Genomic DNA, 72,089 nt, shown 5'->3' with positions numbered 1-72,089 from the left:
ATTCGAACCCGCGACGAACGCCTTAACCCACCTGGCAATGCCGGGTTCAGAAAGCCTTCTACAATTACACCAGATGTATATAACATTTTAAATCGTAATACTATAAAATATAACAATAACCCATGCACAATTTAGAGAAATGTGTCTAAAACGTCTTCTCCGACTTTTTTGTCATTTGTTGAATATAATTTAATATCAGGAAGCTATCAATAATTTAAATAATTTAAGCCTAAGTGAACAAAACATTTACTGAAGCCCTTTCAATGTTATATCATTTGTCGTTTCATAGTGTGGCATATATTGAATTATTTGTATTATTTCGTTATATATTAACCAATTCATGTTAATAGAATATTACCTAGCTATTCAGTTGTAAGCCTAATATTTCATGATGATGAGAAGCCCACATCAAGTACAAGATGTATTTTAAAGTATTAATTTTAAATTAAGCCTAGGTTTGTTAAGCCTAATATTTATATTGTTTGTTTCATTTTGAATTTCGTGCAAACTACACAAGGGTTATCTGCGCTAGCCGTCCCTAATTTCGCAGAGTAAAACTATAGGAAAGGCAGCTATTTTTCATCGCCCACCGTCAACTCTTGACTACTCTTTTACCAACAAATAGTGCGATTACCCGCTACCTTGTAATACTTTCACTGCTGAAAAGGCGAAAATGTTTGGTGGGAGGGCGATTCGAACCCGCGACCCTCAGATTACTAGTCGAGCGCCTTAACCGCCCGACCATTATTTATGGGTATACAAACGTAAACAATGTTTAATGTCCAAACATTTTCGCACAGTTGGAGATGAATACTTTGTTTGTTTGTTTTTGAATTTCGCACAAAGCTACCCAAGGGCTATCTGTGCTAGCCGTCCCTAATTTAACAGTGTAAGACTGGAGGGAAGGCAGCTAGTCATCACCATCCACCGTCAACTTTTGAGCTACTCTTTTACCAACGAATAGTGGGATTGATCATCACATTATAACGCCCCCACGGCTGAAAGGGCGTGCATGTTTGGCGCGACGGGGATGCGAACCCGCGACCCTCAGATTACGAGTCGCATGCCTTAACGCGCTTGGCCATGCCGGGCCCCAGAAATGAATACATTGACATACTAACTACAATAATATTATAAGTTGTAAATACAATTATCCGATATGGTGTAACAACCATGTTTTAATAAATCTCTGCAGTATTACAAAGGGAGTAATTTGTTTATTTCAGCTTTCAAACCTACTAGCCTGTATGATATACGATACATTCCCCTTGTGTTTAGCTTTATTTCTGTACCTTTTTTTTTCTGCCACAAAAACCTGTTTTGAATCTTATTAACATTCTCGTCACGAGGTACGTTAGAATAACTTTTAGTCGGTTGAGAAAGAGTTATTTTTTTTTGTCTCTTTATTTTCACCTGAAAAAAAAAGTAGTTGGGTGTTGAGTAAACTTATCATAATTTTCAGTGATAATACATAAACAGTGATAATACATAAACATATAGGGTGTGGAGTAAACTTATCATAATTTTCAGTGATAATACATAAACAGTGATAATACATAAACATATAGGGTGTGGAGTAAACTTATCATAATTTTCAGTGATAATACATAAACATATAGGGTGTGAAGTAAACTTATCATAATTTTCAGTGATAATACATATAATGCAAAGCTCATTGTATGGGTTTTCTTACAACTCTACCTTTCGTGATTGTACTCATTTCAAAACTCTGCGAACTGAGAAATATCGTTTCTTAAAATAGGTTAACGACGTTAAAATAACGAAATATCTTACCATTTAGTCTAGAGCTTTCATTCCAGTTGAATAAACGTTAACTTACACTGAAAGGAACTGTAAAAGTCTTTATGTAAGAAAACAGTGCAAGAAACGTAAAGAGAGAGACTCGAAAAACGATGGAACAGACACTGACCTCTTTGTGTTCGCAGATGGCGCAGCCAATTACCGAAACTTGCTCCTTCCCTCAGAGAAAATAGAATAGCATTCCTAAAGATAAAAATAAAAATTGTTAAAGCAAGCGCACGATGTGTTTCAGATGCGATTTTTCTCATTTTAAAGAAATTCTAAAAATAAAATAAAAAATAAAACATATCGGAAAACTTTATCCAATATGCTATTGAAGTCACGTAAGAAAAAGAACATTTTTAAAAATGCATCATTTATCTTTCTATAGTAAAGGAGTGTGCGTGTGTTTTATTAGAGCAAAGCCACATCGGGCTATCTGGTGAGCCCAATGAGGGGAATCGAACTCCTCATTTTAGCATTATAAATCCATAGACTATACTATGGATACTAGACTATACACACTGTACTAGCGTGGTACTATAATAAAGGAAAACGATTTTTTCATAAAACAGGATTATCACGAATTTTTTATCCTCCAAACCACAGGTAAAATAAGTATTGATCTAAATTACCGTGCATGTTGGATTTCGGTAATTACAGTAAACGCAGCTGTTAAACAATGTTATACAATGGGCTGTCTGTGATATGCCCAAGACGAGAATTAAAATTAAATTTTTAGCGTCACGAGCTCTCAGACTTGCAACTAAGGTGGAGAATTTATCTGTAACTACTCATGAAACACTAGCTTAGTTTTCTCGTAATCTGATGACCAAATTGTAATTTTACCACTTTTGATTTATAAAAAAATACCCATACAAAGTTTTTTGTTTTTTTTTTAATTTCGCGCAAAGCTACTCGAGGGATTTTTGCGCTTTCCGTCCCTAATTTAGCAGTGTGAGACTATAGGGAAGGCAGCTAGTCATCACCCACCCACCGCCAACTCTTGGACTACTCTTTTACCAACGAAAAGTGGGATTGACCGTCACATTATAACGTACGATTGGTGTGATAGGGATACGAAGCCGCGACGTTCGGAATACGAGTCCAACGCCTTATCCACCTGACCATACCGGGCTATCCATACAAAAGAAAACCTTTAAATAAATATATGAAAGTATGTATTGGCAATCTAACAAATAGACTTTAGATGTGGTTAGTTATTGAATAATTATCAAATACCACAATTAAGTTAACATATAATATATATCTAATTAATATATGCAGAAAAAATGAATTATATGTTATATTTTTGAAGAAATAAGTTATAGTTTGTTCAGATATTAATCAGTTTTAACATTAATTCTGTATTCTCAAGTTGCAGATCTTCAATCTCAAAAAAAGTAAATGAATTGAGAGATAACGTGTTGTATTTTAAGATGACTGTTATTTGGTAAGCCTAAAGTTAATGACTGTTATTTGGTAAGCGTAAAGTTATATATATATATATATAGTTATCAATAAAACTGAAAGTATGTACATTTGTAGAAAGAGAATTATTGAAACTGTTTTCAAGGTCGTGAAATGACTTGTCCGTAAAATGAAGAAGTCTTATGTTTCTTTTATAGATTCACACTTACTATTATCCTTACAAATCTTATCTGTGAACCGATAATCCTTGAGGAAGTGAAGGGAATAAGAACTGAATAGCAGCTAAGACAAAAACAACTCAGCATAAACAACAAACAAAACAATCAATCACACCATCAATCGATAACAAGAGAAGAAAACTTACTTCACTGAACGTACCTTTGGAGAACCTAACTCACTAATATTCCATTCTCCGGTGCTACGGGACATTAAGTTTCTGTTGACCCGAGGGGAGGCTGTTTCTACTAAGGTGGCGCTTTAGTAGTCACGTACAGATGTAGTAATTCAAAAGTTTCTTTACTTTAAACATGGAGGAAAAAAATAAATAAAACGTGCGATTGAATGACCAGTGTATTGATAAAGTGTGCTCGTGGTAAGCAGAGACATTTGTGATGATTACCTAAATTTTCAGTTACTGTATATCAGAACATTAAAAAATTCATTAGAGGAATACTTCCTAAAAATATATACACTTAATTTTACTTCAAGATAAATGGACGTTAGGAACAAAATATGGAAAAAAAAATTGACAAAACCATGTGTAATGCATTTGTGTTCAAATAAGGCTTATAAAATATTCTAGGTGAGTGAGTGGCTAGGTGTGAACCCTAATATGGTTCTTTTGTAGACTCTATGATGCATAGTATAGTAGCAATTAATAATTTCTACTAACTGAAATATGGCTTAAAACATTACGAATTATCTAGCGTATTCATGTTTTATTATCTAGAGTTTTTTTTCTTTCTTAGTAAAACAAAGAAACGCTCAGGGTCACTTTCTGATATTACACAGAAGTCAAGTAATATGAATTATAACATTTAAAATCACATTGCGTTTTAATTCTTTATCTTAATACCAATAGATATGGTTCTCGTTTAGCAGATTATCATAATGGACACTAGAATATATATTGCTTTATGTGAGACAAACATTTATGAAAATCAATTCTCATGATGAATTGTTTTATCTCCTGCGCACTGTTGTTTGAGCATTTAAAACATCTACACATGATATAATATGTATATATTATCTTAAAAATATATAAAATGTCTCGTAATATAAATATCACACTAATATGTCAGGAATATTAAAAAAAAACGAATGCTCTAATGGAATAAACATTCTTCTATAAAAAATAACATAATTATTACCAAATCCTGATGAAAAGAAGCTAAAAAATAATAAATTAGAACTTAAACAATAACCAAGTAACTAGTGCATCTACATCAATTAATAGTGGTCTAACTAGAAGTATGTAATGTCGTAAAATAAAAAGATAATACAGCCCATTGATTGGTCAGTTGGATTTCCTGACGTTTATTGCTAACTTTAACAATAATAACACTGTAACAAAGTTTTTACTTTTTCTTGTTCCTGGACAGAAAGTGTTATTTCCCAATTGCTTATGTCTAAAGTAAATGGAAAAGACCTATTTTTCTATTCAAACTTTGCTTTTGTGGCCTGGAATTGTATAACAAAAACATGATGAGAGCTGATAAGTGAAAATGATTTACATTACAGTCACAAATCTCGAAAAACTGCTCACTTCTAAACATTTTTCTATAACTTTAGTATAAATACATGTAAATATTGATTCATATGTTGTTTTATTCAGACCTTATTTAAATGAAAATCTACAAATTTGTCCGTTTTTACACAGAAAATAGGTTAATTTCTAAATTTCATTATCCAGGTCGCAAAAACAAAGTTTGAATAGAATAATGGTCATTTTCTGTACTTTTACAACATAAGCAATTAAGATATAACACATACTATCCAGGAACAATATTTGTGTTACATAGTGTTATTTGTGTTACATGGTGTAATCACACTACAGATTGTTGTTATTTTTTGTCTAGAAAGCTATTTGCAATTTTTCCACCGTGGGGAATCTATCCTCGGATGTCAGTCTGTAAGTCCATAGGCTTATCGCAAAACCACCGGGGAACATGGCCTAGGATTTGTAAATCCACATCCGTATGCTAAGCCTCCTATAATCTAAAATTAATGTATTTGTTTTTCATGAAGCGCAAAGCTTCGTAATGGATTATATGTTGCCCATTAGGGTTTGTTTGTTTGTTTTTGAATTTCGCGCAAAGCTACACGACGGTCATCTGCGTTAGCCGCCCATAATTAAGCAGTGTAAGACTAGAGGGAAGGCAGCTAGTCATCACCACCCACCGCCAACTCTTGGGCTATTCTTTTACCAACGAATAGTGGGATTGACCGTCACATTATAACGCCCCCACGGCTGAAAGGGGGAGCATATTTGGCGCGACGGGGATGCGAACCCGCGACCCTTAGATTACGAGTCGCACATCTTAACACGCTTGGCCATGCCGGGCCTGCCCACTAGGGATATTAAAACTTTGTTCTTAATGTTATACGTCCAGATACTTACCTTTGAACTACTAGGGCCACACTGCAAATATGTATATGCACATATATATGCAAAATGACAATATATATATATATTATAAATATAAATTATATAGTAAATATTTTATCCATTTATTAATAAAATAATGAAGGTAATATAGCATACCTACAAGATTTTTAACATACAATATTACTGAAGTAAACTTACTCTGTTTCACGATACAGTGTTAATTTGCTTAGGTGCCCTAAAATGTAACAAAAACAATTACTGGGTGTTTTAGAACACGCTTCCAGTAACTTTTGTTTTGTTTTTGTCCTTTAAAAAAAATAGTCATATCATCTTTAATAATAAGTTTGGTTTGGTTTGGTTTGGTTTGAATTTCGCGCAAAGCTAGCTGCACGAGGGCTATCTGCGTTAGTCGTTCCTAATTCATCAGTGAAAGACTAGAGGGAAGGCAGATACCACCTATTCTTGGTTCGGAATGGCCACGTGGTTAAGGCCCTCGACTCGTAATCCGAGAGTCGCGAGTTCGAGTCCCCGTCATACTAAATATGCTCGCCATTTTAGCCGTGGGGACGTTATAATTTGATGATCAATTGCACTATTCGTTGGTAAAAGATTAACTCAAGTGTTGGCGGTCGGTGGTGATGCCTTCCCTCTAGTCTTACACTGTGTAAACCAAACTAAACTAGACATTCTTAAGAAATTCATTACAACATATCCTGTTTTTCGAAATCTAATAATGATGAATGTAAGCGCCACCAATGTTTCGATTCATCATGGTTACGTGGTGATTTAACCATGTGTGTTATCGTTCACGTGTACGTCAATAGACTTTACGCGGCCTCATTACAATGGTAATTAACATAATGACGCTGCAATAAGTTAATGTATGTCAATCTGGAAGAACATGGATTAATGGCTAAAGTTTGTTCATCTGAGGTAAGAAGGCTTAGTGTTCCGTTGTTGCGGATCAGTTGAGGTAAGAAAGCTTAGTGTCCCGTTGTTGCGGATCATCTAAGGTAAGAAGGCTTAGTGTCCCGTTGTTGCGAATCATCTGAGGAAAGAAAGCTTAGTGTTCCGTTGTTGCGGATCATCTGAGGTTAGAAAGCTTGGTGTTCCGTTGTTGCGGATCATCTGAGGTAAGAAGGCTAAGCGTTCCGTTGTTGCGGAAACGTGTTCAACTCGTAAGGTTCATATGTTTTCAGTTCTGAATACTTGGTAATAATTTACTTCTTTACGGTTCATGATATTTCATGACAATATAAACTAATTATTAATTGTTTAAAATAATTAAATAAGAAAAAAGAGAACTTAAAATCAGTTCCAATCAGTAGTTTCTACGTTTACAAGGGCTGTGTTTACCAGTTAAGCATATCCATCAGTCTGTAGCCTGTCTGATCGCGCGATCGTGTTCACTATTACTCGTTGAATTTTGCGCGAATTTACTCGAGGGCTATCTGACCTAGCCGTCCTTAAGTTTAAAGTTATTTAGTTAGAGAAAGGACAGTTAGTTGACTCCACACTCCGCCAGATTGTGATTTACTCTTTTACTATCGTATAGTGGGATTGGCATGCCATGGTCGTCGATGTCTGCCGCAGATTTGACACATGAAGAAGAAGAAGAAGTGGGATTGGCCAGATGATATAGTGTCCCTTTGCTGATAAGGCGTGCATTTTCAGCGAGGTAAATATTATAACGACACTAATTGTGTACGTCTCATGATGCTTGCAAACGCTTATACTTGTATGCATCATAGTTCAACTACTGTCATGTGTTTCGTGTTCTTCTAGACCCGGCATGGCCAAGCGTGTTAAGGCGTGCGACTCGTAATCTGAGGGTCGCGGGTTCGTATCCCCTTCGCGCCAAACATGCTCGCCCTTTCAGCCGTGAGGGCGTTATAATGTGATGGTCAATCCCACTATTCGTTGGTAAAAGAGTAGCTTAAGAATTGGTGGTGAGTGGTGATGACTAGCTGCTTTTCCTCTAGACTTACACTGCTAAATAGGGACGGCTAGCACAGATAGCCCTCGAGTAGCTTTGTGCGAAATTCAAAACAAACAAACAAAACAAACGTGTTCTTCTATCAAGATGATATTGGCTCTTGTTCCAGATTTTTTGAAAATGAGTATGCGCGAGTTGTTAATTCCCCTGATAAAGCGCTTCATATCTGTCAGAATACTACTGCTCTACGGGTCGTTTCGTTTAAAAAGGAACACTCTTGGTACCATTGCAGGCACTTGAATACTATTATTTTTTTTAATGCATTTCACTCGTGGTCGAAATACATAAAGGGTTTGGTAAGGTGTGGTTCTTAGAGTCTTCACTTTAAACTTTAACACAGCGTTAAATTACACCTATGAACCTTTCAACCTAAGCAGATGTCCAACGATTATTAAGGGCCATAATTGGAAGTAGCTGACGTATGCTGATGGTTTGTACACTTTGTTTTGAGGAGATAGGTCGTTACTTAGCTTTAGGGCACTTGACGTCAATTCATAACAACCTGCTAAGGTTGGATAATTCCCATTTGACAGTTTGTTTGTTTTGAGTTTCCCTCAAAGCTGCACAAGGGCTACCTTTACTAGTCGTACATAATTTAGCAGTGAAATACTAAAGAGAAAGCAGCTAGTCATCACCACTTACTGCGAACTATTGGGTTGAGGAATAATTCGTGAGCGTTTTTTCAAGTTAAAAATATATTCATAAATGAAACGCTTTCGCAAAATATTTCATGTCATTTGGTAGATAATTTTTTGCTCTAATAGATGGTGTGTTTGATTTTCATATGTCTTTAATTTTTGCTTTCATTTTCAGCTTATTAAATGGAATGTCAAGTGGACAAAATCGAGCATTTTCGACACCATCTGCTTTTCGCATTTAATTTCTTGCAATTTCGTTTAAAACAATGCATACTATATACCTAGGTATTACATGAAATAAAGTATCATAAAAAATGTTTTGGGTGTAATGTGTTCATGCATTGAAGTATTGTATAGTCTTGCATGTAATGCTTGAATGAAATTATTTAAAAACGCTCACGAATTATTCCTCAACCTAATATTTTACTAATGAATAGTGGGATTGAATATTACGTAATAATGGTCCCACGGCTGAAAGGGCGAGCATATTTGATGGGACAAGGATTCGAATCCGGGATCCTCATATTGCGAGTCAGGGCCCCTAATCACCTGGCCGCATGAGGTTACATTTAGGAGAAAAGTTGGTGTTTTTGTTATCTTTTTTTATGAAGGTAGATACTACACCTCAGAGTAGAAGAAATGTGTTTCAAATATTTGTTGTTTTGTTAAAGCATAGACATGATTGAGTGGTTTGGTAGAACACCTATCAAGTAAATGTTTATTGTAAGTTTAGCAACTAAAATGGCTTTTGTAATTCAGGATATTCAAGGTCCAACAGTTGCTTATCTTGTTATACATTTGAGAAACAAAACAAAACTTGTGCACCATTTATATTGCACGTTTCTCTACGCGTACGTAAGCATGATTATACTCATTTAGAGCCATTTTCAGTTATCTATTTTTCCTATTTAGAACGTTAGTTCTATTAAAAAAACAACAAATTCTGATGCTTTAGAATGCATACCAAAGTGAAGTCCTCTCCCAGATGGCCACGTTCCAGATACTGTAATATCCTCCGTAAAAAAAAGAATTACGCCTCAAGCAAACTGTTATGAAACCCTATCGAGCATAAAACGTAAGACCTTGAACATTAGCAACCTATCAAACAACTTTGCCTTCAGTTTGGTTAGTCTCGCGATAGAAAAGATAAACCACAACTGTGGAAGCAGAATGAAGGTGCCTTTGGGCAGTACTCTACCACGAGGAATGAAACTGTTAAGATTAGAATATGGTAATGTTCTATGAGACAGCACTAGAGACGAACGCCAGAACTAAAGTAGAAGTTATGAAACATAATGTAGTACCAGTTTTTGTGTTTCGAGTTGCTCTGAACACGCGGCAGTTGGTTTTATAAATATCTAATTTCAATCAAAAACTTAAGTAAAGTAATTGAAATATGAAAAATAAGAATATATGTAGTTATACGGAAAAGTTCAATTACATTTACGTTAGTGTTAACCTTGTTAACATTATATGTCGGATGATATATATAACAAATATATATTTTGTTTGAAGTTAAGCACGAAGTTTCAAAATGTCTATATCTCAGAACTGCTGGTATTAAAACTTTCATTGACAACGTTTCGACCATCCTAAGTCATCTTCAGGTTTAATAACAAGACAAGAGGTTAACAAGACAAGAACAACGTCTATCTGCTCTTAACCTACCACGTGTATCGAAACCCGATTTCTAACGTTTTAACCCCGCAGACATATCGCTCGGCTACTGGGAAACAGTTTTGTTTGTTTTTGAATGTCGCGCAAAGCTACATGAGGGCTATCCGCACTAGCTGTCCATAATTTAGCAGTGTAAGACTAAAAGGAAGGCAGCTAGTCATCACCACCCACCGCCAATTCTTTTACCAACGAATGGTGGAATTGACCGTCATATAATAACGCCACCACGGCTGAAAGGGCGAGCACGTTTGATGTAATGGGGATTCGAACACGCGGCAATCAGATTACAAGTCGAACGCCTTAAACCGCCTGGCCATGCCGGGCTATACTGCGGGATAGATGTTTATACAGATCACAGCATCTTTAAATCTGATTATGAGTCTTAATCCAATATTTAGGTTATTCATGTCATTTTACGAACAACTAACCTTGACCAATATATAATACTAAACTGACAACATAAATGATAAGTCTGCCTATTGCACGGGTCTTGCAACTTTTCTGCAGGGTTATAAGAAGTTCCAGAACAGATACTAACTTGTCAAAATAATTTGTATTAAAACAGAATTATTTTCAATAAAAAGTAGATATGTTTTCACTGTATTCAAAATATTGGAAAAACGCTGAAGTATTTTCTGGTACCTAATAACTTTTACGTTTTACCTAAGTATGTTTTTAAGTGTAATTTAACTTGCATTTTATTCTCTGTTTAAATAATATAGAAATCAAATAATTTATATCATGTTATTACAACTATGTACCTGTATAAATTCTCAGACTGGTAGCTTACTAGTATTTTTACTTTTCACAACTTCCTTACAAAAACTGAAAATTAACAAGTTTTGTTTCATTTGAATTTCGCGCAAAGCTACTCAAGGGCTATCTGCGTTAGCCGTTCCTAATTTTGCAGTGTAAGACTAGAGAGAAGGCAGCTAGTCATCACCACCCACCGCCAACTCTTGGGCTACTCTTTTACCAACGAATAGTGGAATTGACCGTCACATTATAACGCTCCCCCTTTCAGCGAACCCGCGACCCTCGGATTACGAGTCGAACGCCTTAACACGCTTGGCCATGCCGGGCCAACTAATCGTTACATAATTATAAACTTTCGGATACAGCCTCATATGTTTTAAACAATTTACTGCCAGACAAAATTAGCTACATTTTTTTTCCATCTTTAAGAAAAACATTTGGATGTTTAACTTTATTCTAAAAATTTTTAACATGTTCAAAGCTTTTAGCTTTTAATACGAAATTTATTAGCACAAAATTGCACTTATCTCTAAGCTTACGTTGAGTGCATGAGTCCAGTATTTCTTAATAAAATAACAAATAACGATTAAAATGGAGTAACACCAAACTGCCATGTGTTTTTGTTCATTATTGCCCACACTGTGAGTTTCAAACTACACCTAACTGGTGATGTAATGTTTTATGTTGTTATTATCCTGATGAATGATAATCATAATTATGCTCAAATGGCTATTTACTTTTGTTTCTGATTAACACCAATTTTGATGATGACGTACTGGCTAATGTCTTAGTGGCTTCATTAAAATTCTACACGTTAGACCAGGATTGGATTGTATTTTTGGGAATAAATCTCGCCTTTCTACAATATATTCAGAAGGTTTTAGTTTCGTGTAGATATAACTCATGGGTATGTCTGTAGACTTTCAACGTTAAAAATCGGGTTTCGATACCCGTTGTAAGCAGACCACAGATAGCCCATTGTGTAGCTTTGTGCTTACTTCAAACCAACAACAGCAACAAATTTGTTATACTTATACGCTCTTTTACTAACTTACATACAATTATAAACATCCTTTCACATAAGTTTCAAAATCAGTTTAATACCATTCCATATGGGTTAAGGCCCGGCATGGCCACGTGGTTTAAGGCCTGGCATGGCCACGTGAGTTAAGGCGTGCGACTCGTAATCTGAGGGTCGAGGGTTCGCATCCCCGTCGCACCAAACATGCTCGCCCTTTCAGCCGTGGGAGCGATATAATGTTATGGTCAATCCCACTATTCGCTGGTAAAAGAGTAGCCCAAGAGTTGGCGGTGTGTGGTGATGACTAGCTGTCTTCCCTCTAGTCTTACACTACTAAATTAGGGACGGCTAGCGAAGATAGCCCTCGAGTAGCTTTGTGCGAAATTTAAAAAACAAACAAAACAAAATAAAGCACAAATAGTAATTCTATGCCTGATATAAAGTTTGTTATGTTGTGTTATCTTTTGTTTGTGTTTCACTCACCTTATAATCTTTTGTAATTTGTAGATTTGCTTCTGTTTTGAAGTTTCGGTTTCTGCTACTAGTGAAAAAAAATGTCTTGAAAAGTCCTGAGGAATATATTACAATCTTACTAAACACGCCGATGGATAAGCAGAGTAATATAGTAGTTGTTTTTTATTTTTCAGGATTCATTTACATGAGTGCAAAGCTAACATACTCTGAAATCAGGTCGTCCAGAAATATATGACGGAATTCTCACGATGGCATTTAGGAGCTTAATATTGAGTAACTTATCGTTGGTTGGCTAGTTTAATCCAATGTTTGTCAGTTACAAGGTGTCTTAATTTTCTGCTGTTTCAGCTCTAGTCAAAATAAGTTTCGTAACCCCTAAGGCTGCGTGGACAAGAAGGACTTTCGTCTGATTTTCCTTTACCACTTCAATCTTGGACAAAAAGCTAACGAAACTACACGGGACATCAACCAGGCATTTGGCCACAAATCTGTTACTGAACATACAGTTCATCGTTGGTTGTAAAGGTTCCTACATAGTGATAAAAGACACATTAAGGGAAGCAGTTGAGACAGACCCTCGAGCAACAGTTCGTGAGCTTGCAGAAAAGCCAGGCACAAGCAAATCAAGCATTGCTAATCATCTGAGTGCGACTGAAAATTCGAAAAAATTGAATAAGTGGGTTCCGCATGAGCTGACTGAAGATCAACAAAATCAGCGTTATAAGACCTGTCAAGGATGATGCTCCAAAAATTGAACGAATTGGGAATCGAGGTTCTGCCTCATCCCCTTTATTTCTCAGACTTTTCTCCTACAGATTTTCATTTTTACAAGCACTTTCACAACTTTTTGAATAATAAACGCCTTAAAAACCAGGCAGATGCAAAAGAAACAAACTTTCAAGAAGTTCATTGGTTTTAGAAACTCTGATTTCTATAGGAGCATAAACAGCATCGTTACACGTTGGCAAAAGTGTGTTGAAGCAAATGGTGCTTACTTTGATTAAAACATGTTTTACAACACTGGTTTATACTCTTCCAAACTTTGCAATTCGAAAACGACATTTATTTCTGAAAACTTAATATATGATTTCTACTATGTATCTGAGTGTAAAAACAATTATTTGCTAAGTTCATTTGGTTTGTTCTACTTTTCACACATGCAAGCCAGTCTCTAAACTTAAAGCATGAGATGCAGTTGCTGTTACATGGATTATATTCCTGGAAGTACACCTCTGACATATAATATCGTTTTACAACTCTCCAAAACTATTGTAACAGCAAAAACCAAACTATTGAAAAGCGTGTGAATTTCGCGCAAAGTCACTCAAGCGCTATATACGCTCGCTGTCCCTAATTTAGCAGTGTAAGACTAGAGGGAAGACAGCTAGTCATCACCACACACCGCCAACTCTTGGGCTGCTCTTTTACAAACAAATAGTGGGATTGACCGTAACATTATAACGCCCCCACTGCTGAAAGGGCGAACATGTTCGGTGCGACGGGGATTCGAATCCGCGACCCTCAGATTACGAGTTGAACGCTTTAACCCACCTGGCCATGCTGGGCCTCTATTGAAAAGTGTGCTAATTCAAAAAAGTTGAATTAAAACTACAAACTTCCTTATTTAATTCAAAATAGTATAATAAATAACTTAATATTAAAACCCGACGTAATTGTTATCTAAACATACTAAACAATTTACCACAAAATATACATTCAGAACAAACTTATGACTAAACGTAACTGTTGAGTAAGTGCTAAACTTATTTTAGAAATAATTAAGATATTTAAAACATACACTATATAAAAACTACTCTGACAAGCAAAGTATTAACATCATTCTAAAATACAATTCAATGACTGACATGAATTATGTATCAGAGAAACAAGTCAAAAACCTGAAAGCACATTCAAGGGACACATAAGTCCCCTCCAGTATTCTTGAACACTGCATCACAAGTAACAATAGTTTAACCATAAAATATTAAGCCAAGAAACCAATCTGAACCAACACCAAAGAACGCTTTTGTACCTGGAGTAATTCTTTCCTGAAATGTTAATTACCGTACTTAATAGATTCGACCAGTACACCTTTTATAATCTTATACCGATCATTAAGGCCTTTCTCATGATTTGTGATTAATAATGGTCACTTTTATTTCAAATCTCATTATTAACCTGATGACCTACGGAGGTCGAAACGTTGTTGCGCGTTTAGTGTTATGGATAAAGGTTTTTAATAAACACATCAGCTGTCCCTACTATAAATATATTACTGTGTTATACTTTTAATATCCACATCAGCTGTCTCTACTATAAATATATTACTATGTGTTATACTTTTAATACCCACATCAGCTGTCCCTGCTATAAATATATTACTATGTGTTATACTTTTAATATCCACATCAGCTGTCCCTGCTATAAATATATTACTATGTGTTATACTTTTAATATCCACATCAGCTGTCCCTACTATAAATATATTACTGTGTTATACTTTTAATATCCACATCAGCTGTCCCTGCTATAAATATATTACTATGTGTTATACTTTTAATATCCACATCAGCTGTCCCTGCTATAAATATATTACTACGTGTTATACTTTTAATATCCACATCAGCTGTCCCTGCTATAAATATATTACTATGTGTTATACTTTTAATATCCACATCAGCTGTCCATACCATAAATATATTACTATGTGTTATACGTTCTCCAAAGTTCACTATTACAGCTATGTTTTGTTATTTTTGTGTATATGCTTACACGCTATTGAATTTTAACACTGACTAATACCAAGTTCTTCTCTGTCCAGTTGTAGAATCCGTCGTTGTACGTCTGTCAGTGTAAGTGAAAGGTAGTTTTGTATTATAAACACTTTTGAGCATCTGACCACACTAAAGAAACCTGTTTGCAGCAACCATTTTACAAAAAAAAGAAATTAATATAATATTAATTCTAACATTATTTTATAATTGAGGAGAATTACTCTGTCCTTGGACAATCTCGTCCAATAGTCTCATTTAGGTTCTTCGACTTATAAAGTACAATTCACTTTAACTTATGTAGCATCTGTCCCTCCCCCATACTTTTGTATTATCTCCATTTACATACTTCACCCTCTTTCTTTAAGTCGTCCAGATGACTATCGTGACCTCTGTTCCATCTTTTTATTGTTCCCATAGTTTAATGGCGCCAATTAGAAATCTTATGGTCACTTAGCGACTGGAATGGAGGTCACCAACAGCCTAGGCATCAAGTTTCTCGTGATTGTACACAAGTTATTTAGGTAAATCTGTCTATATCTTTGCAAAGTCTGTCAGAAATATGATTTTGTTATGATACTGACTTTAGTGCTCAGTTAGATAAGTTCACTTTCGTGCGCTTCACATTCTGCTCCACTGAATTTGTTTGCTAAGTTTTTGCTACTGACAACCCAATTACTCAATTGATAAAGTTTCTCCTTTGACTATTCCCCATGCAATAAAGATCAGTGTTAATTTCGTATTTCCATTACTTGATTTGAATTCCTCTGTTTACTTTCTGTTTATCACCGCTTTTTTATTATATTTAACTTTATTCTGTGTCTTGATCGATTTCAGTTTCTATATTACACCTTCGTCTGCCTTTTCCCCCAAATGTTGACATCGCGGGCGATATATAAAGATAGTTGCTCTGGGTGGCGCTAGAATCTTCCGTTTTGTAGTAATGGAGTTGAAATCAGGCAAACTGTGTAGAGTGGCACAATATGTTTATGGCTGCACTCTAAGTAACGTGGTCATTTCTGACTTTGGTGACACACATACTACATACTAGTCATTACTGATGCTCTCACCAGACTGATGAGACTCATTAGCTGCACTTTATGAACTAAAAAATCTGACAAAAGTAAATTTTCTCTCAGACGGCCATTATTGCATAAAATTGGCATCTGCTGTCCGTTACAACGTATAAAGGTCTTGAATAAAACTGTTAAGTTTGATTGTACATTTTATTATCTATAGTTCACCAGCAGAGTACTCTGTTGGCTTTCTGCAAGCCAATAAACAAAGCCATTAGCGTGTGTAAAATGACATGAACAATTATTCTGTCAACATATATATTTGGTAAAAGCGCAGAGGTACAGCTTTTGTTTGTTTTGTTTTGTTTTGGAATTTCGCACAAAGCTACTCGAGGGCTATCTGTGCTAGCCGTCCCTAATTTAGCAGTTTAAGACTAGAGGGAAGGCAGATAGTCATCACCACCCACTGCCAACTCTTGGGCTACTTTTTTGCCAACGAATAGTGGGATTGACCGTCACATTATAACGACCCCACGGCTGGGAGGGCGAGCATGTTTGGCGCGACGCGGATGCGAACCCGCGACCCTCAGATTACGAGTCGCACGCCTTAACGCGCCTGGCCATGCCGGGCTGGGTACAGCTTTTGAGTGATTTTTTTATTTACTTAAATTTCTAACAAAACGATTTGACCACACAATTGTCCAACAAATATTTATTTGGTGTTACATCTAGCTTTCTATTCTAATGACCATACTAAGGGTGTATACGATGCGGAAGACAGGAAATAGGTGAATCTTTGTTGCAAAACCAGAGCTGATTTCATATATTTCACACCTCCATTAGACAAATTTCAATTGACACAATCTGATGTCCAGCATTGTCATTATTAGTCGTAAGAAAATGTCCAACAAATATTCCACAGTATTTAATTTTGTTGTTAGAGAGGCAATGTATTTATGTTAGAAAAGACATATATCAAAACACCACAGCTGTGTAATATTTACATGCATTACTGCTCAGATATTCGGGGTTATGACCTTCTTTAGTATTACCGTTCTGACTTTGAAAGGTTAACAGTCTTTCTTCTCCACATATCGTAAAAAACGTTATACTGCTACATTTCTACATAAACCTCACACATACCTTTATCATTAATATTAATATATATGCCTTCTGTATACAATGGTTATTCAAGGGTTTCATCATTAAAACTTCCGTAGAACAATCTCTAAAGCCCTTTTCTATTTTCCCTCCAATCACTGACAAATTATCCATTTCAGCTATCTCTGCCTTCTCTTGCTTGGAGAGTTTTTGTTTCAGAGCTCTCATACCATCTGGTCCTGTTGCAAAATTTTCCTTTTTGTCTTTTTGGTTTAAGAATTCTATGGAATCTATCTATTATTGTTGGACCGAGGATCCTTTTCTTGTTAAATTATATCATTCACTTTCTGTCATGCAAATATTTAACAAGTGTTTCAATGGAGACTTTTTAACTTATATTACAGTGTTTTATTTCCAGTTTGGTCAGGCTTACTGTGACGTATTATAATTTATCTCCTACGAATTTCCTATTCATTATATTACGTATTACGATCTCAAATAACCTAAAACTGAGCAAGACTCATTTCACACGCAAAGTTTTATTTCTTAATACAAATATTTTAATCTACAAACAATAATAAATTTAGAATAACGGTTGTTACAAATAGCTATTACTTATAATGATTTATATACAAAAGTTTTACAAGTTTGCAAACAAAATTGATTTTCCTTTTATCTTCTCTGCAACTGGATATTTTATCAACCATTCACGATAAGCGAATTAATTCTGAATTGTTATCAGTACATTTCACTTACAAAGAGATAGCTAGCTTTTCGTCGATCACATATGAGTTTTTCACATCTGAAATTATATAATGCTTTCTTAGTAAACTAACTGTTTATAATATTGGATATCTAAAAGTGTTCCTGGTCAAATACTTGTAGCTTCCTAACTGTAGCAAACTAAAAAATATGTAGTCTCTTTGCGTTGCTTTTGTTTCCTTCTATAAGCTTGAGATAAACTTCAGCTACGGAAACAATACTGGTAACCACTGGTATTTACATACACACACAGTACGTTGTTGGTCATTTACATCTGAGAATTTACTACAACTCTAGTGAATAGGTGGGAATTTTGCAATACAGATTTAACAATATAAGTTACATGTATTTCTTAAAATATATTGAACTGAAACAATGATTGATATTATAATGCATGTATAATAGTAAATCCATCACACCACAAAGTTTAACAATAACTCATGTTTTAACTTGAATTATGCAAAGAAGTGAAATAGGCAAGTGTTACTCACCCACTAAAATGTTTTGTTCAAAACATGTATTACTTGCCACCTGTTAACATTGTAACACAACCCTGAAACAAAGTGGGCCTGAGCACTTTTTCCTACGTAACTCAAATATTTCTTCTCTGTAAACTTTCCCTTTGTTTGTTATTGACGTTAACGGTTATATGTTTTCAGACTTAACTCTGGACCGCCATATATATATCTTCTTAATAAATAATAACAATAGTTTTAGTTTGACAAAAATATACATCTACAGAATTAACTATACTTTCAAATAATGTTTTAATTTTGATATATTTTGTTGATTTATTGAGCTTTGTAATAACCATGGCATAAGTAAGAAAACAATTCTCAAGTTAATAGTTATGTTGGTGGAGCGTATAATATAAGTGAGGTAAAACGACAAAAGCCTAGATTTTCCAAAGTAAGCTTTATTTCTAGTAAATCTTGAAAACATAATATAAGACACGCGGTGGTAATCATTAGTATTATTTATAATCTGGTCTCTCATGTAACAGTCTTATCTGTATACGCTATTAAAATGTAATAAGGTTTGTTTGTTTTTGAATTTTCCACAAAGCTACTCGAGGGCTATCTTTGCTAGCCGTCCCTAATTTAGTAATGTAAGACTAGAGGGAAGGCAACTAGTCATCACCACCCACCGCCAACTCTTGGGCTACTCTTTTACGAATGAAAAGTGGGAGTGACTGTCATATTAAAACGCCCACACGGCTCAGAGGACAAACATGTTTAGTGTAAGCGGGATTCGAACCCGCTACCTCAGATTACGAGTCGAGTGCCTTAACCACCTGGACATGAATCTAATTATGAAATAGAATATGGAATATATAGTAAGTGTGTTACAAACTGCCTTAAACATGCACACGCACTTGTTATATATAGATATGTATCCCTTATATATTAATATTTACGTACAGGTGTATAATGTATTATAAAACTTTTTTCTTAAAAAACATTCATTCCTATGTATTTACAATTGATATATTAAATTATATTATCATATGAATTAATTTTAGTCTTGTAGATCATTTAAATTTTTAACTTTAAAGTTCTAAAATATTTTACTTAAAACCCAACTTTAAATGCAGGATATGAAAGCAGTCATATTTTAAAATAAAGTTCTTATAAAGTTATTTGCCATCAGAATTATATAAATAAATCTCATAATACACATATATATTGTATTTAAATAGATAACAGTCTTAAAATAAATAAAATGGTAAGTCAGGTGCTTAGTTAACTGCTTGTATTTTTGTAAAAATGTGTAGATTTGATTTAAAAAAAAACAATATTTATTTTAGTTCTCGTGTTCAAATTCGGTTGTTCCTAGTTCGAGTTCCATCGATTTTCAATGAAACACAACATCCATCTTCTGAAGAATGCCTTGAAACAGAGATAATCGTAACTCGTTTCAAAAACCGCCAACAATCAGTGATACTCAATAGATTTTTCTTGACAAGAAATGCACTTAGAATTACCACTCTTTGAAAAACAAACTTGCTTAGAAAAGAGAACGTATCAAAGTGGAAAATGCTATTCTACACTTAAAGTCAATAAAACAGCATTTACTTATGGACATTCTTTAAGATGCAACACGTGGTATATTGTTTTAAGTAGAAACTATTTTTTGATTTCTCATTGTTTAATTTTGAACTTACTTTACTTATGGACATTCTTTAAGATGCAACACGTGGTATATTGTTTTAAGTAGAAACTATTTTTTAATTTCCCATTGTTTAATTTTGAACTTACTGGTTACTTCAAGAAATACGGAATTTGTTATGATGTACTGCTGTTTACAGCTATCATGAAATTACGATTTATCTTGATTAATTTGAAGGATTACAAAGTATAATTTAGTTAGCGTAAAAAATAATGTAATTTACAAACAGTATAATTTATGTTCCAAAATAAGAGAATGAAAAATTCAGGACAATAAATATTTTTGGTTACAACTACATTAATTTCGCATATAAATTTTTCTGTAAAATCTTAACAAATATTGATGTTTAGGAGCTGATAAAATTACTGAAATGTGTTGTAAATGAGACCAAGTGAAACTGTTACACTAGATGTCGTTTTTTTACTCTATACCATTTGTGAAATATAATGCTCTAAGTGACAACGTAATAAACAACTATCAGGGGTATATCTTTCATTTACATATCCAATTTTGTTAAAAATATATTTGCAGGTGTGTTATGAATTTCGCGCAATGCTACACGAGGGTTATCTGCGCTAGCTGTCCCTGATTTAGTAGTGTAAGACTAGAGGGAAGGCAGCTTGTCATCACCACCAACTGCCGGGCTACTCTTTTACCAACGAAATGTGGGATGGACTGTCACATTATAAAGCTCCCACGACTGAAAGGGCGAGCATGTTTGGGGTGAGAGAGAGTCGAACCCACGACCCTCAGATTACGAATTGAGCGCTTTTACCCCCTGGCTATGCCGAGCCGACATTTATATTTGGAGTAAAACTTGTAAAAAAACAAAACAAATATCAAGTACAGAAATAACCTGTTATGTGACAAAATTAATCAGCATAATTGATAAATATCTAAAATACACAAACAGAAAGTGCAGATACTAATATATGAGGTTTTTAGAAGATTTTAAAACTATGGGGAGAAAACAACTTTGTAAGACATTTTGCGTATAATTAAAGCTTCAATACATATCGAGTTCACCGAACCGATTGTTTTCTTTTAAATTTCGCGCAAAGCTACTCGAGGAGCTATCTGCGTTAGCCGTCCTAATTTAGTAGTGTGAGACTAGAGGGAAGGCAGTTAGTCATCACCACCCACCCCAACTTTTGAGCTACTCTTTACCAACGAATAATGGTATTGACCGTCACATTATATCGTCATCACGGCTGAAAGGGCGTGTATGTTTGGTGTGACGAGGATTTGAACCCGCGACCACCTGGCCATGCCGGGCCGTTTTACGCAAGTTTGCTAAAGCAGAGAGTTTGTAGCTTAAGCCTCATACTGTTTTATTGTAAACCTTTAGCTTTCGATAATGTACTGTTAATTCTGAGCCTAACACTTAAATATACTAATAAAAACCAACAAAGTTTGTTGTTCTCATATATGTCTTCTACCACGATTGTACATAAGAAAACACGATAGCCTAACACTTAAATATACTAATAAATACATGTTTTGCATAAAGAATATTTTGAAACAAAGTTTGTTGTTCTCATGTATAAGTCTATGTTGTGTACATTTTATAATCCCACATTGTAGCTTGTAATGAGAGATTTTTTCAGTTGACAACGATTTTTTTGACAACGTTTTATTTTTTTCGGCTTGGTTTTGAGTTAAAATAACAAACGTGTAATATATATATATCATTACCTCTTGAAAGAACAAAGAAACTAAAGCAGCTAGAAGAGAGGCCCGGTATCGCCAGGTGGGTTTAGACTGGTACCAAGTAATCTTAAAAATTTTCCTGACTACATATTATTCAAAAGCAGTAGATTTATAATAAAATAATTATTATGTCTTTTCATTTTGTAATTTTACAAGAAGTCTGTTCTAACGCTAGATGGTAAACTAGTCCCACTCGTATCAACTGGATGTTTGATTGTTCGACCAGCTAAGAGATATAATTTGCTTCTTGATATTGCGTTCCTTCATCTGGCAAACAGCCACATGAGGACTTACAGCTGGTTCTCACTATAACTTAAGAGAACTGTTTCTTCTTTTACTGATTCATTAGTTTCATCTTATGACTCTTAACCTGTTCATTACCGTAGACGAGATAACTAGTCCAACCGATCGGTAACACAGTGATACGGACGAGTTAATTCGTTCTCAATAATACCTAACTTCAACGCTAGGTGTCAGCACCATATATGCATTTGACCTACTTACAAATTGTTTCACTTTCGATCCAAAATGGCGTCAAGAAAAAGTCACAAAATTAAGAAGTATTAGATTTATTGTTGCAGCTGATATTCTTGGCAGTCAACAGGTTAATCGAGCAAGTGTAGAAGAAATTCATTTGTGATTTATGGATGCAACCTATAAACACTTTCAACATAGTTTTGTTCACCTCATATCCTCTGCAACTCATATGTCAATGGACCAGTCTATCAGAGAACTATTCCCTGCCAGAAAACAACAGAAATACTTAGCCTTTGTAATAATTCATTAGTTATTTCGCCATTATGCCATTGAATTTCATCTCTCTGCATCTTCCAATTGTTGAAAGAAAAAAACTTGTGTAGATTGACTAATTAGACCTTATCCACTATTCGTATTCCTGTTGACAATGTCGCATGTCTGGTGGCAGAAAACAGTAATTCCTGCTTAAACATGACCAGCCAGTATTCCTCTGTATATTTGATTTTGAACACAATGATTACATACTGTAGATTATTAGTAGTTTATATCACCTCTTCTATTAAACCATCTGAGTGGAAATGATAAGGTAATGTGCAGGTTTAACAGTTTAAAAATTCAGTGAACAGTTGAATTAATTCTCAGACATGGAACACTAAATTGTGTTATCCAATGCTCCATCAACATACTAGTTACTTGATATGGTAATGTATCAACAGGTGGATAACCCTCAGCTAACTTTATGAAATAGTTGATGACAACAAACACTTACTGATGGCCTTTCTCAGTTCCTAGGAAGATACAAGCAGATTTAAGGGCTACAGTCTGTATAGGAGGTACAAGAACTATCTTTTGTAGTTAGCCCTGCCTTAACCAGGTCTTTACTTCTGGCAGCACACACTGTACACTTCTCACAGCATTACCAAGTATTTCGTCTCAAATGCAATCACTCAGAAAAAAATGTCATCAGGTTTTAATACTGGTTTATATAAAACCATTGTTCTCTCCAATTTTTTATTGTGCAAAGTCTACCCAATCTTTTATCTTACTTTAGAAGTCTTGGGATCTTTAGCTAGAATACATTTGGAAAACCATTGTTCAGGGTCTATAGTGGCAATACAGTAGATTAAATGCCATATCTGAACATATACTACTTTCCTCTATTTGTACTGGTCAGGTATTAACTATACAGCACGCATGGAATGCTCAAGCTGGATTTAGGTGTTTCAGTAGCTCATCCCAGAAGTTCTAAAGTATTGACCAAGTCATTGGTCCACATTCAGAATCTCAGACATCAGAGCTTGAGCTGGCCATAGTGGGAATGGTTTTATCTTCCACGTCAATTTCAGAATCAGAACATTCCATAAACAGACAGGATCTATGAATCAGAACATTCTATAAATAGACAGGATCTATCCATGTAGAACTCCTAATTCGAGGGTCGCGAGTTCGCGTCCGCGTCGCGCCAAACATGCTTGCCCTCCCAGCCGTGGGGGCGTTATAATGTGACGGTCAATCCCACTATTCGTTGGTAAAAGAGTAGCCCAAGAGTTGGCGGTGGGTGATGATGACTAGCTGCCTTCCCTCTAGTCATACACTGCTAAATTAGGGACGGCTCGGTGCATTTGGCTAACAACCTACTCACGTAAATACCTGTTGAAAAATCCGCAAGTGATTGCGGCCCTATGTTCCTTAATGGAATTGAGTGGCAGATGATGAGATGATGATGATCCATGCAGATGAACAGGTATCCCTATGTCCCTGTTATAAGCCTGAGCAATGCAGTACGACAAAGTCATATTCTTTCAATATTATTATTGAACGAGTTATCATCCATTCTGGATATTTAAAGATTTCAACAAAGCAAGATCCATTTGAACATTAAATCTCCTACCAGTAAAAATTGGATGACACGTTTTAAACCCAGATGGCAACTGCTAGTAATCTTTCTTAATTTGTACAGGATTTGTGCTCAGAAGGTGTGAATTTATAACTATCGTACACGTTCCTCTCTGTCCTTCAAAATTGAAAATACTGACCTGTTTTCATTAAATATTGCTATTTATCCATGGATATATCCGATTGTTGGTTCTCTGACTAAAGAGGAAGCTTGGGGGATTAGAATGAATGATCAGATTTATATTTGAATGATGGTGGATATTACTATATTACATGTCATGATACCAGTACCCGAATGTCAGGTATATAACCAATGGGAAGTCTCTAAATGCATCCAGGCATTCATCTGTTCACGATAAAGGAAAACCATCAGTGCAAGCTGCCACATTTACCTGTGTACAATCAACAAAGAACCTTAACATATTTTGCTTCTTCCTGCCAATCATTGTTAGAGATAATTAAGCATTTCACAAATATGTTATGCGTCCATCATTTAACACCCTCTATGGTTTAGGTTTTGCTAAACTGAAAGAGCAAAACAGATACATAAAAAGACACGTGCCACCTGTGTCTATATTTTGATGATTCAGTATTATTAAATTCAATTGGCTTTCTGGTTCCACAAATACGTTAACATATTTATACATCTCATTGAATTAGATCTAGTTTGTTTGCACAGTCTCTAACCAATAATATCAGATATATAGACAGCCACAAACTGGCTTTAAAACGAGATGTGATGAAGCCATTCCCAGCATTACTGCCAGTCTCAGTTACTTCTGCTTTGATTACCACATCTATGGCTATACCAGTGTAAAGTTAGATAGCATCGTAACTTGAACCATCTTTGGACAGGAAATCGGCTAAGCTACTATATCTTGCTTTCCAACATAAAATAGTTCATTTCACGTGTGGTACCTGTAGCATCATTACACAGTGCACCTCAAGACATTGTTCGCAATAAGCCAAGTTTATTAGAAAGACAATGTTTACACTAAATGGTTATTAAAGACAAGACAGTTATTAGTGTGAGCAAGTAGCTATTCCACAAAGGATGTGGTATTCTCAATGTGTTCTCACTTTCCTCTGACTTATTGGCTTTCTCTTCAAGCTCCTGGTAACTTCATATTTTCACTTGGACACAGTTTATTAGTATGTTCTTCATGTCTTCGTACACCATATGCTTATTTCAGCTTATAAATTAAATTTTCACCTTGTCCGAGTCTTAGGTAAAGACCAGTCTAGCATAATCACACCTTGTTGCTGCATCTGATATCTGTTCTTTTACCATCTGATGATAGCAATTCTTTAGTGAACATGCTTCATTTGTAGAGTTATCGTCAGGCAAGTTTGTATGAAATGGCCACGTCAATCATCTCTACATGCTCTTGAGAAGATTGGGGGATCTTTTTTTGTGGTGGTGGCCCATACATCATGCAAAGAGGAACTAAGGTTTCTGGTCCAAGTGTTAACAGGCTTGGCAAACAGACTGTGGATGCCTGTTCTACTAACCTATATTTAATCAATATAGAAGGCAAGTGTTTATTTTAGTCAGTTTTGTTGGGATTAATAAACTCCATTATATTCCACGTGGTAGCCTGTATTATTTCTTTTGGCAAACTAGGAGGTTTTACATAGCCCAGAAAACAATTGGCTTTTGAAGATAGCTTAGCCCTATGATACATGTGCATACTTGTAGTATTTCAAATCATGTTATTTTGTTCATGCTAACCCATATAAACTTTGACGAAAAAGACATAATAATTTGTTTGTTTGTTTTTTGAATTTCGCACAAAGCTACTCGAGGGCTATCTGTGCTAGCCGTCCCTAATTTAGTAGTGTAAGACCAGAGAGAAAGCAGCTAGTCATCACCACCCACCGCCAACTCTTGGGCTACTCTTTTACGAACGAATAGTGGGATTGATCGTCACATTATAACGCCCCCCACGGCTGAAAAAGTAAGTATGTTTGGATGGACGGAGATGCGAACCCGCGACCCTCAGATTACGAGTCGCACGCCTTAATACGCTTGGCCATGCCGGGCCTGTATAATAATATAAATCCCTGGATAAAACCGTGGTAACCAACAGATACATTGATGATTTTTAAAGAAAATTATCACAGTCTGTATTGTAATAACAGAGCTTCTAAATAGTGTCGTTCGGCAAGTAATGGATATTAAAATCGATATGTTATGCTATTAAAATATCATTTTGTGTAGAATAGACATTATCAGTAACAAAGAATAAAGACACAAAATGACTAGAACAATAGAGTATAACATACTTTCAAATTTCTGAGTCATGAGTTCAGGTTAGAATTACACACAACCCTACGACACAAATTTTTTAATAAAATTTTATAATGAAAAGCAAGTCAAAAAACACGTTATTTCAGTATATAACATAGGCATCATTAAGTAACACATGCTGCAAAAACGAAGTCACCTAGTAGGTCTCTGGATTCATATGTTATGCAAAACTGGTTAAATTTAGAATAAGCAAAATAATTTGAAGAATTTTTTAATCAAAATAAAAAGATAGAAAAGACATGCTATTAAATTTCATGCGGTGAATTTGGTACGTAACTAACATTTTGCAACTTGTTCACAATTTGTACTTTGTTTATCTGGAACTTTAAATGTTAGATCATTTATAATTTTGACAAAACATATATCGTGAACAAAAGTGACAAAAACCGTACCTGTGTTACACATTGGAAAATTATATAATTGTAAAAAGTTAATATATAAAATATATATAAATATATAATATTGTCTTTACCACATTTTACTTCTAATTTACTTTTGTTATAATGATAAAATACATTATAGAAAAAAATGTACAAAAGATTTAGTTTGTTTTGAATTTCGCGCAAAGCTACACGAGAGCTATCTGCGCTAGCCGTCCCTAATTTAGCAGTGTAATACTAGAGGGAAGACAGCTAACCATCACCACTCACCGCCAACTCTTGGGCTATTCTTTTACCAACGAGTAGAGGGATTGATCGCCACAATATAACGCCCCACGGCTGAAAGGGCAAACATGTTTGGTGTGACGGGGATTAGAACCTTCGACCTTGATATTACGAGTCGAGCGTACTTAAGGAAGAAAGACCTGGGTAAAATACTGTTTATATATGTACATAAATATCACATTTTGTTATTGTTTATACTGAAAAACACAAAGCCTAAAAACATAAATATAACACTGTATTAACGAACAGATCTGTCGCCTTTAAAAAGTTTTATGGTTTGATTTTTTCTCTGATATATCTTACCCTCCGTAGACATTATTAATACTTTCTGCTTCGATGGAGGAACTGTCTTTTTTTGTGACTGAGGCACGTTCTTTACAACCTTTCAACTAGTTGATCAATAACAAGTCAAAGACAGAGAGGTCGCTGCTGAGACTTCAAACATTGAGGAAAAGTCATTACATTGATTTCTTTCTCTTAAGCTGATACACAGCTTTTGCTTGAGTACACAGTCAATTGTAATGATTAATATATGTAACGTAATCTCATGGGTAATACAATTGTCTTAGACGTATTTGAAAAGCAAGTGTTTTCATAAGGTATTGAAACTAGTGTTGTTAATATCGTTGTTTTAAACAGTGAATTTGGGTTGCGAGAAAACCTGGGAAACAAATATAATTACTCCATTTTTTGTTTATTGAATTTCATGCAAAAACAGAAAATAACACAACGTTTCAAAATTAAATCACTTCTTGGTATTAAGAACAATACTGAGCAATAACTAACAATACTCGTATTTTGAATTGTATCTCCTAAGCTAAGTCGTTTTAACGTTCAAGGAAGGCTTTTTATTTAGTGCTTAGACCCAGAGACTACATCTCAAGTGTCTAGATATTACCATACACCTACACAGTCTTTCCCAACATTAGTACCTGTACGTTACCGTTAAAAGAAGCTTATGTCAGTTTCATAATGGAAACATACATATTGAAATCTTTCTCTAGCTAGAAGGTGATTCAGCACTATAGTATCTCTGTACAATTACTACATCAACAAAACGATAGAAGGAAAAATAATTGTGCGGTAAACAAAATTATCAAAAAATACAGGTAGAATTTGCTACGTCACATACAAAAACACACACTTAGAATTAAACTGCTTATTTGAAGTTAAGCACAAAACTACATAGTGGGTTATCTTAGCTTTACCCACCACGAGTATCTAAACCCAATTTCTATCTTTGAAATTGGCAGACATACCGTTGACCCACTGGTAGATCACGTGAATGTAAAACGCATTTTTTCAACTCTAACTAAACTAAGAGAGACGAGGACTGGTTAGTCACAGAGACAGCTTGACACCATGTTAATAACTTTCATGTTTTCAAGATGGTAGCCGTCTCTGGATATTACAATCGGACGTCTCTGTCGTATGTAGCAATAAAAAAATAATAATACTTTTATTTAGATAAGTAAATATATTATATTTTGTTAATATATTTTTGATTATTCACTGTTTCAGGGACGTCGCTTGAAAACCATTTTTACCAAAATGACAGTTTGAGGTTCATTAATGAGTTTCATTTCTGGTGGATTGACGTGCGTGTCAACCAATCATAGGGTGAAGAATTTCTATCTATTTTTATGCTTTTAAAACAAAAATAAATCTCTTTCAAAGATATCAAAAATATAATAAGATTATTTTTAATCAGTATTCTATCAAATTTCTCATGGTGTTTTGTTCTTTCTATTATTTCCCTAGGTGGTTAAGGTGCTCGACTCGTAATCTGAGGGTTGCGGGTTCGAATCCCTATCACACCAAACACTCTCGCCCTTTCAGCCGTGGTGACGTTATAATATGACGATCAACCCCACTATTCGTTGGTGAAAAGACTAGCCCAAGAGTTGGCGGTGGGTGGTGATGACAAGCGGTCTTCCCTCTTGTCTTATGGCTGGCGGTCTTCACTCTTGTCTTACACTAATTAGGGATGGCTAGCGGTCTTCCCTCTTGTCGTACACTAATTAATTAGGGATGGCTAGCGCAAATAGCCTTCCTGTAGCTCTGGGCAAAATTAAAAACCAAACACTAAATTAATATATTCTTAGAAGTGCGTATAAGATTATTTCTTTACGGCTTTTTATTACTTCAGACATTTTCTTCTGAATATCACCACCCACCGCCAACTCTTGGGCTACTCTTTTACCAACGAATAGTGGGATTGACCGTCAAATTATAACGCCCCCACGGCTGAAAGGGCGAGCATGTTTGGTATGACGGAGACTCGAACCCGCGACCCTGGGTTTACGAATTAAGTGCTTTAACCACCTGGCTATGCCAGGCCTATCAAGCAGTTAGAAAATGAAATCGACGTACATGTTATTCTATGTAATAAAATACAAATGTTTAATAGAAATTTTTAAGTTTAACGTGAAACAAGAAGCTTTTAAAACGATGTTTTAAAAATTAAGAATGTGCGTGTCCGCCGAGGGGAATCGGATCTTTAATTTCAGCGTTGTAAATCAGTAAATATAAATCACCACAAACTGCGTTCATCCACGATAATATTAGTCCAATCATCGAACATCCTAAGCTAGTGAAAAAGGATTCGATACTCCATAAGCAAAACAATACAGTGAATTTCTGGTTGTTTTGGTATTTGAAACTGGCCATAGAAAATCATCATTTTCTTAAAATAGCCGGATTATGGGAAAAATTCATAGAGGAGTGATACACTTTGGACATAACAACTTTACGATGGAACATTTTTAATAAAAACTAAGCTGCAGAGCTATTTTCAATTTGTATGGTCGTCATCTGGCACCCATCCAGATGTTGAGAAACATAAACACGACATTTCTCAAGAAAAGATAAAAATGAATTCCAGTTTTCTTGTAAATTTTTCGCCACGAAAATAACGATTAGAAACCTGAAACTGAAAATGGAAACGAACCAGCTTCAAATATTTCTTTTTAATACACAACGTATATCTAGGTAAGCTGGAGATTGAGAAAGTGTAACAAGAAAACTATAATAAAAAAGTGTGAGAAAAATCTCTATATGGCTAGGTGTTTAATGCACTCGACTCGTAATTTGAGAATCACGGGTTCGAATCATTGAATATACACATATATATAAAAGCTCAACATATTATCAACGTTTCTTTACCAGTAAAAATATTGGTGCAATATACTTTGATGATTAACCGGGGACCCGGCATGGCCAGGTGGGTTAAGGCGTTCGACTCATAATCTGAGGGTCGCGGGTTCGAATCCACCTCGCACCAAACATGCTCGCCCTTTCAGCCGTGGGTGCATTGTAACGTGACGGTCAATCCCACTATTCGTTGGTAAAAGAGTAGTCCAAGAGTTGTGGGTGGGTGGTGGTGACTAGCTGCCTTTCCTCTAGTCTTACACTCCTAAATTAGGGACGGTTTGCGCAGATAGCCTTTGAGTAGCTTTGCGCGAAATTCAAACCAAACCAAGCCAACTGATTGAGAGATATAACTAGCGAAGCGCAACTTGTGATTGAAATTCAAGAATATTTATGTTCGTGTATAATTGTTAGTCCCCCACTGCTATAACGGTAAGTCTACGGATTTTTAGCGCAACAATCAGGAGTTCAATTCCACTTGGTAGACTCAGCAAAAAGCCCGATGTGACTTTGTTGTAAGAAAACACAGACACTTAATTCTTAAGTCGTGTTTCAAGCACACGATTCTCATAAAATATTTTATTTTTTATTTCAAACTATTCAACGTTGAGATATTTCATAGTTTTGAAATAGCTCAAATATGATTTAAAAAAACAACATAGTTCGTGCAAAAAGCATCTATACGTTTAGCAGAAACAATATACATTCAAACTATAAATCTTTCAATGCAACATAATCCAAAAATCTCTGAAAACAATAGGATAAGCTTCTTCCAAAGAAGATTTCCCATGGCCATGTGGTAGGGGGCGCTTGAGTCGCAACCTGAGGATCGCGGAAAGGAATTCCTGACCCATCACACGTGCTTATCCTTTCAGTCATGGATCATTAGAGTTTCGGTCAGTCTCACCATCATTGATAAAAGAGCAGCCCAAGAATTGGTGGTGGGTAGTGATAACTTATTGCCTTCCTTCTCTCTAGTGTTTGACTGTAAAATTACGAACGACTACCTCAGAAATTTATGCAAAATTCAAATCTTGAAAAGTGTGTAGACTCTTTGGAATGTTTATTTTTCGCGTCAGCGTGGTACTCGAATGAATTTTCTTAGTTATTAGATGGCTGGAAAATACAAATTGTTGATGAAAATATTCATGTTTCGGTGCTGAGTAAGACAAAACAAGTAAGGAACTGTGGTTTGGTTTGCTACACGAGAACTATCTGTGCTAGCCGTCCCTAATTTAGCAATGTAAGAGTACAGGGAAGGCAGCTAGTCATCACCACTCACCGTTAACTCTTGGGCTACTCTTTTGCCAACGAATAGTGGGACTGACCGTCATATTATAACGCCCTTATTGTTGAAAGGGTGAGCATGGTTGGTGTGACGGAGATTCGAACCCGCGACCCTCATATTACGAGTCGAGTACTTTAACCTCCTGGTCATGCTGGGCCTGTTTAGTGAGCGATGAGTTGATTTTGTAATTATTATTGTTCTATCTTATATACTTTATTGTTAATTGTTTAAACGTATTTTTGGTATTTTTACGTTCCATCTATGAAGTAATACTTTATATATTAAACAAACAACTTGGGTGTTTTATACATGTAAACTGCTTTGATCAGATGAACCTTATCATGTCACAATTGCTTAAAATAATATTATTTAGCAACATTTCACAGAGAGAGAAGTATACTGCCAATATAAAGCTGAAAGACTTAAGAAATATTTTTTAATTATATTAAGTGTACATGTAAGTATTGTATATTGTTCAAATAGTGTGTAACCAGAAAGAAGTAAACATATTTATAATTAAGTTGATTACAGATTGAATTAAAAATATTTAAATATATATACATAAACACGAAAATATTAATGTGTACACATTCAGATGATTAAAGGCCAGAAAAAACAAATAAAGGAAATTATATATATTGTAAATAATAGATCGTTCAATAGATGGCGCTAAAATAAAGCGAGCATATATGTACACTGTTGATTGTTCGTTTCAACACAAAGTTACATTATGAGGTTGGCTATCTGCGCTCTGTTTACCGCATAGAATCGAACCTCAGGTTTTTATCATCGTGAGATATTTTAGAGATGAATGTGTATTTATCTGTTTAACTGTTAACATTATGTGAATTTAAAATATGGTGAAATTACATATCATTGTATTGAAAGTTTTTCAAACAAAATTTCTCGAGTACTCAAACTTTTTACATTCTGATAATTCGTGACATTTAGCTACCAATTTATATTAAACAAAATTAAGTTTACCTTTTCTTCTTCGTACCACAGTCGAATGTATGTTCATTATTCTATATATTGTAAAATAACCGGTATAAAATGTATAGAATTTTCATAAAACATCATATTACATAACGTTTTCATGTTTCATCATGGGCTCAACATGTTCACAGGTTTTAATATTTTTAAACCTCCGTAAATAAAACCACAGCACTAACTGGCTCAATTAATTATACTCAACCGTGTGTTTCAACCACAGTTCTCACTTTTCACTCCTTGTCACGTGCTGCAGAGTTAAAGGATAAATTCTTCTGTAATCCGTTAAGTCATTATGCGTCACGTTCTACCAGATCGATGTCAGCCGTCTTTTCTTTATCACAGAGAAGTCGCAACCAAAACAAAGAAAAAAATCAAACTCTGAATATTTTTGGTAGATTACTGGTTCGAAACTTGATATTCTAGAAGCAGTAGCTGAGTCAAAAATCCGTGTTTTTGATAGTTATTTGGAAATCCACGTATTTGGAGAACCAGGCGAAGTAGTTTTCAAAAATAATAGGTTTGCCATCTCATATTTCCATTGATTTATTATGAAGAAAAAGTTTCAACTCCTTTCAAGTTCCCTATTCAAACAACTGATTCGTATATATCGTATATCTATGTTCCTTAGGTCGTAGTTAAAAAAAAAATATATCCTTTTCAAGGCTTCTTTAATTTTTATGTTCCCTTCCACCATAAAATGTATCCTTACCTTCTCTAACAAATTTTCCTTCATTTATTAATAACGTTATTTAGCAACTACTGTAAAATGTATTATTTTACTTTGAATTGTTTTTGTTTCTGGCCAAGCATAAACTAAACAAGACGAAACGCGGAAGGCTTTCGAAACGTCGTCATCTACACTTGTGTCTCCACAACAGGCAGTTGTCGTCCATTCTACAAAGTTTTATCATAAATCCTCTGCCTAAACAATCTATCAAAGAATAACTAAACAATGTGTTTTATGGGGTTTACTTATCAGAAACCGATTTTTTTTAGCTTTATTAGACTGAGATACTAGAAGATTCTGGAATGTTTAAAACATATATTATTCTGAGAAAATTGTTCATCCATTTGGTAGCTCATATAATGATCAATTGTTATTGTTATAAATAAATTATGACTGTTTCAAAATGACCTTGCTTTGTTATTGTCATTTATACTGTGCCTTATTCAACTACTTGAAACACTTAAGACGTATTTTAAATTTCTTATCACGTACGTCTGATAATAAACATATTTTCAAACGTTAGGTTATAGTGTGCAGAAAGTTGATCGAAAAAAAACCAACTCTAAAGGTTTTGCCAAAATATGCAATGTTGTGTCGTTGTGTTTTATTATTAAATTAACAAAACTATGGAACATGTTAAGAAATAATGCAAACAACAACAATATTATAATTCTTTTTTTTTATAAAACTTCGATTGATTGATGAATAGGAGTGTGGTAGAAGTTTTATAAACGAAAATAGTAGTTTGAATACGTGAATGTTTTCCGAAGTTAAAGTTTCATTTTTTTCCTCATTCTCGAAATGAATTATCTGTGTTCTGAAATCAGCAAAAATGTTCTTTTGATACTAGTAAGATAGTGAAATGGCAAAGCTTTGTTCAATTTCAAATGTACTTTCCAGTGGTTTTTATTGACGTTAAGAGTGAAGTGTTAAATACCTAAAACACCTAAATTCATACCTAAAGGATACTTGAATGTAGATAACTCATTTAGCAACAGATAAAGTGGATGGAAGATAAAAATTAAAGCACAACCAAATTCGCACCCTTAACGACAACCGTTAACGAGGAATACTTTACACATTTCGCATATCAGTTTTTAGGAACAAGTCTGAACAAGTCTTAGACGTAATATTATTGTAGAGTTTCTTTCTGTTGAACATGAGTGAGGCCTATCATATATTCACTTTCTTTTAGGCGTTTTGAAGCACATTTTAATAGCAAAATAGTCTTAGAACATTAACTTGTCACATAGTTTCATTTTATTAATCATATATTTTGTTTTCGACACCGGATAGTAATTGAATCCCTTGCCTAAAGAAAGTTGGGTCTAATTTCTCAGAGATACTCGTGTAAAAATGTACAGCTGGAAACGCGAAACCTTGGTGAAAGGTAACGAATTATTACAGTAACTTTCGTTTTTGTTGGATAAAATAACCACTTCACTTTTCGATACATTAGTTAAGTTTCAGCAAACTCACGATAGTTGTTTATATGAATAACAAAAAGTCATCACATGAGAATGTCACTTCATGAAACACTTTTGAGAGCCTATGAGATATTGTTGTAACATGTCAGATGAAGTGAATAACTGCAAAAAAGTGTGACTGTCAGTTACGATATTTCTAATTAATATGAACATTTTTTTTTCAGAATATCGAGCAAAAACAGAACTTTACGATAACGTACTACTAATAGAGAATGTAGTACGTATTAGGTAATTTGACAGATAATGACTCTACGCCATATTTTGTTAACAGAGGATATACAAAAAACATGACAACGCTTATTTATAACTTTTTATGCTGTTCAAGGTAAGTTCGTACGCAAAAGGCTTCTTAGGGGTAAACGGGGATATTTTTACCTCCATCGATAAGTGTGCATCCATTTCAAATATGGCAACAACTCCTTTATAATAGTCTACTAGCTCACCCTTATTTGCTTCATTTGTTATGACAAATATGACTATAAATATCGATTGGTAGGCTAGAGAAACAAACGCTGTTTCTCGCTAGAGAAACAGAATGCATGCTCTTAGTGGGGAAGCTTCACTATCTAGTAAGAAAAATAGGGAAACCGTGGCCTAAAATGCTTAAAAAGTACATTATATTCAAGTACTGCCTTGAGAAGATCCTTTTGGGCTTGGATGAGTTGACTCTCTTTGGGCCTGGATGAGTTGACTCTCTTTGGGCCTGGATGAGGTGACTCTCTTTGGCCCTGGATGAGTTGACTCTCTTTGGGCCTGAATGAGTTGACTCTCTTTGGGCCTGGATGAGTTGACTCTCTTTGGGCCTGGATGGTATTGACTCTCTTTGGCACTGGATGAGTTGACTCTCTTTGGGCCTGAATGAGTTGACTCTCTTTGGGCCTGTATGAATGGCACTCTTCGGCCCTGGATGAGTTGACTCTCTTTTGGGCCTGGATGAGTTGACTCTCTTTGGGCCTGGATAAGTTGACTCTCTTTGGGCCTGAATGAGTTAACTCTCTTTGGGCCAGGATGAGTTGACTCTCTTTGGCCCTGGATGAGTTGACTCTCTTTGGGCCTGGATGAGGTGACTCTCTTTGGGCCTGGATGAGTTGACTCTCTTTGGCCCTGGATGAGTTGACTCTCTTTGGGCTTGAATGAGTTGACTCTCTTTGGGCCTGGATGAGTTGACTCTCTTTGGGCCTGGATGAGTTGACTCTCTTTGGCCCTGGATGAGTTGACTCTCTTTGGGCCTGGATGAGGTGACTCTCTTTGACCCTGGATGAGTTGACTATCTTTGGGCCTGAATGAGTTGACTCTCTTTGGCCCTGAATGAGTTGACTCTCTTTGGGCCTGGATGAGTTGACTCTCTTTGGGCCTGGATAAGTTGACTCTTTTTGGCACTGGATGAGTTGACTTTCTTTAGCCCTGGATGAGTTAACTATCTTTGGGCCTGGATGAGTTCACTACCTTTGGGCCTGAATGAGTTCACTCTCTTTGGGCCTGGAGGAGATGACTCTCTTTGGACCTGGATGAGTTGACTCTCTTTGGGCCTGGATAAGTTGACTCTCTTTGGCCCTGGATGAGTTGACTTTCTTTGGGCCTGGATGGTGTTTACTCTCTTTGGGCATGGATGAGTTAACTCTCTTTGGCCCTGGATGAGTTGACTCTCTTTGGCCCTTGATGAGTTGACTCTCTTTGCGCCTGAATGAGTTGACTCTCTTTGCGCCTGAATGTGTTGACTCTCTTTGGCCCTGGATGAGTTGACTCTCTTTGGTCCTGGATGAGTTGACTCTCTTTGGGCCTGGATGAGTTGACTCTCTTTTGGGCCTGGATGAGTTGACTCTCTTTGGGCCTGAATGAGTTAACTCTCTTTGGACCTTGATGAGTTGACTTTCTTTGGCCCTGGATGAGTTGACTCTCTTTGGGCCTGAATGAGTTGACTCTCTTTGGCCCTGGATGAGTTGACTCTCTTTGGGCCTGGATGAGTTGACTCTCTTTGGCACTGGATGAGTTGACTCTCTTTGGGCCTGGATGAGTTGACTTTCTTTGGGCCTGGATGAGTTGACTCTCTTTGGCCCTTGATGAGTTGACTCTCTTTGCGCCTGAATGAGTTGACTCTCTTTGCGCCTGAATGTGTTGACTCTCTTTGGCCCTGGATGAGTTGACTCTCTTTGGTCCTGGATGAGTTGACTCTCTTTGGGCCTGGATGAGTTAACTCTCTTTGGGCCTGGATGAGTTAACTCTCTTTGGGCCTGGATGAGTTGACTCTCTTTGGCCCTTGATGAGTTGACTTTCTTTGGGCCTGGATGAGTTGACTCTCTTTGGGCCTGAATGAGTTAACTCTCTTTGGGCCTGGATGAGTTGACTCTCTTTGGGCCTGGATGAGTTGACTCTTTTTTGGCCCTTGATGAGTTGACTCTCTTTGGGCCTGGATGAGGTGACTCTCTTTGGCCCTGGATGAGATGACTCTCTTTGGGCCTGAATGAGTTGACTCTCTTTGGGCCTGGATGAGTTCACTACCTTTGGGCCTGAATGAGTTCACTCTCTTTGGGCCTGGATGAGTTGACTCTCTTTGGACCTGGATGAGTTGACTCTCTTTGGGCCTGGATGAGTTGACTCTCTTTGGCCCTGGATGAGTTGACTTTCTTTGGGCCTGGATGGTGTTGACTCTCTTTGGGCATGGATGAGTTGACTCTCTTTGGCCCTGAATGAGTTGACTCTCTTTGGCCCTTGATGAGTTGACTCTCTTTGCGCCTGAATGAGTTGACTCTCTTTGCGCCTGAATGTGTTGACTCTCTTTGGCCCTGGATGAGTTGACTCTCTTTGGTCCTGGATGAGTTGACTCTCTTTGGGCCTGGATGAGTTAACTCTCTTTGGGCCTGGATGAGTTGACTCTCTTTGGGCCTGGATGAGTTGACTCTCTTTGCGCCTTAATGAGTTGACTCTCTTTGCGCCTGAATGTGTTGACTCTCTTTGGCCCTGGATGAGTTGACTCTCTTTGGTCCTGGATGAGTCGACTCTCTTTGGGCCTGGATGAGTTATCTCTCTTTGGGCCTGGATGAGTTGACTCTCTTTGGGCCTGGATGAGGTGACTCTCTTTGGCCCTGGATGAGTTGACTCTCTTTGGGCCTGAATGAGTTGACTCTCTTTGGGCCTGGATGAGTTGACTCTCTTTTGGGCCTGGATGAGTTGACTCTCTTTGGGCCTGAATGAGTTAACTCTCTTTGGACCTTGATGAGTTGACTTTCTTTGGCCCTTGATGAGTTGACTCTCTTTGGGCCTGAATGAGTTGACTCTCTTTGGCCCTGGATGAGTTGACTCTCTTTGGGCCTAGATGAGTTGACTCTCTTTGGCCCTGGATGAGTTGACTCTCTTTGGCCCTTGATGAGTTGACTCTCTTTGCGCCTGAATGAGTTGACTCTCTTTGCGCCTGAATGTGTTGACTCTCTTTGGCCCTGGATGAGTTGACTCTCTTTGGTCCTGGATGAGTTGACTCTCTTTGGGCCTGGATGAGTTGACTCTCTTTGGGCCTGGATGAGTTGACTCTCTTTGGCCCTTGATGAGTTGACTTTCTTTGGGCCTGGATGAGTTGACTCTCTTTGGGCCTGGATTAGTTGACTCTCTTTGGGCCTGAATCAGTTGACTCTCTTTGGGCCTGGATGAGTTGACTCTCTTTGGGCCTGGATGAGTTGACTCTTTTTTGGCCCTTGATGAGTTGACTCTCTTTGGGCCTGGATGAGTTGACTCTCTTTGGCCCTGGATGAGTTGACTCTCTTTGGCCCTTGATGAGTTGACTCTCTTTGGGCCTGGATGAGTTGACTCTCTTTGGGCCTGGATTAGTTGACTCTCTTTGGGCCTGAATCAGTTAACTCTCTTTGGCCCTGGATGAGTTGACACTCTTTGGGCTTGAATGAGTTGACTCTCTTTGGGCCTGGATGAGTTGACTCTCTTTGGGCCTGGATGAGTTGACTCTCTTTGGGCCTGGATGAGTTGACTCTCTTTGGCCCTGGATGAGTTGACTCTCTTTGGGCCTGAATGAGTTGACTCTCTTTGGCCCTGGATGAGTTGACTCTCTTTGGGCCTGGATGGTGTTGACTCTCTTTGGGCATGGATAAGTTGACTCTCTTTGGCACTGGATGAGTTGACTCTCTTTGAGCCTGAATGAGTTGACTCTCTTTGGGCCTGGATGAGTTGACTCTCTTTGGGCCTGGATGAGTTGACTCTCTTTGGCCCTTGATGAGTTGACTCTCTTTGCGCCTGAATGAGTTGACTCTCTTTGCGCCTGAATGTGTTGACTCTCTTTGGCCTGGATGAGTTGACTCTCTTTGGTCCTGGATGAGTTGACTCTCTTTGGGCCTGGATGAGTTAACTCTCTTTGGGCCTGGATGAGTTAACTCTCTTTGGGCCTGGATGAGTTGACTCTCTTTGGGCCTGGATGAGTTAACTCTCTTTGGGCCTGGATGAGTTGACTCTCTTTGGCCCTTGATGAGTTGACTTTCTTTGGGCCTGGATGAGTTGACTCTCTTTGGGCCTGGATTAGTTGACTCTCTTTGGGCCTGAATCAGTTAACTCTCTTTGGGCCTGGATGAGTTGACTCTCTTTGGCCCTGGATGAGTTGACTCTTTTTTGGCCCTTGATGAGTTGACTCTCTTTGGGCCTGGATGAGTTGACTCTCTTTGGGCCTGGATTAGTTGACTCTCTTTGGGCCTGAATCAGTTGACTCTCTTTGGGCCTGGATGAGTTGACTCTCTTTGGCCCTGGATGAGTTGACTCTCTTTGGGCCTGGATGAGTTGACTCTCTTTGGCCCTGGATGAGTTGACTCTCTTTGGGCTTGAATGAGTTGACTCTCTTTGGGCCTGGATGAGTTAACTCTCTTTGGGCCTGGATGAGTTGACTCTCTTTGGGCCTGGATGAGTTGACTCTCTTTGGCCCTGGATGAGTTGACTCTCTTTGGGCCTGAATGAGTTGACTCTCTTTGGGCCTGGATGAGTTGACTCTCTTTGGGCCTGGATGAGTTGACTCTCTTTGGGCCTGGATGAGTTGACTCTCTTTGGCCCTGGATGAGTTGACTCTCTTTGGGCCTGAATGAGTTGACTCTCTTTGGCCCTGGATGAGTTGACTCTCTTTGGGCCTGGATGGTGTTGACTCTCTTTGGGCATGGATAAGTTGACTCTCTTTGGCACTGGATGAGTTGACTCTCTTTGAGCCTGAATGAGTTGACTCTCTTTGGGCCTGGATGAGTTGACTCTCTTTGGGCCTGGATGAGTTGACTCGCTTTGGCCCTTGATGAGTTGACTCTCTTTGCGCCTGAATGAGTTGACTCTCTTTGCGCCTGAATGTGTTGACTCTCTTTGGCCCTGGATGAGTTGACTCTCTTTGGTCCTGGATGAGTTGACTCTCTTTGGGCCTGGATGAGTTAACTCTCTTTGGGCCTGGATGAGTTAACTCTCTTTGGGCCTGGATGAGTTGACTCTCTTTGGGCCTGGATGAGTTGACTCTCTTTGGGCCTGGATGAGTTGACTCTCTTTGGCCCTTGATGAGTTGACTTTCTTTGGGCCTGGATGAGTTGACTCTCTTTGGGCCTGGATTAGTTGACTCTCTTTGGGCCTGAATCAGTTAACTCTCTTTGGGCCTGGATGAGTTGACTCTCTTTGGCCCTGGATGAGTTGACTCTTTTTTGGCCCTTGATGAGTTGACTCTCTTTGGGCCTGGATGAGTTGACTCTCTTTGGGCCTGGATTAGTTGACTCTCTTTGGGCCTGAATCAGTTAACTCTCTTTGGGCCTGGATGAGTTGACTCTCTTTGGCCCTGGATGAGTTGACTCTCTTTGGGCCTGGATGAGTTGACTCTCTTTGGCCCTGGATGAGTTGACTCTCTTTGGGCTTGAATGAGTTGACTCTCTTTGGGCCTGGATGAGTTAACTCTCTTTGGGCCTGGATGAGTTGACTCTCTTTGGGCCTGGATGAGTTGACTCTCTTTGGCCCTGGATGAGTTGACTCTCTTTGGGCCTGAATGAGTTGACTCTCTTTGGCCCTGGATGAGTTGACTCTCTTTGGGCCTGGATGGTGTTGACTCTCTTTGGGCATGGATAAGTTGACTCTCTTTGTCACTGGATGAGTTGACTCTTTTTGAGCCTGAATGAGTTGACTCTCTTTGGGCCTGTATGAATGGCACTCTTCGGCCCTGGATGAGTTGACTCTCTTTTGGGCCTGAATGAGTTGACTCTCTTTGGGCCTGAATGAGTTGACTCTCTTTGGCCTAGATGAGTTGACTTTCTTTGGGCCTGAATGAGTTGAATCTCTTTTGCCCTTGATGAGTTGACTCTCTTTTGGCCTGAATGAGTTAACTCTCTTTGGACCTGGATGAGTTGACTTTCTTTGGCCCTTGATGAGTTGACTCTCTTTGGGCCTGAATGAGTTGACTCTCTTTGGCCCTGGATGAGTTGACTCTCTTTGGGCCTGTATGAGTTGACTCTCTTTGGCCCTGTATGAGTTGACTCTCTTTGGCCCTGGATGAGTTGACTCTCTTTGGGTCTGGATGAGTTGACTCTCTTTGGCCCTTGATGAGTTGACTCTCTTTGCGCCTGAATGTGTTGACTCTCTTTGGCCCTGGATGAGTTGACTCTCTTTGGCCCTGGATGAGTTGACTCTCTTTGGGCCTGAATGAGTTAACTCTCTTTGGGCCTGGATGAGTTGACTCTCTTTTGCCCTGGATGAGTTGACTCTCTTTGGGCCTGAATGAGTTAACTCTCTTTGGGCCTGGATGAGTTGATTCTCTTTGGCCCTGGATGATTTGACTCTCTTTTGCCCTGGATGAGTTGACTCTCTTTGGGCTTGAATGAGTTGAGTCTCTTTTGCCCTGGATGAGTTGACTCTCTTTGGGCCTGAATGAGTTAACTCTCTTTGGGCATGGATGAGTTGATTCTCTTTTGCCCTGGATGAGTTGACTCTCTTTTGCCCTGGATGAGTTGACTCTCTTTGGGCCTGAATGAGTTAACTCTCTTTTGGCCTGGATGAGTTGATTCTCTTTGGGCCTGGATGAGTTGACTCTCTTTGGCCCTGGATGAGTCGACTTTTTTGGGCCTGGATAAATTGGCTCTCCTTGGGCTTGGATGAGTTGACTCTCTTTGGCCCTGGCTGAGTTGACTCTTTTTGGCCCTGGATGAGTTGACTCTCTTTGAGCCTGGCTGAGTTGACTCTCTTTGACTTCAACTTCATATTACGAACTTGCTCCAAAGCTGGGACGTCGTAACAATTTCACATCATCCAATGTGAAGGTTATGATTATTCTCTGTCGCACGTTGTCGGTTGCATAGCTACAAATTATCCACATTGTCCACCTTATGTCGGAATTACAGCACACTGAAAGCCCAACCTGGTATATTTGAAAATACATCTCAGTGTCTGGAAAAGAAGGTTTGTAACCTTAAGACTAAAAGTCGCAATCTAATCTGGTTGGATACACTTATTAGCGTTGTCTGGTGACAAAATACTTCTATACAAGACATCAAATCTGAAGTCTAAAGGTCCCGACCTAAACTAGTTGAAAAGATCTCTTAGTGTCTTGCAATAGAAGAATCCTATACAAAACATCTAATTCTTGTTTAAGGTAAAAATCACTAATAATAAAAACTTACAATCTGCTCTTCAAAATGCCCATTAATTTTTCTCTGTGAAGTTCGAGTAAACCAAATATCTCGGTGAGGACCAAGATGACAGAAAGTCCTGTGTAGGCTTTGCTTGTGTTCATCTAACGCTGAGTATCATTTCTGCGTGGAATACGTGTCACAGTGTCTGAGAATTTGTTACGATTGAAAGAAAAAAATAAAATTTAAAAAATACATAAAAATATGTCAAGCTTTTTGGTAAGGCTTACCTCTACCATCAAACAAAGTCAATTGTTTCACAATAGAAACATTCATCCCCCATACAAATAGAACAGTTATATTGATATGACATGTCAAGCATGCAATCAAGTACACACTAAATAAGGCCTGACTTTTCCAAGGTAGAGAAGAACAGGACTTCATGGAATAGAACCTGTGATATCTACTCACAATCTCCATCAAATCTCTTACATGTTATGCAGCAAAGCCAACTTCACAAAAACACCTCATTCCGGTGTTTTTTCAAAGCTCTGCTTAACATATTAACCGAAATTATGGTAATATTAGTCGTTTACATGGACTACAGATTGTAATCAGTGCAAGGCCTTCACGTGCAGATACGTTAGACAAAGTGATGGCTATGGTGACATGCAAAAGAATTTCAAAACATAAGCTATTTGAGCTATGACTACACCAACGACCTAAGTGTGTTTGCACATCAGTGATATATGTATATAGAAATAAGTAGGCTAAACATGGCCAAGTAGTTAAGGTGCTGCACTCGTAATGTGAAGGTTGCAGGTTCGAATCCTCGTCACACCAAACATGTTCACCCTTTCAGCCATGGGAGTGTTAATATGTAGCTGTCAATCACACTATTCATTGGTAAATAAAGTAACCCAAGAGTTGGCGGTAGGTGGTGATGATTAGCATTCTTTTCTCTAGTTTTACACTGCTAAATTAGGGATGGCTAGCGCAGATAGCCCTCACGTAGCTTTGCGCGAAATTCAAAAACAAACAAGCATTGTATAAAACATTAATTATAGCTTCAGGCAAGACACTCACTACAAGTAATCAGAGATGTAAGATTTATTCGCAACACAAAATTTCTTTTCATATTTGACAAATACTTAAAAGCTAAGTATATTACAGCCAGAGGTTGTATGGGAAATGGAACTGAGTACGCCCTTCTGTGCAATGATATATCGGCTTACAAGCCTGAAGTTTTAATTCTATAAGGGTGTAAAGTAAGAATTTCAAAATATGAAATAGGAAGCAAGCATTTTCATTATAATGTAAAATATTTATCAATATACTTCTTTTCACTAAACCACCAGGTGGCAGATCATTCGTAAAGTTTAATTTCACTACGTATTTCATTTTCAAAACAGCATTGCTTTTATAAGTCAGTAATTAAAATAGCTAACTTATTACCGAGTTGTTTGATCATACGTGGAAGTGAGTGTAAGAGATATAATAACTTTACGCTGGAAGCTGTTGGATATAAGTTTCATTTATGGCTTATGTTAGCTTCTCAATTGTTTAAAAAATAAAACAGAACGAACACTACGTAGTGGAAGATAATTCGGAAACTTTATGATGTTGAAAACCGTACACCGGTATGGATTTCGCGCTTAGATAGAATATCGCATTACTCATATAAGGGGCTTTATTATACAATATATTGTGTTTGCAATTTCTTTAGTAATATAAAAGTTTCGTATAACGGTTTGCTCATTTCCTGAGAAAACAAAAAACGCTCTTAGGCGCAAAAATATTTATTTGTTTTATCGTAGTATCTTCCCGCCAGTATGCGCGAGGATTGTAGAAGCAAACTTTAAGTAAGATAACGAGCGATGGTTCCCACATGAATCCACAAAATGTGTATGAACAATAACACGTGCACGTTACAGGGTAATGAATAACCACGAACTTACATTTGTATGATTCTCATCTGTTGTCTTGCACAGACGGAACTTATTAAGTTAAAAGGTTAAAAGTATAAGTGTCTAGGTATATATCGACGTATGAAACAGTATTTGGGAGAGTCTCAAAACTTACTTTAGATTACTTCAGGCAAAAGGGTTCTAAAGGCGTGTATATAAAAATATAACAGATAAGTAATATATAAGATCTAAGTAACATCCCAGTGTTTCGTTTCTCACGTATTCATGTATATAAATATATAACAGAAAAGTATTGTATAAGACCTAAGTGATATCCCAGTGTTTCGTTTCTCACGTATTCAATCAAGTTACGATTATAAATATTTGTTATCTTTTAAGATGAACGGCGTCTTTTGGGATACATGAGATTAGTAGACACGTCAGGTTCACGTGAACATAATAGAAATACTGACGAAATGAATGACAACCTATCAGCGAAAGCACCGGCTCTTATCCAAATAGTAAGACTTAGTATGACAGAGAGAGTGTTCCCGTTGTTTAACATGAAAGATTGGATTTTTAGGGACATATCGTAGCTCGAATCAAGAATTTTACAATTTGTAGCCCTCCCACACTAAGTATGAAGCCACGTGGACTTGCTATAAGTAATATTAGGAACTTATGTCTGGACATCGGGTGATTCAGAAGACAATTCATGGGTGAATAATCAACAAATCTAGTTGAAGACGACAACAGTGATATATGTTATGTAGTGAGGTATTGTTATAATATAGTGAGTATTGTTAGGTAATTACGTGTTGTGACAATACAGTGGTTTGTGTAATGTCATTAGGTGTTGTGACGTGAAAATACAGTTATCTATGTTATGTAATTAGGTGTTGTGACGTGAAAATACAGTGATCTATGTTATGTAATTAGGTGCTGTAGCAATATAGTGATTTATTTTATGTAATTAGGTATTGTGACAATACAGTAATTAATATTATGTAATTAGGTGTTGCTACAAAACAGTGATTTATGTTATGTAATTAGGTGTTGTAGCAATATAGTGATTTATATTATGTAATTAGGTGTTGTGACAATATTATCGCGTGCATTCAGCTTACGTTATGTTATATCTTTCAAAATATTTATTAATACGTCCTAACTGTTAATGTCAAAAGTATATCTATATAAATGAAACATTGTAAATAAGAAATAACCAAAATCGTTCCTTGAAAATAACACAGTTGCACTTACAATTGACTAACATAACACCATTTAACACAATGTTTACTTTCTCTTGTTCCTGGACAGAAAGTGTTATTTCCCAATTGCTTATGCCTAAAGTAAATGGAAAAGACCTGTTTTTCTCTTCAAATTTTGCTTTTGTGACCTGGGAGCGTATAACGAAACCATGATGTGAAACTATATTTGGGGACTGATACGTGAAAGTGATTTACATTACAGTCGCAAATCTCGAAAAACTACTTACTTATAAACATTTTTGTATAACTTTAGTATAGATACATGTAAATCTTGATTCATATGTTGTTTTATTCAGACCTTATGTAAATGAAAATGTACAAATTTGCACGTTTTTACATATAAAATAGGTTAATTTCTAAATTTCATTATCCAGGTCACAAAAGCAAAGTTTGAAGGGAATAATGGTCATTTTTTGTACTTTTACAACATAACCAATTAAGAAATAACACGTACTATCCGGGAACACAATTTGTATTACTTAGTGTATAATTACAGACTGATCCACAGTAAACATATTACACAAAGTTAAGTTTGATGTATAATGCGATAATTTTACATTTATAAACAATAGCACGTTTCAGGAATTCACAAAAGTTAATCAAATATCAAAATGAAACTCTACTGAAGATATCACACAAGCAACTGTTCCGAATCACCTAAAAAAGTCTCAGATCTTACCTGAAAAAAATATCAGATTTCACCTAAAAAGTCTCAGATCTCACCTAAAAAGTCTCAGATCTTACCTAAAAAGTTTCAGATCTCACCTAAAAAGTCTCAGATCTCACCTAAAAAGTCTCAGATCTCACCTAAAAAGTTTCAGATCTCACCTAAGAAAAGTCTCAGATCTCACCTTATCTAACTCCTTTGGAATACACCTTCATTTTAATAATTGTTTCGCACGTTTTCTGCTCGTTCTTTTGGTTTCCCAGATAACCAAATATCGGAACGTGAGAAACCCGTCATTATTCTTTTACCCGGGAGAAGTTTCATGTGCTAATGGCCAGATATTCATACCACTTTAACTCTGTGTTGGATCACACCTCCACCTTCACAGAATGACTAAGGCTATATTAAGGACTTGTGCAAATTTATATAAGTTAGTCTTTTATTCTTTACGATTTTTATATGGAACAGTCAATAAGTATGCAACATTGTACTCTAGCACATCGCTGTTATGAAGCTCTGTTTGTGTACTCAAGCACATCGCTGTTATGAAGCTCTGTGTGCTCTAGTACATCGCTGTTATGAAGCTGTGTTTGTGTACTCTAGCACATCGCTGTTACGAAGCTGTGTTTGTATCTGGATGTCAAATTTGAGTAGACTTTATCAATGAGAGTAAGAAAGCAGCCTGTAAGATCCAAATAAAAAAATATAAGTCAACAAATAAGTGTAAAAACTGAATGGAAATCTTCGTTTCTATGACTGATTTACTTTTGTTCTAACATTTCTGGATGAGTTTGAACACATTTGTTGGTCATCGATGGATTTTAATAACACTACTCTACACTAATATAAAACAAACATTTCTTCTCGATTTTTATTGTAAAGTCCATTTTGAATGTAATCTATTTCTGTTTGATTATCTGTAATACATCAGAATCATGATTACAAAGAATAGATAGAATATAGAAGAAAGACACGAATGAAGAGAGGATTCTATAAGATAATATGACATAAACATAAGGGGCACTTTCCTGGACTACAGCTGTTGCTAGTAACTTGATATGGTTAGGTGTGACTTATTGACCATTCACTGGCTTGTACTTGGCAACTACGTCTCAAAAGTTTCCAATGGTCACGAAGTGCTTGTTGGACCTTAGAACTGTTGAAAAGACCATGTTGAGAATAAACATCCCAAGATGACTAGGGTGCTCTATATGGACACCAAGGTGCTCAATAACTAACTCGACTTTTGTGTGCCCAGAGAGAAATGAGGTGCTGAGCTGGATGGTATGTTCTCTGTTATTTGGAATAAACATGTTTTGTCGTCACGGTGGCGAGTACATTAGGCATAAGCGAAGCACTACCTTCTCCCCCTCCTCCCCCCAAACAAAAATCGAATCATTTATGTTTGGTCATAACATTCCAAGCTAAACTTCTGTCCTATCATGAACTGATTTGACCTAGATATTTTAACCCTGATTTGCTATTGGAACCAAGGCTCTTGTGAACTGCCTGACTATCCATTGCCCTTGTAGTACGTGTGTGGTAAGTAATCTAACATATTTCAGTCTAAAGTTAATTGGAAACACATACTGAAGACAGGTGTCATATGCATGAACTAACTTGGTGCGAGAAACGCCATCTATGTGTCGCCCTTATTTGCTGCTAATGGTCTCACCTTAGTCCATGTTCGTCAGACTTGATTTTTAAGAAAGTTCCTGAACGTGACAAAAATAAGACGAAAAACCCAGTTTCTGTGTAAAAAAACAAACAAAAACTCAATTACTTGTTACTTTTATTAGTTCTTTGAGGTGTTTTTGTTGTATTAAGTACGAATCTGGATTTCATTTGTAATAGAGTTGATTCATGTTGTTTTCAGTAAACTTTTGGTTTCTAATTTGACCAGTAACGTTTAACTTTCACATTTCGGCGAGATAGTTTAACTAGAATTATAATGATTAAACTATTTAATGATCTCAGTCACTCCGAACTAATACATTGAATTATATCTATAAATTGTACTGTTATGGAACTATTTTGCGAGTTTTAGGTGTTTCAATTATGTCTTTTACGATTACATACAAATAATATTTCTCGTAGATTAAAAAAATGCCAAAGACCTTTGACTTTTTTTTGCTCTATGAGAGATATTATTATAAATTTCAAAAGACGTGACCTTGAGGTTGGTTTTAAGTGACCTCAGTAATAATGACCTAGTGAATGTTCACAGTACCTCAGTTTGTGCTGTTAACAGTGTATCTGTTTCGTTTATGTCAGATTGTCAACAGTATTCTAAATCACCTTGTTTATATATGCATACGTATATTTATTCATACACTATGTAAACTTCACTGTTTACTTTACACATTAATAAACATATATATATAGGAAGTATTACATTAAAGATAACTTATCGGTTTATGTAACGGTTTGTTTTCTTCCCTTCATTGTTATTTTTATAGTAACTATACAACCAAAATAAAGTTGTTTTTTTTTAATTTCGCTCGAAGTTACACGAGGGCTATCTGCGCTAGCCGTCCCTAATTTAGCAGTGTAAGACTAGAGGGAAAGCAGCTAGTCATCATCACCCACCGACAACTCTTGGGCTACTCTTTTACCAACGAATAGTGGAATTGAGTGTACATTATAGCGCCCCTACGGCTGAAAGAGCGAGCATGTTTGGTACGACAGGGATTCGAACCCGCGACTCTCAGATTACGATTCGAGTGCCTTAACCACCAGGCCATTCCGCGACCGAAATGGAAGTTTTAAGACATAAGCTTCATGAATTCTTTGCGATGTTGGGTTTAAACGTTAAATATAAGCACATAAAATGGTAATACTGTGTAATCACTTTTGTAACTTAAGAAACAAATCACATCAATGTTTTAATTCAACTAGCTAAGACGTCGAGTCAGTTATTTAAAATTGGTAATAATCATTTTTAACACGATGAATACATATAATGTATTCAGTTTAATTTTGAATTAACCAGCTTTGTCTTAGCCATCACTTTCAATTTAATAATACCAACACGTTGATTAATGAAATTGTTACCTTTTAATTAAATACAGTTATAACATATCCAAAAAGACTGACAGAACGAAGGAAAGGATAATATAATAAACTTTCCTAACGAATAAATATATTTACAGTTTATAATATTCTCACAAACCAAACTCATAAAAGTTTGACAAATCTCTTTTGGGTGAAAAAAAAACAACATCTTCATATAATAATTGTAAGGACATTATTAAACGTAAGGACTTATAAATATTTATTTAGTAAGTGAACAGATTTACATTTCTACGTGTACGACTTAATGATAGGAAAACCTTACGTACAGTTTAAGAATAACCATAAATATCGTAGTGTTAATGTTAATACGGCAGTAATGTAATGTTTGTTTGTTTTGGAATTTCGCACAAAGCTACTCGAGGGCTATCTGTGCTAGCCGTCCCTAATTTAGCAGTGTAAGACTAGAGGGAAGTCAGATAGTCATCACCACCCACCGCCAACTCTTGGGCTACTCTTTTACCAACGAATAGTGGGATTAACCGTCACATTATTCGCCCCCACGGCTGGGAGGGCGAGCATGTTTTGCGCGACGCGGGCGCAAACCCGCTACCCTCAGATTACGAGTCGCACGCCTTACGCGTTTGGCCATGCCAGGCAATATTGTAATGAAACGCCTAATATTATTTTCACAAAAGCCATGTTAATAGACGGAAATTATAAATAATTATAAAATTAAAACATTAGTAACGCAAATGTTAATTCTATTAATAAAAAAAAACTCATGCTAGTACAGCGGTAAATCGACGAACTTAAAACGCTAAAATCAGGGGTTTGATTCCCCTCGGTTGGCTCAGCAGATAGCCCGATGTGGCTTTACTAAAAGAAAAACACATTAATCAAAATTTGTTCCACAACCTATTTTACCAGTTGTCACGAACAATCTGACGTATTTTTGGCTGTTTTGTATTCACTCAGAATGTTTGAACGATTGGTTAGGAGATAATTCGTGATATGACAAATATTATGTTTACCCGGCAATGGAGTTATTTAAATTATAACACATGTGCTAACATTTCGCCATAGTTTCTTCGTCTGATTTTCGTCAGAAATAAAAAGAATAACGAGTTATACGACGAGAATGAAGTAGAGGATAGAACCTTATCAACGTGTGTTAATTTATATTACTTAGGAAAACGTGTTAAACGTATGTTTTTTTGTTTTGAAATTATCACAAAGCTACTCGAGGGCTATCTGTGCTAGCCGTCCCTAATTTATCAGTGTAAGACTAGAGGGAAGGCAGCTAGTCATCACCACCCACCGTCAACTCTTGGGCTACTCTTTTACCAACGAATAGTGGGATTGACCGTCACATTATAATGCCCCCACGGCTAAAAAGGCGAGCATGTTTGGTGCGACGGGGATGCGAACCCGCGTCCCTCAGATTACGAGATTACCCACAGGCCACGCTTGGCCATGCCGGGCCCTAGACGTATGTCAGAAATACCACTTCGTTTAATGACGTCAGTAAAAACCCGGATGTAGTTATAATTAATTCTAAAATTACAATTGCTGATGTAACTGGTCCTACGCTACTTTCATACACGCTTTGTGCTATTAAACTGAATGTCAATAATCATTTATCATGAATATTTAATTATGAGCGAAAGATAAATGTGTCATTTTACATATTGCTAACAAAATGTCGACATCTATGAAAAATAAAAACATATATTCCCTGAATCTTACGTTTAAGACACAACTTATTTTTTGCCCAGATTTAAAAACGGCTATCTAACTAACGGTTTAGAGTAACGGACCACAATTATCAATAATACATCATTAGTTGAATTTCAAATATGTCTATAATACGATTAACAAGCTGTAGGCCTTATGTGTTATGATTAATTAACGCGTCCAACTTCGTGATACGTAGAACGACCACTTATTGTAATTGTAATACAAAACGATTAGGGTTACTATTTGTTTATTTATTTCCACCTAAAATTATAAATTAAATTTTTATAATTTAATAATCACTAAAATATGCAGTCACGTTAAAAACGTATAGTTAACTTGTTTTATTGGGGCCCGGCACGGCCAAGCGTGTTCAGGCGTTCGACTCGTAATCCGAGGGTCGCGGGTTCGACTCCCGGTTGCACAAAACATTCTCGCCCTTTCAGCCGTGGGGGCGTTATTATGTTACGGTCAATTCCACTATTCGTTGGTAAAAAAGTAGCCCAAGAGTTGGCGGTGGGTGGTGATGACTAGTTGTCTTTCCTCTAGTCTTACACTGCGAAATTAGTGTTAGGTGCGATAGGGATTCCAACCCGTGACCCTCAGGATTACGAGTCGAACGCTTTCAGAATATTTTAACCTTTAAGAAAGAAACTTTAATCAGTTATGGTTTCTTAGAAAATAGTGTTGTAGTTGTCAGTTGCCAATATTTCTATATAATACACACAAATTATTCAGCATGTGACGCCAAAACTGAATATTATAATAACGTAGTATGAATAATAATACACATATTTACACATGTGTATTATACTTGTATAATGCATGTGTAACTATATAAATATATATGTTTGAATGTTCGTTTATATTCAATAATGGATTCAAGGAAACTGAAGAGATGCAATAACACTTACATTATATTATATGTATGTGTTTAAATATCCCATGTATACAAACAATAATACATTAGAATAATACCTATTCGAGTGCTCGCGAGAAGAACAGAGCTCGTGCTCTAAGCTGGAGAACTCTAGGGTTACATCTTAACCTCCTGTGTGTTTGTGAGTCGAAAACAGAATCATTTAAAGGTCTTCAATAACATTAAGAGAGAATGAGACAGTAAGAAAACAAAGTACCTTATTAAGTAGCTATCTAAGGTAGAACATGAAAAATAGATTAGATTATTCAGGCAGAAGGCTGATTGTAGCACCAGTAAACAAACTGTCTTCTATTTCCTGTGAGAAATCTTGTCTTCATGAAATGTGTCAGCAACAAGGATTGTCAACTATTATATAACAAGAGAAACAACAAGGATTGTCAACTATTATATAACAAGAGAAATAGTTGTTATGTTATCATAAAGTAAGTCTCTTTGGTGAATTGATGATAGACTAAATTGATGGTAGACTAAATTTGTGTATGTTTGTTTTTTGTAATAAGAAACAATTTCAGAAGTTCAGGGCTCTTATGTGGGTTTGTGTGGATTTTTTACAGCAAAGCCACTTCTTATCTGCTCAGCCCACCGAGGAGAATCAAACCCCTGATTTTAGCGTTGTAAATCCGTAGACTTACCGTTGTACTAGCGGGGGCCAGGGTCCATATAATTAAATATATCCACTACAATATATACGTAGATATATTTTTATTTCCGCGTTATAAAAGTGGTCTTACCTGGCTCAAGCGAAAATTGAGTAACTGTTGGGTGGTTATAAAAAGGAATGTTACTTTGTTTTTACAGATAGGTTCAACAAGGATATGTCTTGCTTATAGAGTAATATTATTCAGTGTAATGAATTGCATATAACACAAATACCTTTATGATACTTCAGGATATTACTCCCTCATTGTTGATTATGAATTACAAACATAAATTTGTACACGAGATGAGTCATGGTGGACCATGGACTCTGAAATAAAAAAAAGTTAATCTCACTTTGTTAATTATCTGAGAGGAAAGATAATACTTTATCTTAACAAGGCAAGGTTTCACAACAGTGCGATATTAAATTAACCAATAATTTCCCTAACACTATCCCATCAACCAAACATGCTCGCCCTTTCAGCCGTGGGGGCGTTATAATGTGCGGTCAATCGTACTATTCGTTGATAAAAGAGTGGCCCAAGAGTTAGCGGTGGGTGGTTATGACTAGCTGCCTTCCCTATAGTCTTACGTTGCTAAATTAGGGACGACTAGCGCAGATAACCCTCGTGTAGCTTTGCGCGAAATTCAAAACAAACGAGACCAAAACAAACCCTAACTCTATACAGACTGATAGCTATTATGCCTGTCGCCTACTTCTAGAACATAACAGAAAATTTAGTCTCTAACACAATTTTATTTTCAATGCCAGTCCATTCTGGTTTAATGTATACAAATATAATCAGTGAATGACTGAAGAGCATAAATACAACATTATTTATAACCATTATTTATAAAAGAAACAGGATAATTAATCTTTATTATGTAGTTATTAAATCATTTTATTTTTTAAGGAGTTTCCTGTTTCTATAAGCTTTAAACCGTTATTTTGGATATCATTGTAAGCTCCGTATGTGTGACTACTAGTTATATATTCGTGTTTTAAATTGCGAACCTAAGATATTGCAATTGTGTTTATTTAATTAAGTTTAACATTCGTTGTTTTAATGTCTATCCAAACACATACTTTCATTATGACGTATGCCCACTTCGCATAATATTAATAACTTTCACAGGCGTATCAAGTTTCTTGCTACGAAACTGGTGCTGTTAACATCTCAGTCTAGGGACAGTTTTACGTGTAAAATTTGAAAATCGTTTTATGAAATATTTTCATTTGAATTATTTGACTTGACTTCATGATTTTATTTGATATTTCTTATCAGAGAACTTAAAGATATTAATATAATTATTGTATGTAATTTTTCTATTATTATGCGAACGTGAATACAGCTGTCGAGTACTCTATACTAAAATGAATTTGAAATGTAACCACGCCATTTGAATCGATATCCTCAAGTCTAGTCATTCTCTGTCTGACAACCGTGCATCATGATAGCAATACTACACCATTGTTTCCATTTTTAAACCCTCCTTAGTAATGTCACAAGCACACTTCTCCTTTCTACAGATTTTAGATAGGTCAATCAGTGTCATTGTCAATAGTACAATTGCACAAAACATCCGTAGGTGCTGCATCTGGTTAACTAACTGGTATATTTCTTTATGTAGTCAATATTTGAAATGCAATGGTGTGATAGCAGCTTCTGTACAAATAACTTGAGTTGTTTTTGCAGTTATTAATTATATTGTTTACGTGCATACTGTTGTTTGTGACAAGTTGATGACAATCTTTGAACTAACTTTATTTTTTGAAGATTCTTATTTGTTATAAGAAACAACACTTTTCTCACGATGGTTGTGATCTGGTTCTTAGTAAGATTCTTTCTTGGTCTGCTTGGTCAATTAAGATGATTTATAACCCTTTGTTTTCGAATGTTATTAAATACAAGTGATATCCCCGATATAAGTTTAAAATCCCTTTAGTATAGCTTGTTTAGTGAGATCATCCGATCTAGTGTTCAATCTTCTCAAGTTTCCAGGAACTCTGTAATGATGTCTCTCACTGCTACTCTTCCAGATCCAACTATGGGAATGTTTGAGTTTTAATATATACTTGTTCCTCTATCTTTCCAAAAGTGATTGTAAATGTTATCATTATGGATCAATTTGCTGCTCAAGTCCTCTTAAGTAACCACAGAAACCACAATTAATAATATTTCCAGCACTTCTTTCTTCTATATTCTACGAGCAATATTAAGAAAGTTTCAGTTTTCAGTTTCTTTCATTTCTTGGTCTCCATCTCAACCATCATTCTTCAAATAGCTGAGTTACATGCACGTAACTATCAGCCATCGAAGACAACTTGTCCACTTGGGTAATTCCATAATATGCTAATTTCGGCTAGGTTACTGGTTCAATGATTCCAACATTCAGATGGTGCAAGTCTCATGATTTAATTAACATGATTTTGCACAAACTGGTCAAATTCCTTTTTCTGTTTTGTTGTATTGAATTCATGTTCTCTTTAAATCAGTCTAACAAACGGTTTGTCGTAGTTAATATGAAATTCTCGATCCCTTTGAAAGGTTTTAATGTGTCTGAGGAACATCAAAGCAGATATGATCTTGATATAGTGTGTCCTGACAAAGGTGTCATCCTTACATCCTGGTAGATCAAATAATTGTGGTGCTACACTCATGACACTTCTCCTGATAGATTCAGTTTCCTTGGATAAAGACACCACGTCCTTTAAATCAAGAACTAGACAATCTTAAACAATAATTTTGGTTTCACCTATCACAGTAAAAGCTATCTCCAAGTGTACTCTTAATATATATTTAACAAAATGCATCTTTGAAACACGTTTCAGGTTTCTTATGGATGTTCCAGTTCTAGATAAGTAGACATCCTATTCTCATTATTCCCATAGAACCATATAACATCTCAAATATTTCCTATGATTAAATCTTTGTGGTTCTAATCTGCTCTTAGAATTTGAATATAATACATTATAGCCAGAAATTATGCCATCAATATAGATGCTGTACGGGACCTAGCCACAAATGAGGGGTCATATTGATATTTCTCAAAATAAAGGCCTTATTTTGTGAAAACACTTTTAAAACACCCCCCCCATTGGCTCAGTGGTATGTCTGCGGACTTACAACGCTAAAAACAGGGTTTCGCTACGCGTGGTGGACAGAGCACAGATAGCCCATTGTGTAGCTTTGTGCTTAATTGAAAATAACAACAACACTTTTAAGACAGCATTTAAATAGGTTTATGTAATGTATCGAACATATAAAGAATAAACACTATCAGATTCTTGTGATAACTGTGAAAATTATAGAAGTATATTAAAATATACAGACGCAATAAACTGCACATTCTACTGGTTCACTTGTAACTAAATAGTTCATTTAAGATTATTATTAAACAACAACATTTTTGTCGATCGCCAAACCATTAGAAATGTGTGTGTGTGTTTTTATTATAACAAAACCACATCGGGTTACCTGTTGAGCCCACCAAGAGAGAATCGAACTCCTGATTATAGCGTTGTAAATCCGTAGACTTACCGTTGTACTAGCCGGGGACTAAACTGCTGTCAATACACTGTACTTTACAAATATCATTTCTTATACTCTATAATAGAAACTTGTCTTCAATTGTATGAGATTGTGAAAAAACAAATCAGATGTGTAAATACTGAACTTTACTCTACAATAGAGAAGCGATAAAACAATGTTTTCTTTTATTTCTTTAAACAAGGCCCAGCCTGGCCACGTTGTTAAAGATTTTGACTCGTAATCTGAGGGCCGCGGGTTCGAATCCCCGTCCCAACATATCTTACACGCTCGCCATTTCAGCCATGGGGGGCGTTATACGTGACGCTCAATCTCACTATTCGTTGATAAAAGTGTAGCCCAAGAGTTGGTGGTGGGCGGTGATGACTAGCTGCCTTCCCTTATACTGCTAAATTAGGGACGACTAGCGCAGATAGCCCTGGTGTAGATTTGCGCGAAATTTAAAACACATCAAACCAACAGATGAGTTGAGTCGATAGAAATACCACCATTATTTAAGAAGATTTCTGTTATGGTCAAAACGGAATTGCGTAAATGACTACTTTATAGATTCTTCCACAACTACGATAATAAATTTCATAAATCTAAAAAAGTATGTACGTTTTGTTATGATAAAAAATGTAGGTGATTTTCTACATTCTCTATGCATACAAATATATTTATAACTATCTATGTGTATGCCTTTATATTTAGATGTCGTTATCTATGTATGTGGGCGGTTGTTTGTTTCTTTGAATTAAGTACAAAGCTACACAAAGCTTTGCCCACCACGGGTATCGAAACCCAGTTTCTAGCGTTGTAAGTCCTCAGACATGCCGCTCTGCCACTGGACTGTGCGCATGTCTACTACTTTTAATTTGAGTGCAGCATGTTCACCTTATTAATTTTTTTAATGAATAAATAAAATATACATTCAAACTTTCAAGTTATGCACTGTTTTATTTTTCTCGTGCAATATTTCTGTCAAATCAAAATCTCACCACAGAAAGGGTGAAGTTATAAATAGGGTATGTTATGCCCTTTTCTTTCAACAGGAGCTACAAATCTTATTTTAATGTTGATCTCAGATGGAGAAAGAAGGCATATATCAATGTATTATTCGTTTTTAAATCGAAGAGTCTCAGTATAACCCGATTTCGTATGAAATCGATTTCCATCATAATGGAAACAACAGTAGCAGAAACAGAAATACATATGGGAAATACCATAATCCGCAATAATAGAGTTGATTTTTTTGGACTAAAAAAAAAGTCCAGTTCTATATTCTATCTGTTTACAACAACCAGTTTCTAAAGCTAGTCTGTCAAAATGTGCACGAGGTACAGTTAATATTTTGTGATACCTAACTCACTAATGTTATTTCGACGATTGATAAATGTGCACGTGGTACAGTTAATATTTTGTGCTACCTAACCCACTAATGTTCTTTAGACGATTGATAAATGTGCACGTGGTACAGTTAACATTTTGTGCTACCTAACCCACTAATGTTCTTTAGACGATTGGTAAATGTGCACGTGGTACAGTTAATATTTTGTGCTACCTAACCCACTAATGTTCTTTTGACGATTGGTAAATGTGCACGTGGTACAGTTAATATTTTGTGCTACCTAACCCACTAATGTTCTTTTGACGATTGATATTTGCCTTCTTTCGAAAGGTATTATTCTGTATATTTGTATCTAATCCGTAATGTAATTTCTTTGTCTTTTCTTACCTAAAAACATGGACAAAAGTGGATCGTGTCTTTCAGATACGGTTTAAATGATGTTAAAAATACGCTGGGTAATATTCAGCATTATTCTAAAGTTGAAAGGTTATGCAAAAATCTGAAGTTTGAATCTTCATATATTTAGAAAATCAGTACAGTTTTAATCTTGGAGATTGCGGAAAATTATAACCTGAAGGATGGACACAATCAGAGAAAATTAGCAGTGGCTCTGTGGGTAACGTGTAATATATTGGTAAACCTTCCCACTTATGTACTAATAATTTCAACCATTATTTAAACTGTGTTGATGATGTCTTATATGGTTTGTATTTAGTGAGATATCAACCCAATGCAGTTAACAATAATATTGTATTTTTAATGTTACTTTTACATGAATAATAATTTAGTCTAATACATAAATATATATATTTTGTTTTGTGTGGGAAAAAACGTGTCAACAGGCAAACAATCCATGTATATAGATAGTATGAGTAATCGTACGCTAATCTATCATTAATGTTAAAATAGTTTTTATTTTCGTAACTCAGAATTAGGCTTTTATTATTATCATAATCACTATTAAAACGTATAATTAAGTCATTCACAACTCATCTTATGGCTATAGATAAGCGCTTATACAAATACAATTAAGTCTTATTAAAACCAGTTGGAATTATGTTTTTAACAATACTACGTTTACCTCTAGCATTAGTTAACTGGATAAACAGTTTCACCGTGATTCCTTGATATTTGTACGATATAAACTTAAGTATGTCGTGTGTGTGAAACATGAAGGCTTTCTGAAAAGCATTGGGTTTATCCGTCGATGAGCAAAATAAGAAAAGATATGGTATCTATAAAAGAAAAAACATAAACATTCAGTTCACATCAGAAAACAAAGCAGAAACTATAAATAGATAATACTTGCTTTGTTCTTGTACACTGGAAAACAATAAAACATAACGGCGAAACGTTTTGTTAGTTGACGAGGCTTTAGTGTTCGAACTGGAGACTTCTAAACACTAAAACTAAACTTTAACTTCAGAGGGGGAGTCTTTACTTTAGTTTTTTTACAGAAATATTATTTTCTATAAAAATATTTTAAAGTAGAAGAGTTTGCTTTATATAAAATGTAGGGTTTTATTTTAGTCACTTGTTTATTTGTGCTAATGTGCAAAGGTATATTTATTTGGTTTTCTTCGTTGTGCACACCGCAGATACTGAATAGTGATTTCTGGCGTTGAGGGCTATCTGCACTAGTCATCCCTACTTAAGCAGCGTAAGAGTAGAGATAAGGCAGCTAGTCTTCATCAACCACCGCCAACTCTTGGGCTACTCTTTTACCAGCGAATAGTGGGATTGACCGTCACATTATAATACTCTTACAGCTGAAAAGGCGAGTATGTTTGGTGTGACGGGTATTCGAATCTGCAACCCTCGGATTACGAGTCGTATGCCTTAACCAACTGGCCATGCCAGGCCCAGTTGCACGTATTTATATAATTCTTTTGATGAAATACTTAGTTATGTGTATTAATGACTGTATGAAGTTACTGTGATACTAATTATTTAATTATTATGTAATTAGGCAAGTAAGAAACTGACTAAACATAAATGTTCAAACAGTATAGTTGTTCACTCGGTTCTGTGAAGTACTTTCTTAAATTACAGTTTCATTCCACTATTTAGTATATGTGTACATTTATAAAGGTTATTGGTAGTAATATATATTCAGTGTTGATATTTCTTTATATGCACTTTTGATACCTAAAATATATATAAAAATACAGATATATTTATTTGACATCTATACAAGTTTCACGAAACAGTTTGCTCCACTCATTAAGTTTTCTACAGTTTATTAGTGTCCCAAGAAACACTCGTACGAATTATCTTGTTTTTGACCTCATTTGCAACGGTAATTTTCTTGGCATATTTGCTTAAACGAAGGTCACAAGCCTAAAACTTGTATAAACATTTGGCGAGCATATAAATTTGAAATGTCCTTATATTCTACTGTCTGTGTTTTTTTAAACATATATTGGCACTGTATTATGAATATTTATATCATGGTAATTATTCAGATGAGAAAGATACATTCTGGTGTCAGAGAGAACGACATATTGGATTTCGGGACTACAAGCTGTGTCCCTTGGAGACACATTGCTTTGTTTTGAAATTCAAGCTCACGTTACAATGTCGAACACTTTGAATCAAAAGAGTGAATCTTGATTTCCCAGCTGACGCGAGATAAAACGCAGTCGTGATAGTAAAGAGGTTCATTTCTATGGAAACTTAACACGCGACTTCACAATACTGCTAAAGTCCCACGTGACAGATAAGGGACACGTTTGTTTTGTAGAAATAAATAAACATTTAAATCAAGTGTACCGGAGATTGGAATATAGAAATATCTGCAGTTTGTATATAATGTTTAAATAAGCAGAGAGTGTGTGCTTCTCTTAGAGCAAAGCCACATTGAGCTATCTGCTGAGTCCACCGAGGGGAATCGAACACCTGATTTCAGCGTTGTAACTCCGTAGACTTTGCGCCGAAACAGCGGGAGGCATAAAAGAAGAGAGACGTGCAGTTCAAAAACAAATAATTACTCATGAATTTATTCAGCGCTAAAAATATTATTAGTGCTCAGTTTATATGCTCAACACTTGTGTGTGTTACAATTTATACTAAAAGTACTGTAGGAGAAGCTCGAGAACACATTGGCTCAAGGTTCTTACAATTGAACACATTGGCTCAAGGTTCCTACAATTGCTACGATGGGTTTGAAGTACAGTTGAATACCTCTGAATAAACACAAAAAAAAAAAAACAAAGTTAATACATATGGTAAGTCTTCAAATTTATAACATCAGAAATTAGATTTCTCACATCAGATAACCCGATGATAACTTGTTTTTAGTAAACCTTAACTGTTATTATAGACAGAGAATGTTTTCTTGTTCAATTCTTATAAACTTCATGTATATTGCAACTCAACTTGAAGGATAATTTTCAAAGGATCCTGGCAAAGCAAACATGAAACACGTGAAAGGACGTGAATTTTAACTGTGTAACACATACAGACAGTTGTCCAAATAAATATAGAAGTATGGTTGTTTGTTTTTGTTTTTTCATTTCATGAGGGCTATCTGCGCTAGCCAGTTCCTAATTTAGCAGCGTAAGATTAGAAGGAAGGTAGCTAGTCGTCATCACCCACCGCCAACTCTTTGGCTACTTCTTAAACAACGAATAGTGGGATTGACCGTCACTTATAATTCCTCCCACGGCTGAAAGGGCGAGCATCTTTGGCGAGACGAGGATGCGAACACGCGACCCTCAGATTACGAGTCGCACGCCTTAACACACTTGGCCATGCCGGCCCTAATATAGACGTAACCGTAATCAAGATATGGACACAAAACATATATAATTAATGATTACAAATAAACTTTTAGTCTTAAAACATAGCTTAAACAAATATTTTTGAGACAAACAAAATATTCTGTTTTTAATATCCAGTTTCTTCTTCGACCTGTCATCTTTTTCTTAAACACAAGATTTTTTGAGCCAATCAAAATATTCTGTTTTTAATGTCCAGTTTCTTCTTCGACCTGTCATCTTTTTCTTAAACACAAGATTTTTTGAGCCAATCAAAATATTCTGTTTTTAATGTCCAGTTTCTTCTTCGACTTGTTATCTTTTTCTTAAGCACAAGATTTTTTGAGCCAATCAAAATATTCTGTTTTTAATGTCCAGTTTCTTCTTCGACTTGTCATCTTTTCCTTAAACACAAGATTTTTTGAGCCAATCAAAATATTCTGTTTTTAATGTCCAGTTTCTTCTTCGACTTGTCATCTTTTTCTTAAACACAAGATTTTTTGAGCCAATCAAAATATTCTGTTTTTAATGTCCAGTTTCTTCTTCGACTTGTCATCTTCTTCTTAAACACAAGATTTTTTGAGCCAATCAAAATATTCTGTTTTTAATGTCCAGTTTCTTCTTCGACTTGTCATCTTTTTCTTAAACACAAGATTTTTGAGCCAATCAAAATATTCTGTTTTAATGTCCAGTTTCTTCTTCGACTTGTCATCTTTTCTTAAACACAAGATTTTTTGAGCCAATCAAAATATTCTGTTTTTAATGTCCAGTTTCATCTTCGACTTGTCATCTTTTTCTTAAACACAAGATTTTTTGAACCAATCAAACTATTCTGTTTTTAATGTCCAGTTTCTTCTTCGACTTGTCATCTTTTTCTAAGAGGCAATCCTGTTAATCACAACACAAACACTACAATATTCGAAATTCTAGAATATTTATTTGTAAATTCAATCAATTTTCGTCTGCGTTTTGATTTTCCTTTTAAGCAGTTTTCTTTTTGAATTTTTCTGCACGTAAACTTGAAGTTTTGCTCAGTGACATAAAACTGAGGTGAAATCAAATAAACTTTATAATGTCACTATGAATATAACTAGACTAAAAGTAGTTTTTATTCGTTAAATTAAACACCTGTGGTCCAGCATGACCAGATGGGTTAAGGCGTTCGAATCGTAATCTGAGGGTCGCTGGTTCGAATCCCCGTCGCACCAAGTATGCTTGTCTTTTCAGCTGTGGGGGCGTTATAATGTGACGGTCAATCCCACTATTCGTTGGTAAAAGAGTAGCCCAAGAGTTGGCGGTGGGTGGTGATGAATAGCTGCCTTCCCTCTAGTCTTACACTGCTAAATTAGGGACGGCTATTGTAGATAGTCTTCGTGTAGCTTTGTGCTTAATTCAAAACAACAACAACAACAGAGAAGATAATTGAATGGTGAGATGGAAGTGTAGTACTTTGACAACAACAACGAAACGAGTAGAGAAGCATACATGTATGTTACTTTGGAATTCTAGGGTGTATGAAAAACGTAAAGGGACAATAATAGAAGTGAAGGGACATGATTCTGGAAGAAAGTAGTTCCCGGAATTCTGGGGATCAGACACAGTTGCTCTATTGGTTACGAGTGAGTCCGGCACAATGTAAACCTTCTTAACAAACATGTTACTGGTTCATAGCTGTACGTTAAGTTACTACGTAAGTTTCAAATATTTTTTTTAAATAGCCGTTATGATTATTATAGTTACTGAATATAGGTAGGTTAAGAATATAAAGAAAATATATAAAAGAGATAATAAGAGAAAGCTCAATATAATAGTGGTAAAAATGGTGTATTTGCACAATGGGTAATTGAGTCTCAAATCTATCAGTTCTCGAAGCGACTTTTCCAATATCATAAAAAGAATGTTGTTTTGAATTTCGCGCAAAGCTACTCGAGGGTTATCTGACCCTAATTTAGTAGTGTAAGATTAGAGGAAAGGCAACTAGTCATCTCCACCAACTCTTGGGCTACTCTTTTGTCAATGAATAATGGGATTGACCATGGCATTATAACATCCCCCCGGTCGAAAGGGCTAGAATGTTTTGGAGCGACCGGGATGCGAATCCGCGACTCTCAGATTACGAGTTGCACGCCTTAACTCACCTGGCCATGCCGGGCCCCCATAAAAAAAAATGTGGTTTAGCATATATTCTAATTTTAAAATATTTGATTTGAATTAAAGTTTATCTAACCCTAAATGTGTAATTATTTGTTAGTTACCTATTCAGCTTACTTACAATTTCTGGGATGTTGCCCATCAAATGTATTTAATGTATCCTTTAAAATATTGAGAAATAAACATTAAAAACAGGAAACTTATACCCTAATTAAGTGCATATTTTTCTATATATAAATGAAGTTTTAGTGATAAATAGAACAAAACAACAAGACTGTTCACTTTGCTGAATTACAAAAAATATTTATTTTTGTTAAGCTATTGATATTAAATTTGAAATTGACCAATCAAATCTTTGGATTCTCTGAAATAAGTTATTTGTGTCAGTATCAAACCCAAATCAAAAGCATTCAAAGCAAATATGTTTCCCTTTTTAATCTGCATGTTTCATCGAATAAAAACTTATAATTCTAAACAACTTGTGATATTCTACATAAATTATAATTCTGATGATCGTCGTTAAATGTCTGTAAACATCCTGAAACATATCTAGTGTAAGTTTATTTTATTTGATAAATAACATAGTAAATAATGCGCAATTCTAGCACAATTTTTTTTTCTTATTTTAAGGAAAATTGAAAGGAAAATAATCAGAAAATTTTTATAGTATTAGAAACATACTTCAGAAAGATTTTAATTTTTTTTTTGCAAAGGTTATTTTTGGGTCATCTTTAAATCTAACAGTTAACATTTTGTATCATGATTATATATCGATTTTCCATATTTATATTAATATTCAAGAAGAAAACACTTAACAAAGAATGAAGAATTCATATTGGATATACATCAAGATGACATAAATTACCCAATGAGATACGTTACAGACATGTAATTTAAAACAATGAACGTGGAAATGTTGTTATCTGTGAATTTTACTTGAGGTCCACTTCAGTGATTCACAAAGATTTAGGGTTACCTTCCTACGACTTGCCCTTCTGCACAACAAGTTGTAAGAGAATCACCCTGATTGAAACTTACGGTTTCAACGACATGACAAAACGAATTTGACAATACACTGTAAATATGAACTTTCGGCACAATATTAATGTAGTTTTGTTGTTTTTAAAAAATACAAGCCTAGTAGATAAAGCAGAACCAGTTTCCAACTAATCAAATACTTTGGAGACAAACTAAGTACCCATGAAAATGATTCATTCAGGGCACTCAAGAATGATAGTTCGATTCATAGACTCAGATAATTGACTTTCACGACCACCTGGTGCTTAACAACTCATAATACTGAAATCTTTGATATTTTTTCTATTTCTTTTTTTCTGGATTTCAAGATATGACTCTAACCGATTTTCCAGGAGCCGTACTTGAAACAGTGCTAGTTGTCACACTGGAGTGGAAATCTTGCCTCGATCACTTATTGTAGCAACTCGATGCTGAAAGAAACATAGTTATTAGTATGAACTCAATATATTCAACTTAAAATGATACCTAAGTCAGAATTTATTATTCTCTATTAAATGAATAATAGTTGCTTTAACAGATATATATACAAATCAATTGAGTAATTGTTTGCAAATTAATTAATTAATCATATTGTTTTTGCTTAGAAATATTTATTTAACAATATTCTCCCATCAAGGCTTCTCCATTGTTCTAACTATATATAAAATCGGTAGTAACAATATTGTAATTTTAATAGAAACTATTTAATAACTGATAAACTGTTAAGAACGTTTTAGATATGTATTTAGATATGCTATGTATTACTTATAAAACAAAATCCCGTTCAAACTTCAACTTGTCAAGCTACAAGTTTACACAGAACACATTATATACAAAACGTATGAAGTTAGGATGGTGAATTTTATAAACGATCAATATTATCATTAGAGTACTAATATTATTGTGCACTTTATTAGCTGTCATCTACTGAAACGCAAGCCTAGAACTTTGGAATGAGTAATTCCACGTAAAACTATGGCTGTGTGACGCATTATCAACAGAATATCCTTCCTTCTCCAGTGTGATTGACATCTTTAATAAAAAGGTTTTGATAACACAAATGTTGAACTATTCACTGAAGGCACTTACGTCTCATTCTTTTTCATTATCAACATACGTAACTAGTGCTTTATAACTATCGCTGGTCTCCATTTTTTTACCTTCACTAGAAAATGGCTTCCTTTTCACAGGTAAAGTTGATAAAATAGGCTTAGCGTTAAAACCGTATTTTACGTAAGCATTTAGAAGTAAGAGAATATGATAAGAATTTTGTTAAATATTAATTCGCTATTACTTTATAATATAGATCTAGAGATTTGACCAGAATGTTTTACGTGTTTTGTTACAGTACGTTTTTTTTTACTATTAAGATGGAATGCACGTACACTTATTGTTGTCAAAATGAGAAATGTGTGATACATAAAACATGCACATGGGTAATTTCTATTATACGACAGGTTCTGTGAACATCGTGATCGATTTATTAGAACGTAAGCAATTTTTTTCAAACACCTGGAAAACGATTATGAATTCTTTATTTCCTTTATCACAACAAAACCTAACCGAAGCATAAATAATGATAAAATATAATATTAAATGAGCATGTGTTTAGTTATTCCTGCTCTTATATTAATAACCTTCGTAAAGCGACATGGCATGTTCTCGATGAATTTGTTGATGTTATCCACAGTGATTTCATTCCAACTTGTCGCTAGGAGGCGCTACAAGTAGCTAGTTATGGATGGTTTTAGCAGGTTTTTTTTTGGCTCATTTCTGTTCAGCCTTTCTCAATGAGATTGCAATCTGGATACTTTGCTGGATATGGCAATTTTGTAATATCCTCCTGGTGGAGATAATCATGTACAGTACGCACATTGTGGATAGTAGCATTGTCGTCATGGAAGACAAAGTTATTGTCCAACTTTTCCCAAACATATGGCCAGAAATATCGCCTACGTGTAATTTTTTATAGTAGGGACGATTGACGCTTTCTAGTAGGATATGAAGAGCAGTTTTTACACCGTTATTAATAGCTGCTCAAACATGTACTGCACCACCTACTTTAGGAAAGATTGTCTTTTTGTTTATTTGTTTCTCAAGCAAACAACCAAATTCTACAATTAGCTTAAACAAGCCAGAAACAGGACTCATCTGAAAAGATGGCACGTCGCCAGTGTTCTAACTGTAAGTTAACGAGCTAATTTGCTCAAGTAATTCAATTACGACAATGACTTCTGACTATTATTGGTTTATAGACAGCTATTCTTGCAAAATAACCTTGTTTGATTATTCTTCTATTCGCTTTATTCTCATATGAATGGATTCATGCCATCCTGTTGTAGATTTTGCAAAACCTTTTTTATCTTGACATGTTAACCTAATCAAATCAAGGTCATCTACAGCAGTAGTTCTTTTTCAGGGGGTGGGTGGGGTGTCTACCTGTGAACATTACTAAAAAAACGTTTCAAGTAGTTCAATGAAATTCCAGGATTATTGACAACTTTATACTAGGGAACCTTACAATTCTGACAATATCCATTTGCTTCGTACGATTCCTGGACAGTCGAACAATTTAAAGCCATACATCTTGTTGTATGTTACAGAGCATGATTACGGAACAGAGCGTTGATCCGTTTCGAAAATGATTAAACCAAACCTACACCATTATATGCAAAACAGATGTGTATAAACAACTAATACAGATCACAATAACAACTCGCAGATGTTTGTCCAACCACACGCTACCTTCTCTGTTACAAGTGTGGTATTTGCTCAATAACTACTCCATGCATGTAGAAAATAGCATTAATATAGAACAGTATCCAAATACTTTATCGAAGACGGCTGGCCTGGCATGGCCAAGCGCGTAAGGCGTGCGACTCGTAATCCGAGGGTCGCGGGTTCGCGCCCGCGTCGCGCTAAACATGCTCGCCCTCCCAGCCGTGGGGGTGTATAATGTGACGGTCAATCCCACTATTCGTTGGTAAAGAGTAGCCCAAGAGTGAGCGGTGGGTGGTGATGACTAGCTGCCTTCCCTCTAGTCTTACACTGTTAAATTAGGGACGGCTAGCACAGATAGCCCTCGTGTAGCACCACCCACCGCCAACTCTTGGGCTACTCTTTTACCAATGAATAGAGGATTGACCGTAACATTATAACATCCCACACGGGAGAGCATGCTTGATTTAACAGGGATTTGAAACTCGCCTTTCAGATTACCAGTCGAGCGCTCTAACCACCTGGTCATGCCGGGCCTGTTTGTTCTCTAAGTCTGTCTTTTGTATAATTCAGAAGTAATTAATACGCAACTGTAGTTTGCTGCTTCGTAAATTTTAGAAGTTTGATTTAGAGAACGAAGACTTCATTAATATGTAATAGTTTACTCGGGTCTCATTTAGATTAAAGAAATGGCCAACAACAGTTTTAGTCCTGAAAACGTCCTTATGTTTGTTACATCAGTTGAACAGTTAAATTATTAAGTGCAATCCCCTGAAAGAAAAAACTGCTTTAGGGTAAGGGTTACAAAAGGTAAGGGTTTACTCTAGACTGATTAATTTCCTTGTTGTTTTAACATATTATCTTACATATACGTCATGCTGATGTTTTCTATATTATACGTATTTTGATTCTTTAGTATTAAACATGTTACATATAAGTATACTTTGAGTGATGTTCAATTAGAAATTTAAATCATTTGTGTAAATATTAAATAAAATTCTGCTAAAATCAGAGATAACAAAACTGATAAGGTTTTATTTGTGTTTTTCTATAAGATTTGGAATACGATGTTAAAATTTATATTGCGTTTTATAAAACGTTGCGCTGCGGTACACACTAGGCTACTCTAGTATGTTTGTTTCTCGAATTTAGCAGTGTAAGACTAGAGGGAAGGCAGCTGGTTATCACTACTCATCACAAACTCTTGTGCTACTCTTTTACTAAAGAATAGTGGGATTGACTGACACATATAATGCCCCCACGGTTGAAAGAGTGAGCATGTTTGGTGCGACTGGGATTCGAACCCGCGACCCTCGGATTACGAGTCGAACGTCTTAACCCACCTGGCCACGTCGGGCTCTGTTGTAGTAAAACAAATATTTTGTTATAATTTTAACTGTATGAGAACAAACTCTGAGAATGCTCTTTTTTGACAACTATGACCTTACACGTTGAACCCGTAGGAATAAATGCATTATTTTTGTCCGTTGATGGAAGTAAAGAAACTCCATTATATCCCAATTTGCATTAAGAACTTCACATAGAAATTTTGTTATTTAGCTCTAATATTCAGAAAATACAAAGAGGTTTTTTAGGTTCAATAAGGTAGTTATATATTACGCTATAGAAAAGGCTATCTTCAACCTAACTTACAGTACCATACTTAGAATAATGAATAGCACTATTGTTGTATTTTACTTGTTATATTGTCTTATATACGTTGGTTACTGAATCCATTATAATGCAATGCGCTGAATATCGTATTACAATTTAGAAACACAAAAAAACAAATAAATTCCTGTTAGAAACTTCAATACAATCGTATGTTTTGTTTTGTTTTTAGGGTTAAGAAACTTCAATACAATCGCATGGATTCTTTTAGTTGAGAAACACCAATACAATCGTATGGTTTTTTTAGGGTTAGGAAACTTCAATACAATCGTATAGTTTTTTTTAGGGTTAAGAAACTTTAATACAATCGTATGGTTTCTTTCAGGGTTAAGAAACTTCAATACAATCGTATAGTTTCTTTTAGGGTTAAGAAACTTCAGCATGAATAGAATAGATTAGGCTTGACTTCCAAGCTTAGTTATATAAATTTCTGTAAAATATTAAATGAAGGTTGGGAATTTGGTTGAAAAAAAATTTCGTTTAGGCTATCTAAAACAATAGTCTTATACATATCACTTTATATGGTTGTGTACTGACATTTAATATGCAAGAGTAAAATGCACTACACCTATTATATCATATTAAATTACTTAGAAAGCTAACGGATAAACAAGAAAATAAAATACACAAAATATTTTTCATAATTCCATTTGTATTAAAAATATTAATATTATCTCAGAATAAATTATCATATTCGATTTCTGAAATTATATATCTTTTATATATTTATCAGTCGAATAAGTCTTTTCTTGTATAATAGCAATGTAAAGTTAATGACAGTAAGGATATTTGTCCTTTACTTGTAATAAAACAAGTAAAACAGCACCGAAATAAGTACTTGTTTATATTATTGTTTTAAAATCTAACTATCAAAATTTGTACAATGTTGTAAGTGACGAAATATTTCAGTATATTAAAGACTTTGCGTTCAAATAGTTTTGTCTTTAATACGTCAACAAAATGGCACATCCCACAAGAATAGCATGATTAAAAAATCCCATAAATGGGGTAAAAATTTCCCATAAAACAAAATGATAAAAGATCCTATAAAAACAAAGTGATTAAAAGCATTCAATAAGAATAATATGATAAAAACATTCCATAAGAACAACATGATAAAAAACATTCTTCTTTTACGTTTACATTGAACATGAAACATATAAACTCCATATTCCCACTTTAACAGTTACATCCCTGAGTTATACACGTTAAGTCTTACTAACAGTGACCTTATAAAATATACAGTTTATATTTACTGAGCAAATCTCCGTCGCACCAAACATGCTCGCCCTTTCAGCCGTGGGAGCGTTATTATTTTACAGTCATTCAAATATTCGTTTATAAAAATTAGCCCAACAGTTGGTGGTAAGTGATGATGACTTCGCTCTAGTCTTACACTGCTAAATTAGGGACGGCTAGCGCAGATAGCCCTGGTGTAGCTTTGCTCGAAATTCAAAACAAGAAGAGAGGGAATTGCTATTTATGGTAAAATGTTTTTTTATATCTAGGTACAAAGTGAACGATCGCTTATTCGTACGTTTTATCAAATGGATGAGAGGAAACACCTTAACAGTCCATCAGCAAGAAAACATACTTCAGTAACGCTATTTTTCTTTAGAAACGTGTCTAGTTCAGCGCACAAAAACCATGACAACAGAAACACACACTCGCAAGATAGTGTGTATGTATATCGAATAATATCTGAGTGATGGAAGGAAAGTAAATAATAGTCAGTGAACTGTGTGATAGAATGTTATATCTACCCTTCCCGCCATGCTTGACAACGCTTCCATTAAGGGGGTTTCCGCTGTTATATGGCTGTCATCTTCTTCGTGTTCAGGTTGGAGTACCAGTGGTCTTGCCTGCTTAAAGAAGTCGATCTGCGCGTATTCTGTCGGTCGGTCAGTGCGTCTGATAACAGCTGAAGTATGTGAAGTGGGCATGAAGAGCTCCGCATAAGTTATTTCTTGATTATCCTGGTGTAATACAATATATGTCTTATTAAAATATGCACGTTGATATACAAGTCATCTGTAGGTAAAAGGAACAAAAATATTATGTTGGAAATATGTCACTAAAACCAATGATTTGTATTTAATTAGGCAGGTTATAATTATGACAAGAACATTAAAACTCTTTAGAAATAGTTACCTAGTAATAAAACTAACCAAATACACATCTGTAAATAAAACAGAAAAATCTAATCTTCATTATATATATATATAGTACTTAATTTTAGTGAAAATTTAAATTAAAATTTAAACATTTTAATTAACTTAGATAAGCAAAACCACAAGAAAGGACAGCGTTAAAAAACAGCAAATCCAAACCATTGGCTAATTATATTAATTTGTTATAATTTAAAAACAAGGTGAAACGAAAATAAATTAATAAAAAAATGATGCACGAATTGAAAATATTTTATGGTACTCTAGGGTTTTGGGTGACTGCGCAAGTAGGACCTACGCTGAGGTGGGGATACACCGTTTATTAGCTAGAGTACCTGCTCTTGGAAGGAAGTTGTGTGTGTGTGTGTGTTTATAGCAAAGCCACATCAGGCTATCTGCTGACTCTATGAAGAGAATCGAACACTTGATTGTAGAGTTCTAAATCCGTGGACTTCCCGCTGTACTACTGGGGACCGTCTATTAGTCTTAACTTCCATTCGCCAGTCTCACATAAGAAATAAAATAATAGCAATAGATATATAAATGGGAGAGCAAAACGTGAGTACTGAATCCCCACAACGTCTACATCTGTATCACCCAAGTAAATTAAAAAAATAAGAAAAAGAAAACGAAGAAATAATATACTTTATATCAATATACTTTATATACTTAATATACTCAATATTCTTTTATACTTAATATACTTTATTTAAAATTCTTATAGTTTCAAATTCAATTTGGTAAATATAATATAATATTAACAATAACTTTGTACTTTACCACCAATAATAATAAAGGCTCTTCAATGCATAATAAAAATTGTGCTCTCAAATTTAATGTTTGATACAAGAAAGCATTCAAGAGATACTTTCAATATCCCAGTCATTAGCGTTATAATTCCAAGTGCTCTTAAAGGTTTAGGACAGTGCAGTAAATCATGTGAGGTAAATGTTTTTTCTCTCGGAAGAACCAACGCTTAACAGCGTTTAACAAGCTTAAACCTTGTGACGCTACAGGTTGTTGCTAAAACTGAAAGGATTTAACAGAAAAGTTAAGGGTTTGTTAT

At 35.7% G+C, this 72,089-nt stretch overlaps 2 long non-coding RNA genes across 2 annotated transcripts; one reads left to right on the top strand and one right to left on the bottom strand.

Annotated features, from left to right (window-relative positions):
* The first annotated feature begins 6,762 nt into the window (after window positions 1-6,762).
* LOC143222581 (uncharacterized) lies at window positions 6,763-13,452 on the top strand. The gene is made up of 3 exons (XR_013012345.1): window positions 6,763-6,972; window positions 7,395-7,517; window positions 12,575-13,452. It is a non-coding gene; the product is annotated as an uncharacterized LOC143222581 (long non-coding RNA).
* Window positions 13,453-64,096: 50,644 nt separating this feature from the next.
* LOC143254059 (uncharacterized) lies at window positions 64,097-70,962 on the bottom strand. Its single transcript, XR_013029948.1, has 2 exons — window positions 70,619-70,962; window positions 64,097-64,897 (listed from the first exon to the last, which is right to left on the bottom strand). It is a non-coding gene; the product is annotated as an uncharacterized LOC143254059 (long non-coding RNA).
* Between the last annotated feature and the right edge of the window lie 1,127 nt (window positions 70,963-72,089).

This window comes from Tachypleus tridentatus, chromosome 1 (assembly GCF_004210375.1).
Source record: "Tachypleus tridentatus isolate NWPU-2018 chromosome 1, ASM421037v1, whole genome shotgun sequence".
NCBI classification, from domain to species: domain Eukaryota; kingdom Metazoa; phylum Arthropoda; class Merostomata; order Xiphosura; family Limulidae; genus Tachypleus; species Tachypleus tridentatus.
The sequence above is the reverse complement of the archived record's forward strand: the minus strand, read 5'-3'. Positions and strand labels throughout refer to the sequence as shown.